Raw genomic sequence first — 51,374 nt, forward strand, 5'->3', positions numbered from 1 at the left:
TATATCCAGACGTTTGAAAGTGTTTTCAAAATAGTGTAAGAACTGTTTCTAGTTGGGGCTACACTCAGTCTTTTGTTGGGACAAGGATAAGCAAGCCTGGCTATATCACAGTGATTTAAAAATTAAAAGGATTATAAAATGAGTAATATTTGTATATTACATTCTTACTGTTATGAGTTAACCATGTTTTTTCATATACTGTACTGTACTTTTTTAAATGACGGAAGTATTTCACTGTTGGGTTTTTTTGGCAACTCAAGAAATGATTGCTAAATTCTGGTAATACTGTATAGTCCTTAGTGGCCTAGTTACTGACTGAAGGGACCTACCATAAATGTGTTGAGCAAGGTGGTTCTTTATTAAAAGACCACTGATAAGGGGAAAGCTCCTCTTTGCTGCTATGTGTCTCAGCTGTAAAGGTGGAAGTATTGTAATTTCACAAGGACTTTTAGTGAAAACTGTTTAGAAGCACACAGCTTGATATCAAGAGACAAGCCACAAAGGGCTCTAAAGAGCAAAAATGGCACTGTGAACTGGACTTGGAAGCAGACTGAGAATAAACCAATGAAGACGTAAAATATAGCTCTAATGTATATAGTATATAGCAGTGATTTTCAACCTTTTTTGAGCCACGGCACATTTTTTACATTTACAAAATCTTGGGACACATTGAGGGTTTTTTTTAAAAAAAAGTTTAGACAAAAATATTCTCTCTTCCTTTTGCTCTATTTCTCTTTCCCTCCCTCTTTCTCTCCCTTCCTCCCTCTTTCTCCATCCCTCTTTCTCTTCCTCTCTTTTTTGCTCTTTCTCCCTCCTTTCCTCCCTCTTTCTCTTGCTTCCTTTATTTCTTTCTCACTTGCTTGCTTTCTCTCTGTTTCTCTCTTGCTTTCCTTCTCTCTTTTTCTTTCTCTTTCCCTCTCTCTTGCTTTGGGGCAGCAGCAGAGCGGTTGACTGCAAGCAGGAGCCCTGATGGCGGCAGCTGGATGTGTTGCTGGACTCCGTACATGCTGGCGCTGTGCTGGGCATGGGCTTGGCATCTCTGTCCCGGCCCCCCGCACGAATCCCAGCGACCGGTTAGGTCCCACAGAGTCGGCCTTCTTATAAACAATGTCATCTGGCGGGACCCAGGGGAAGAGCCTTCTCTGTGGGGGCTCCGACCCTCTGGAACCAGCTCCCCTCTGAGATTGAGATTGCCCCCACCCTCCCTGCCTTTTGTAAACTCCTTAAAACCCACCTCTGTTGTCAAGCATAGGGGAACTAAAACATCTCCCCCTTGCCCATGTTGTTTTGCCGTCTGATTGATTGACTGTGTGTCTGTTTTTTATATATATTGGGATTGTTTTATGAATTTTTTAATTTAAAATTGTAATTAGATTGGTGGGAATTGGATTTGTTACTATGTACTGTTTTTATTATTGTTGTGAGCTGCCCCGAGTTTCCGGAGACGGGCGGCATATAAATCCAATAAATCTAATCTAATCTAATCTAATCACCAGCGGGCCAGTGCCAACCCCGAAGCACCAGCGGGCCAGTGCCAGCCTCGCAGCACCAGCATGTACAGTGCCCAGCAACACGTTAAGCCGCTGCCGTTGGTGCCTCCGCCCTGGAGCTCCCGTTCGCAGCCACCGCCCTCCTGCTGCCGGTGCTGGTGCTGCTGGCGCCCTGCCGGTGCCGGTGCCCTCCCGCCGGGCCCCAAAGGTCACTTGATGCCGCCAGGGAAGCTCCAGCCTGGCACCCCACCCGTTACGACCCGGTGCCGCTGCTGCCGACGCCCTTCCGCCGGGCCCCAAAGTTCACCTGCTGCGAAGAAGTAAGGCGCAAAAATAAGCTGCAAAGAAGGAAGCCGCGAAGAAGGAAGCTCAGCTTCCAGTGTCGGAAGCTGAGCTTCGCGGCACACCTGATGATGTGCACACTGGTTAAAAAACACTGGTATATAGTACAGTATAGCTCTAATTAACTATCCCATCATCCTCTTCCTGTCTTTTGCTTTGCTTTGAATCAGTTGTAGGTTCCAAAGTGTCTTTGGTGTCCTCACATATAACACACAGACAATCTAATTCAGATACTATCAGAACAGATCACTGTTGTCATAGTATCTCTTGTTGCCTTGAAACTCAAGCACCGTGCATTTATGTGGAGCTGGAGACCTACTCCCTGAGAAAAACTTACACTTTTGCAAAGTATTGACTATTCAGAAATACAAATAACTAAGTACAGTGTTCCCTCGATTTTCGTGGGTTCAAACTTCACGAAACGTCTATACCACGGTTTTTCAAAAATATTAATTAAAAAATACTTCGCGGTTTCCCACCCCTATACCACGGTTTTTCCCGCCTTATGATGTCATATGTCATTGCCAAACTTTTGTCTGCCTTTAAAAAACATTTTTTAAAATAAACTTTATTATTTATTAGATTTGTATGCCGCACCTCTCCGTAGACTTTAATAAATAAACATGGTGAGTAATAATCTAAATGGTTGCTAAGGGAATGGGAAATTGTAATTGAGGGGTTTAAAGTGTTAAGGGAAGGCTTGGGATACTGTTCATAGCCAAAAATAGTGTATTTACTTCCGCATCTCTACTTCGCGGAAATTCGACTTTCGCGGGCGGTCTCAGAACGCATCCCCCGCGAAAATTGAGGGAACACTGTAATCCATATTTAAGCAGGAAGCATTTATTAAGGGGGATTTCAATTAGGGGGACAGAAACAATGATACCTACCTGCTACTTTAAGAAAGCAAGAGATCAGACATTGATTACATGTGAAAACAGACACAGAAAACCCTGATTCTCCACAAAATTCCACAAATAGCAAATTTATGTGAGTGATATTACTTCCCTGCAAGGTTTGTATGTTTCTTAAAACTTGTCAAGAAAGTTTGTTTGAGAACTTCCAGAATCTGCTCCCTTTGTTTAGTTGCTGAAAAGGCTGTATAAAAAAAAAAGAAATGGTTTTGGCTCAAAGGACAAAATCCCCCCCCCCCGAACTTCAAAAGGAGATATGGAGGCCATGCTACAATGCTAATATCACGTTTATTAAAAAGCAATATACCTGAACTTCCAAATAATAATATGATGGGTACCTATAATTTCAGTTTGATTAAAATACTATCCTATCTTCTGAATGTTGTGGGAGTGGATACACAATTTTTTTTCAAGGCAATGGATGAGTCCTTTGGAATTGGGCAGCATAGATGTCGACTAAATGATGCATTTTTAAAAGAACCCAGTGTTAGTATTTAATTCAAGTTGCTTGAATTATTTATCTATTACAATGTAGCACCCATACAGTGATTCCCATCCATGGAGCTAAAAATCCCCAAAGTTTACAATTAATACAATTACAATTAATACAATTAATGGCAATGAATGATGTATTTTTAAAAGAACCCAATGTTAGTATTTAATTCAAATTATTTGAATTATTTACTACAATGTAGCACCCATGCAGTGATTTGCATCCATGGAGTTATGTCTAAAAAATCCCCAAAGTTTACAATTAACAGCTCACTCGGTTTCATAAAAAAGGAAAGAATTAGTAGCTGTTGGAAAACAGAGTATGAAAAAAGAGCCCTAAATCGCCTCCTCCGTAGGCTACAGAAACTGACAAATATACCGACAACAGCACCTTACGAAATAAAGCTTATCAGTTCCGCTCGCACGCCAGACAACTCCTGGAATAAAACTCGGGCCATTCGTTGCTCAGTTCTAACCGCCCGCCAGTAGGGGCGCCGTTCCCAGTTAGGCCTGCCCCAACCTCCCCCTGATGGCTTTGCGTCATCAGTTCGCGCCTGCTCAGAGGAAGAACCCGCCCTAGAGAGGAGCTGCCGGGAAACGAAAGTGAATTGTGGCGGAGTATACAGAGCTGGAGTGGAAGGGGGGGCAGAGTCGGGCTGCCGTTCCTCCCGCCGAGCCCAGCCGTGCCTGAGGACCGCTCCGAGCCCTGCTCTTCCCTTCTCTTTGTTCCGGCCCGAGGCAGAGCCTCCCTTTCCCCCCCTTTGTGAGTGTAGCAGGCAAAAGGCCCGGGGAGGGAAAGCGAGCAAGACGAGGAAGGGGAGGGCAGGCGGTCCGTCCACGGCCGGCTCCTCCGGTCGCCCTTCTTGCTCGCTCTCTCCTCTAGGGCGATGGTCGGTTCGTTCCCGCCACACGCCTCTCGCTCTCCCCTGCGTGCTTCTACGCCCGTTAATAAGCATGGCGATGATCTCCCCCCCCCCACCGCAGTCTCCCCGCATGTCGTTGCCCGTTTGCCCCTCGTCTCTCTCCCCCCACCTCAGCTTGCCTCTGAGCGCCTTCTCTCCGTCTCCACCTGATTTCTGGGGTTTGTGTGTGTGAGATCTCCTTAAATTAGCCTGGGGTCTAAGCCCACTTCCAAGGAAATTTTAGGTTATTTTGGACCCCGGCGGTTTTTTTTTTTAAAGGCTCACTCCGCTTTCAAGGTTGCCCATTTTGAGTTTTGCGTGAGTGGCTTAAAACTTTCTTTTCAAACCATCTTTTTTGTTTTTGCTCCCTGAGTTGCACCATGGGTTCTTCCCTATTCTATTTTTTTTTGGCTCGATGTATAAAGTGCTCTTTTGTTTATTCTTTTATGTCTCTTGTCTTCTTCGGGAAAGGCGTTCCTTCTCTTCTTGCAAAATTTGGTGAAATTTTGTTAATTTCCTGTTGTAAGCCGCCCAAGAGCCCTTCGGGAGTTGGGCGGCAAATAAACAAATAAATAAAATAAAATAATGTTCTTGTTGTAAACTGCCCAGAGTCCTTCGGGAGTTGGGCGGCATATAAATAAAATAAAATGAATATTTCTATCCCTCAGGAGCTGATACCCCAATTAAAATCCTATCTTTATAATTCTGAGTACTTTATTTTTTCCTGTGTTACTTAATGTTATATACTTCATTGTTTATATTGCCTATGACTGTACCGGCCCAGAGTCCACTAGGAATTGGGCGGCTTAGAAGTTAAATAAATAAAATAATAATTTCAAATTGACTGTCCATCCAATTCATACTTTTTTCTGTTTCCATTGGGAGGTTAGGCATGGCGTTGAGGCCAAGCATCATCAAAATAAAGTTTTGATATTATATTCCATTATTCTGGAAAAAAATATAGCACTTTGTATTCTGCCAAATTTTTATATGTGCCAAGAGTTATTAAAAATCAGTGTTCTCTTGCTCATTCCCCCCCTTCCTTATATTGTACTGAAATAAGGCCTTTTGAATGAAATGAGACATGAGTTTGTTATATAAATCTAGACTGCAGAGGAATTAAATGTTGAGCCATTCTCTGAATTGACCAGAGTATATTCTTTAATAAGCAGCTGTTCATATGATTTTCACAGTCATGCCATTTTTTTCATTCAAGAATCTGTAATTTATTTCTGTGTGGATGAATATGAGGAAATTCACTTTCATTAATAAGAAAATACAATGCAATCTATTTCACTTCACCTTCATCAAAGAATGTATATAATGTAGAAGATACTATAGTTTTTCTAGATATTGTTATCAAAAGAATAATAATATAAGAATTATTCACTTAATTGTAAGGATTTAGCTGCAGCAGGCAGCTGTATGTCCCATGTCAAAATATTTTTGGATACCTCTATTGGCATTAGTGTGTGTGTTAGTAAAATCAGTATTTATAATATTTGTAGGTTTTTTTAATGCTTCAACTTTTTTTTTTAACAAACTACTGTATAGGGTTTTTTTGGTACATGTTGTTAATACATAAAGACCAGCTAAAATGGTTGTATATTTATTATCCCTCTTATTTTTCTGTCTTAAAATATATGGCCTGTCCCTAACCTTTACAAATCTTGATTCAGCAGTCAATTCCATTGTATAAATGGAACTCAAATAAAAAAATTTATGATTCTCGTTTCAAATATATTGTTTTTATTTTATTTTTAATTATGATACAATATGATTAGAGAAAAAAACAAAAAAAAGGAAAAAAATGGTACTGTATATCAGTTTGAAAGCTGGATTCAATATTCAAGCAAAACAGTATTAATTTAAACAATTTACAGCTACAGTATACCAGTATGATTAAATTTATAAATCATAAAATACTCTGGTGTTAGAAATTTACCAAATTTTGTGTGTGATATAAACTCACTTCTTGGATTATAATCCAAAAATAGTTTCCAAACCTCCCTGAATTTTACATCAAATTTAATTAGTTTTGATATCATTTTTTTGGCAATTTATGAAATGTTTATGCTTTCCAATAAAAAGCGTACTGTAATGAATTTTAGAGGGTCTTAACATGTAAATGTTGAATTCAGTATATTTTGTATGAAAGTAAATTTTAATCACTTAGTAAAAAATGAAAATGATTTAGAAAGCAACTTGACAAATTGGTGGCTTCATACTAAATAGGCTTAATATTTTAATGTTTTATCTTATTAAATTACTCAGGAGAAATATCATTTTATTGAAATAAATAAAATATTTAAAAATATATATAATGTGCTAGGAAACCAAAATGTTTTGGAAGGTAATTGTGGGGCCTATTCAGACATGTTTTATTTGAAAACGGACAGTAGATAAAGCTTTATTTTTCCTTTTCTACACTTTCTTTTAAATAAATAATATTTAAAATGCACAGAGGCACTCACAATTTTCGATGTAAAATACTTACAAAAAGATTGGAAGCTAGAATATTTTATTGCCTTATAATTATGTGATGTATATGAATTTGTTGGTAAGATATGCTCTATTTTCTTACAGTAAAAATGAAGAGAAGAACAGACCCTGAATATGGCAGCCCACAGAAAAGGCAGAAAAAAAGGATAGAAGAGTTGGGTTTGACTCTTAGTTCCACATCAGATGATGAAACTCAACTTAATATTAACCATGCAACTCAAGGTACTTGTTGAAGCAATCATTACATACATTTCTGAAGCTTTCAGTCAACTTGGGGAACATTGCATGATGAAAAATGCAACTATGATAATTTTAAAATTTGCATGCTCAAATATTTATCTCTAATTTTGTTGCACTGAATTTATAGCAATCTCCCCACTGTTCATTGTTGAATTATTAGTAATGAGAACACTGTATACTATGCGGTATCAGGATTGTGAATCAGAAGGTAGTGGAATATTTAAGTCCAGTCCAGTGAGACCTTGGTGTATGTCATTTGAGCAGTTAAGGAACATTCAGCATCCAGTCACAGCTACATTAACTGCACAAATGAGAGAAGGAAGCCTATCAGGTTCCAAAAAATCAACACACATTGAGCGGCTTCTAAGCAGTTTTCTTTATTGTTCCTTGCTTATACAGTGGTACCTCAAGATATGAATCCCTCGTCTTACGAACAACTCAAGATACGAACCCGGGGTTCAGAAAAAATTTGCCTCTTCTTACGAACTTTTTTCGTGTTATGAACGCCAAACCCGAACTTCCGGGTTTGGCGTTCGGAGGCTGCTGGGAAGCTGCGCGGCTGTTTTAAAAGGTGACAGCCGGGCTGGGGGGCTTCCCAGCAGCCTACAAACGCCAAACACAGAAGTTCGGGTTTGGCGTTTGGCTTCGGGAGGCTGCTGGGAAGCCCCCCAGCCCAGCTGTGACCTTTTAAAACAGCTGCGCGGCTTCCCAGCAGCCTCCGAACGCCAAACCCGGAAGTTCGGGTTTGGCGTTCGTAACACGAAAAAAGTTCGTAAGAAGAGGCAAATTTTTTCTGAACCGTTCGGTGGCTGCTGGGAAGCCGCGCGGCTGTTTTAAAAGGTGACAGCCGGGCTGGGGGGCTTTCCAGCAGCCTCCGAACGCCAAACGCGGAAGTTTGGGTTTGGCGTTCGGGTTTGGGAGATGGCTGGGAAGCCACGCGGCTGTTTTAAAAGGTCACAGCCGGGCTGGGGGGGTTGCTGGGAAGCCCCCCAGCCCGGCTGTGACCTTTTAAAACAGCCGCGCCTTACGAACCTCCCCCTGGAACCAATTAGGTTCGTAAGACGAGGTATGACTGTATATAGAAATCTTGCCAAACTAACTTGAACCAAAGTAGACTACTTTTGCAACCTAACGATATTGATAGATATATGGAAAAATGAGGCCAGATTCGTATTCTTTGGATTCTTGTGCAATCTGAATTTAGTAATCAGTTAAGACTTTGCTGTCTGTACACACACTATAAAAATAGAGTGTAAAAAATAAATGATAAAAATACAAATGAGGAGTAATACTATCTTACTGGCTTTGAAGGAGATGGAAGCAAATCCTGTGGCTTTGAAAAACTGACAATAAATAAATAAATGTTTATAAATGTCAAGCTGTCTGGAAAGAATTTATCCTTTTATTTATCTTCTAACTTGGCTTTTGAGATGGATTTGGGAATGGAAGCTATTTTGGTGGATAATATTGCTTTTATTGTATCACTATTTGCTGCAAAGAATCCAAATGCTATGCACAAGAGGACAATTAAAAAGAATTGATATTCAACTAAAACCTTTGTGTCTGTTTGATTGTTTATAACCTTCAATTGGGTGAAACATTGCATCACAGCATATCTCAAATGGACTAACTTATAGAATTTTATTTTATTTATTTATTTGTCCAATACATAATACATATTGAAGAGAATAGACATGTAGTAATATATATAAAGAAAAGGATAGAAGAAAAGATATAAAAATAGAGGAGAAGATATATGAAAGGAAGAAAAGATATATGAGATAAAGGAGAGACAATTGTGGATAGTCTAAGGAAAAAATGTTGGGGGTTAGTGGTTGATACTACTGAGTCCGGTAATGAGTTCCATGCTTCGATAACTCGATTGTTAAAGTCATATTTTTTACAGTCAAGTTTGGAGTGATTAACATTAAGTTTGAATCTGTTCAAATCTAGGATGTTTGATTTCTATGGGATTGAAAGTTGGCAAAATATATCAACTTCACCGTTGCTGCATGGCTCTGCTGCTGTGGTCAGTTACAGTTATGTGCTTGTCTTATCTAAACTTTCTGCCAACTTTCTACGAGGAAAGTCAACAGAAAAGCTGGCAGAAAGTCGGCAGGCATTCCAGCTCCTGTTGTGTTTTTGCCTTTGGTCATTCTGATTCTGTTTAGATAAGGAAATATACAATAACATCACGTCACGAGTTGTCTAGGCAATAATATAAAATTATTAATTAATATATTATTTATATTATTAATATAAAATAACTTAGTCCCAAAGACATTAAAATTAAAAGTACAAACATCTAAAGCAAAGTTCATTTTTAAACGATCAGCTGAAAGGGTAGTTCTTTTGTCTTACATCTATCTATTTTTAGTTGCTGAAACCAGTCTGGAGTAAGGAGTTGTCACCAAGACAGCCTTCTTTCTGCCCATCGCATGTTATCTGATCTTAATATTTAGACTAGGAGCAGTGATGTTATGTACTATGTGGATTGGATGGTTCTGGGGAGAAAAGATTTTAAAGTATTTAAATTATTAAAAAGCATTTAGATTAATAGGCACCTCAACAGCTTAACCTGGAACGCTTGGAAATGGATAAGTTCTCTTGACATATCAATAGTTTCCCATATTGTTTTGGAATTTTACCTTTCTTAGCTATAATAGTTTATTATAATGGACTTCAGTTACACTACAGAAATCCAGTTTCAAAAGGAGACTGCTGCTAAAGGGTCCCTTTCCCACATTCTCTCTATTCAAAAAAGATCATTCCTGTTTGATCATGCTCAGTCTTCATATGTTTGGAGATAAAAGGTCTATCATAAGATGGGCATGTCCCAGATTCCATTGATCTATATTATGGTGCCTGGTGTGAATGCAGTTGGTATCAACTTCAGAATGTGACATTTTGGAAATTTAAAATTTCAGAGAACTACTGCCCAATAATGGGACATATTGAACTAGACAATCCCAATTTGATAAAAAGTAACATGTTCGTAGATCATGACTAATATATATGTTCTGGTGCTGATTTTTGAAGCTTCTATTTCTTCTGTTTGCGTTTCAGATTCTTCCACCACAAGCAGCAGTGAATCTGATAGTGAGAATAGTGGGAGGCGGCCTACTCTTGGCACTTTCAGCAATAAATTCAGTGCAGATTCCCTTGTGGAGGGCACATCTTCCCGCTACTCTATGTACAACAGCGTGTCCCAGAAGCTCATGGTGGGTCAGAGATTAGGTTTTGCTATTGTCTTGAGAAAAATAGACAATAAAGCAAGAAAGAAACATTAGCATTAGTTATTAAACACTATTTTGTAATGTTTCCAATTTCCTCAGAAAATTATCATTGGAGATGATAAACATGTAGTATTGATTTCATAGGTACTATTTGCTTACAACCTTGCCAACATAATCGTTGATTAACATAGTGCAGTTTAAATAGGGATAGAGTTAGAGATTTGGATTTCCTGGGAGATTTTGAATTGAAAAGTTTGAATCTACAAAATTTTCTTATTGAAATGACTATGATTTAAATTAGCCCATTCAATGTTAGTTTTCATAATCTGCAAAAATATTTGAGCTACATTATTTGATGTAAAAATATTAGGATTAGCTTATTTCACTGAAGTTTGACTGTTACAGTCCGAGAAATGAAAAGCTTTAATTTGGGAAGTAAACATATTTTTAATTGAAACTAAGATTGGGCAATAGGCAATAAAATAGAATGCAATAAGTTCACCTGAAGTGGAAAGTCACCCTACTTTGTGGACCATACAATTATCTGTTTTAATTATTATTATTGTGAGTGTGCTTGTAGGGTAGTAACTGAGTCTGTTTTAGGGTTTTAGAAGATAGCTCTGGATTTTATATAGGATGTGGGTCTTTATGTCCCCTTACACAAAATGGGCATTTTGTTCTTTATGCATGATTTGGCATATGAAAGTCATATTGTTATCTCTCTGGATAAAAACATGTTCAACAAAAAACTCTGCACTGAAGGCAGACAACTGAATATAGTTAAATGAAGATGCCTCGCAAATATAGTAAGAAATAACTGCTGTACTCTCTGCAGATTGCTTATTTTTAATAATTTTATTCCATCATTTTTTTCCTGCTTCATTTTCTAGGTATAATTTTCCTCTTGGTTAAATTTAATACATTTGAAAGGAGAATCTGGAAATCTTCTGTAAAATATATATTGTTTAATCAGGCAGATCAGTGCTCTTTGCTGAAAAGTAGCAGAAGGATATAAAATAACTTTTCTACTACCTTGTAGGCTAAGATGGGCTTTCGAGAAGGTGAAGGTCTTGGCAAATATGGCCAGGGAAGGCAAGAGATTGTGGAAACCTCACAACAAAAAGGAAGGCGTGGATTGGGACTCATTCTGAAGGGATTTGATGGAGAGATGAACATCAACTGGCAAGATGAGCCAGAGGTAATTACATTTCCTTTAAATATCCTGATAATCTGTTGTCTGAATATACTATTGTGAAGAGATCTGATAGATATTTTCCTTAGTACTACTACTGACTCAGGTAAAGTTCATTATAAAAATTCTCATTTGAGGATTTACTGTTAGAAACCAGACACTGATTTCTAATTTTGGATGAGAAGAGTGTTTTGGTACCTATAACAATAGTAAGAAATTACTCTGATTCTTTCCAAGCATTCTAGTAAAAATTGGATGGAGGTTGGTTTTCTGATCTATGAGTGTACACTGAGCCAGATTTATTATACTTATGGGCTGTGTTTTGAAATCATCTTTCTCTTGTGCACAGGCTAATGCTTATGAGCAAGTGGACTGGTGCCCAGAATGTACCACAGAAATTCCAGATGCTGAAGAAATGAAGGATTGGATGACGATAGGAAAGGTATTCAGATTGTACAACAAAGGAAATAATCAAATCTTTATTACTAATATCTACTGAAAAACAAAGCAAAAATATTGTAGATAAAGAGAACTATAAATCAGAAGTAATAAATTTCTAAGAAAGAGAGAATACCGTATTTTTCGGAGTATAGGACACACCCTTTTGCCCCCCAAAAGAGTGTGGAAATGTGTCTTATACAGTGAATACAGCCCTTTTGGGTTTCCTGAAGCCCCGCCCTGTGTCTTATTTTTGCAAAAAATAGGCTCGTTTTTCGCAAAAATGGTGTATGTGGAGGGTTTGGGAAGCCTGCAGAGTGCTCCCAGGGGGTGGGGGGAAGGCAAAAACACCTCAGTTTTAGCAAAATATGGGCCATTTTTTTTTTTTGAAAGACGGGGGTGTTTTTACCTTCCCCGACCTCCTAGAAGCACTAAGTAGGCTTCTGAAACCCTCTGCATGCCCTGTTTTTGCAAAAAGGTGAAAAACGGCCCATTTTGTGCAATAATGAGGGCATTTTTACCTTCCCCCACCCCCTAGGAGCGCTCTGAAAGTTTTCCAAACTTGCGTGCCCCATTTTTGCCAAAAGTGAGTGAAAAAACGGGCCGTTTTTCACAAAAACGGTATTTTTGCCTTCTAATTGCCCCATCTAGCATGACTGGAGGAGGAATTCTGGGAGTTGAAGTCCACTAATATTAAAGCTGTCAAGTTTGAAGACTCCTGGGTTAGGGGTTGGGGTGCAAGGGTCTTCAAACCTGGTAAATTTAAGACTTGTGGACTTGAACTCCCATTCTTGAGCTAGCATGACTGGAGGAGGAATTCTGGGAGCTGATGTCCACAAGTCTTAAAGCTGTCAAATTTGAAGTTTGTAAAAATATACATAGTTGTAAAAAGTATTCTGCTACACTGATATTTTATGAAATAATATATTACTACACCATTTGGTTCAGAATATTCTTTTCCTTGTTTTCCTCCTCTAAAATCTAGGTGCGTCTTATACTCCAGTGTATCTTACACTCCGAAAAATATGATATGTTAATGTATTCTGAAAATTGCCAAGGAGGGTCTGTAAATTTGCTAGAAAACGTACACAGATACTAAAATAGTTATGTTTTGGTTCAAGGACTTTTTAAACTACTGAAAGATCACTCAGGATATAAATGTAATTGAACTTCTGAAAATTATAGCTCTGGGAATAAAAGAATGATAGATGAATGAATATTTTTTATTATTTTTGATCAATTACAACATAGCATGAATGTATATTTCTTTACTTGCTTGGGTAAACAAACAAACAAATTGGTTAAGAGTGAAAAAGTGCTAGTTAAAATAAGAATAGTGGCCAAGTATGCTAAAAAATATTTCAGATGGAAAATTATAGCTATAGTTTTAAACTTCACTTAATGAGTCAAATTTTTATGGTTTCAATATAATTGAAACCATGAAAGCATATTAAAATTAATAAATTTAATAACTTTAAATATAAGTAGAATATCTTGATCTTTTAAAGCTTTAAATACAGTTACTGGTGAGACCTACACCTCACATTTTAATACATGATTTTAATGAAACCTTATTTAAACGAATTTCCACTGAAGGTTCTTCCATATATTTTAATTCTTGTTTTTTCAGGGGGTAATACATGATTCCATGTTTATATTTATATCTAGCTCATGTTTGACAAATGAACTTTGTAGCCATAAGACTGAGAATCCACAAGGCCAGGAAAGCAATTATAATTCTGTAATTTTATGAAAAGTACCTGTAAACAAAATTGTTTTATTTTCTTACATGCCAAAGAAGCCTTGTGGATTTTTGTGTGTGGCTGGGATACATATTCATGCTTTGTGCTTGGGAGGCCCTTCTCAGTTTGTACTCCCTGTGAAATAAGCAGCTTGATTCACTTGAGTGTGTGACTGACTGGCCTTTTTGTCAGTTTCAAATTATATAATAGTGCCTCTTCACTCCTCTGATTACTGTATTTGTGAAAGCTTGAATAACGCGACAAGCTGTTTAAACAGAACAATAGGAAATCACATTTGCTCCAATGAAATTTTCATTTTATAGAATGCCATTTGTCTGTCTGGCATAGACCACTGCTCTTCAATATTTACATGCTCTAAAAAGTGGCAGTGTAGCTCAGAATATAAGTAATAGCAGAGAGTTGAATAGTTTTTTCCCTTCATTGGACATTGGCATATTGTTAAATGACATGCTGACTACTATTGAGATACTATATTCTTAAGGGAGTTTGTATAAGCTTGCTTTCTACCACGTTGTTTAGACTAAAAATATGTCATGCCTGCTACTTACAATGAATGGATCTGTTCATGTACTGAAAAGTACAATTAAAGTAGACTCCTTTTCCCCATGCCTGTAAGAACCATATTTCCTATTATAAGGAAATAAAATGTTGATGAACAAGAAGGTAATGATTTCTGATTCTTGATGAATGTATCTTTTCTTATATGTACACTGATAGCATATGCACCAGGACAAATTCCTTGTGTGTCCAATCACACTTGGGCAGTAAATCTATTTCTATTCCTATTCCTTTCCTATTGATGTACAGTGATCCCTCGGTTAGCGCGGGGGTTACGTTCCAAGACCTCCCGCGCTAACCGATTTCCGCGTTATACTGGATGCGGAAGTAAAAACACCATCTGCGCATGCGCGCCCTTTGTTCCATGGCCGCACATGCGCAGAAGGTGGAGCGACGCAAGTTCGGAGGCTGGCAATGCAATGGTGATTTTTCCGGGCTCCTCGCCGCTACCCACAGGGCAGCGCTGGCGGCAATGGCAATGGCAACCCTCCCTCCTTTGGCCAATCAGCAATCAGTATGACGTCATCGGGCGGGAAAAACCGTGGTGTAGGAAAAAAAAACGCGGACTTATTTTTTAATTAATATTTTTTGAAAAACCGCGTTGCAGCGTTTCGCGCTAATCGAGAACGCGCAAATCGAGGGATCACTGTATTAAAATTATATGCTGTCCAACTCCCTAATAGTCTTGGAGATGTAGATATACAGTGGTACCTCGTCTTAACGAACTTAATTCGTTCTGTGACCAGGTTCGTAAGTAGAAAGGTTTGTAAGAAGAAACAATTTTTCCCATAGGAATCAATGTAAAAGTGAATAATGCGTGCAAACCCATTAGGAAAAAAAAAAGTGGCGAGCCGAGGAAGCGGCGGGTGAGAGGGGATTTCCCCCATCTCACTGCCAAAATGTGTCCGCGGGAGCCCCATCCATCCATCACCAGCCGCCCCCTCCTGCCAGGAGCCCGCAGGGGCCAAACCAGGTGTGGGGAAGGATGGAACTTTCGGCTCCTGGACAGGCAGGAGAGCCCAGAGCAGCTGCCTTCCCACCCTGCTGCCTTGCCCGTCTCTTCCCCTCCACCCTCCAATCTCGGCCGAAGGCGTCCGCCACATCTGCTCCAAAAGCTGCGCTGAGGCTGCTCGGGAGCCCCTGCTGCCAGGACGGGTTGGCAGGGCGGGGCGGAGTGGAGGTTCGAGTCGCTGCCAGGTTGGTGGGCCTCCAGCCGCTTCTCCTGCGCAGCCCGGGTCCACCAGCAAGAGCTTCGCCTCGGCCGTTACTTCCGAGGGTGGCCCGCTGTCTTTCCTGGTGTGGAGATGACGCACCCCCCTCCCCGCATCCTCCTTTCTGCCAGGCTCTCCCGAGGGAAAGAACGAAGCGAGGTCTCTCCCAGCCCCAAGAGAAAAGAAGCCTTCCCTTCGATCTGGGCAGCCTGAATCCAAGGGACAGACCTATCCCTTCCCCCAGCATTCAGAGAATGGAAAATGCTTCTTTGGATTCAGGCTGCCCAGATCGGCTGGGAGAGACCTATCCCTTCCCTCAGCATCTTTTCTCTGAAGGCTGAATCCAAGGGAGCGTTTTCGATCTGGGCAGCCTGAATCCAAGGGACAGACCTATCCACTCCCCCAGCATCCAGAGAACAGCAAACGCTCCCTTGGATTCAGGCTGAGGAGGAGGGAGGGGGCATCTCGCCCAGCCACTGGAAAGCAAAGGGAAAATCCCAGGCGATTTGTTAATTGTTCTCCCTTCACTGTTTTGGTTCAGTCTTCAATTTTATTAACAATACTGTATCTTTAAAAGGTGATGTTCTTATTAAGACTGTGTAATGATTCAAATGGAAAATGATGATTCATGCAAGTTGCGCCTGTCACCAATTCATTAAAAAGGGGAGGGGTCTCATCTCCTGGGCTTAGGCTGCCAGCAATCCTGGGAAGAGAAACATTTGATCTAAGAGGTTCCATCAAGTACAATTTGCAGGCCCCCCATGGTTACGAACCATATTTTCTTTTGAGTAGGGTTACCCAGTCTTGGACCTAAGGACAAATGCATTACACATATTGATTCATTGTCCCTACGTTTTGTTTTATAGAAGAAATTGATGATTGAGGATGAAACGGAATTCTGTGGAAAAGAACTCCTACACAACATGCTCCAATGCAAGGTGAATTTTATCTTCTGGAATTGAAACAGGCCTCTCAGTAGAATGATAAATACCAGTGCAGTGTAAAGGTGGAACAATCTGAGGGCTGGCGGTTTTGAGACATTTAGAATTCACTGATCAAATGCATTCTTCTATAAAAGCCAAACTAGCTTCATTCACAGAGGATAAGACTATAAATGTATTCTGTTTGTTAGGCATAATTATTCAATTTTTTTTTTTTGGTGGGGGGAGAACGCTACGCTGAAACATACACAAATTTAAGATTGTTCATCTAAAGCAGCTCATCCAAAGTTCAGTCTGAATATTAACATTCAGTAGAGAAGGGGGAGATCAAACAAACGGGAGCTACTTTTGCCTCCATCTTAGAGGGAAGCGACTAAATCTCTTGAGGATGGCGCTCTGATAAGATTAGCATTTAGACTTATATACCGCTTCATATGTGTATATGTAATTATATGCCATTTTGTAGGCCCCCAGTGTCAAGCAGTGTCATCTCTGAAAGTTGGTGAGATCTGGCTATGGAAGAAAAACCTGCTTCTTTGAGTTTGCATATGAAAATTGGCAGCATGATACATTGGGCCTTCTAATTTCTTTCTGCAGACTGTTTTTGATGTGCTGAATGGAGAGGAGATGCGCCGAGCTCGTACCAGATCCAATCCCTATGAGATGATCCGTGGAGCCTTCTTCCTAAACAGGTCAGAGAATAGACCACACATTGCGACATATCTGGTCAGATAAGGGCAAACTTTTTAACAAGTGCCCATCTTACACTTACAGAGCCGCTATGAAGATGGCGAACATAGATTATGTCTTCGACTACATGTTTACAAACCCAAAGGATTCTCATGGGGTGAGGGTTTTCATATATTTATGTATCTCTGGTGCCTTCTCTGAATGGGAAAAGTGAGTAGGAAAAATCCTTAGAGCTTTATTGAAATGGGTGTTGATTAAGCACCTCAGAAGCTAAGCAATTTAACAGACTTATCTCAGCAACTATTTACTTGGAAAGATTGATTTAGTTGAAGAAGATTGAATTTTTATCCTTTTTGTTTGCAGAAACCGCTAATTAAAGAGAGTTCTGCTGAACTGCTATATTTTGCTGATGTATGTGCTGGCCCTGGTGGTTTCTCGGAATATGTCCTCTGGAGGAAGAAGTGGCATGCAAAGGGTTTTGGGATGACCTTAAAAGGACCAAACGATTTCAAATTGGAGGATTTCTATGCCGCATCTAGTGAGCTTTTTGAGCCTTACTATGGTAAGCACACAAAATTGTTTTCATTAAAAAAAACCCAACATCCTGGGTGGATGCATGGTTTTCTGAAAGAACATTAATTATCTAAGAATAGGAAAAACTGGCAGCATTGGGATAAGAAAAATTCCTTTCCTTTTGCTAAACAACCTTCTAAAATACTTCCTGCTGAAAGTTAGGTAACTATTTTTGAAAACAGGAGGTTTTTTTAAAAAAAGATATATAATTCAAAATCAAAATCCTTGTTTTCCCATTTAGGTGAAGGGGGTATTGAGGGAGATGGCGACATCACCCGTCCTGAGAATATATCTGCCTTTCAGCAGTTTGTGCTGGACAACACAGATCAGAAGGGGGTGCATTTCTTAATGGCCGATGGGGTACGTTTTCTCTCTCCCTTTTATCCTGTGGGTGTTATCTGCATCTTAGCTTTCATAGCATGCTATATGACGTGCAGTCAAGTTAGGAAAATAATCATAATACTAGCTTTCCTTTGCAGCTACTTCATGGATCATTCTGTTTTATTCTGGAATTGGGTTAATGAAATGTGTGGGAATGAAAAATGTATGCGCATACATATGTTCACTGAATGCCACCAAATGTTACATGGTATATGTTACAGACGTCGTTGAGAAACTTAAACTTCGATGTAGCTATGTAGCTGATTTTGTTAAGTATAGATACCGAGCCTCTATTTTCAGTTAATAAAACTTGTTTTTATGTCCTAAGTGAAGCAAAACTCTTTGAGAGTTTTTTTTGTTCAGGAGAAGGACATTTTGTGAAAGGTCTGAGTTGTAGTTGACAAATTTTATCTAGCTGCTATAATTATAAAATACCTTTGAATTGAACTTGATTCCCGGGATTATATGGACTTAACTATGCATAATCAATCTATCCCAGAGGGATATGCACAGCAACTCTGAATCAAGAGCCTGTGAAACTCAATGAAAGGTCAATTATTATATTCCCATTAATGTCCAAGTTCCAGAGGGCTCTCTAGAGGTAATAGGAATATGAACATGTGCAAGACCTAAGTGCTGCTGCCCTCTGTCAGAATAACCTTGGCCATTGAACTAGACATTATTGAAAACTGATGGCAGTGGTTCCTTAAAAATTATTATAAAATAATAATCCAATCTACATACGGGCAGCAACTCCAAAATGTTCAGCGAGTATTGCCAATAGGAGTACAGAAAAATGAGGTGAAAGGGAGAACACAATCCTTCCTGCCAGCATGCCAGCAACTGGGCTGTGCAAACAAGCAAAGTTGCAACTGTGGGATGCAGGCAGCATGTAAAACCATACCCCCTCTCGTCCGTGGAAAAAACCCCTTTCTCTATGGAACCTGTCCTTGGTGCCCAAAAGGCGGAGGGCCACTGCTTTAGATCAGGGGTGCCAAATTTGATTTCATTGAGGGTTGTGTTTGACCATCAGGGTTGTGTTTGACCTCAGGGGGCCAAGTTGGCATGATCAGATTGGGCGTGGCCAGCTCGACATTACTTGTGTTAGGGGTGCCTGTGGTGCCCCAAGCACTCTGCCAGTGAAAATGGGCTCCTGAGTTCCGTTTTCAGCTGTGACGGCTTCCTGCAACCCTCTGCCAACGAAAGCAGAGCTTGGGAGGGCTGCCTTTGTCCTCTACAAGCTCCATTTTTGGGGGCAGAGGCTCCGTGGACCAGTTATTTTCTATTTCCAGGACAGCCCTGCGGCCTGGATCTAGGCATGCTGTGGGCCGGATCCGGCCCACAGGCCTTGAGTTTGACACCACCACCCTGCTTTAGATAGATGATGCCTATAAGTTTATAACTAGGGAGAAGATACGTCACTACAACTTTAATTTCTCTTCTGTTCTTTCCCCCCCCCTCCCCCCCAAATTTACCTATTTCAGTTGTAATTTGGTGCTGTAATAAATGAAGGGAGCAGAAAGGCAACAAGCTTATTCTACTGTGGCTGGTGTTGGTAAGAGATAGATGAGAAAGTGGCAGCAATGTTTTGCTCAGTCGGCCAAGGTGAAACTTGGCACTCCGGAGAAGGACAGATTAGTTTTGACAGTGGATTGTTTGGAAGATGGCGCTAAAACCCCCCTGAAAAGCCATTATTTTTTAATCATATTGATATTAAACAATTATACATGTAACTTTGTGTGTTTCAGGGCTTCTCAGTAGAAGGGCAGGAAAACATCCAAGAGATCTTGAGCAAACAGCTGACGCTTTGTCAATTCCTCACAGGACTCTCTGTTATACGGACAGGTGCTGTCGCATTTTGGCTTACCTCTATATTTTATCATCCTCTGTGATTTTGATGTTAGATATTCTCCAATCTGCTTTGTCTTTCTCTATGAAGCATTTCCCTTGAAAATATTTGTTCAAGCTTTGGACTATAAGTGAGAAAGTGTTCTGTTTTGGGTTGTTTTTCTTTTTTTTCTTTTCTTTTTTGTCATTGTGAATTGCTGTTTCTAAAATGTATATATGTTGATATTCTTGAAGCAGGATAATCAAGGCCTTTATAGAAATAGTATTACATGGATATATTGTGTCTAATGCCCCTGCAAGCTGGACAACTTGTAGCTTCTGAATGTGTTCAAGGGGTAGCCCCATGTAGAGTGCATTTCAGTAATTCAAATGAGAGCTGAATAAGACTTGACTTCCTGGCTCCAATCCTTCCCCGCAGGGAGGCGGAACCAATTAAGATGTTCCGCCCCAGACGCCTGATGGACCCAGAGGGCTTTCAGACGGCGCTTGGGGTTATTCCAGAGGCACTCGTCCACAGTTCGGCGGAGTCTCTTGCAGAGGCCTGGAACAAGGCTGCAGCGGAGGCTCTTGACCGGATTGCGCTTTTGCGACCTCTCCGTGGCGCTAGACCCCGTAGAGCTCCATGGTTCAACGAGGAGCTCCGGGAGTTGAAACGCCAGAAGAGACGTCTAGAGAAGCGATGGAGGAAGAGTAGGTCTGAATCTGATCGAACACTTGTAAGAGCTTTTATTAAGACTTACAAAGTGGCGCTCAAGGCGGCAAGATGTGCGTACCATGCCGCCTTGATTGCATCAGCGGAATCCGGCCCGGCCGCTCTGTTTAGGGTGACCCGCTCCCTTCTCAACCAGGGGGGAGTTGGGGAGCCCTTGCAGAGCAGTGCCGAGGACTTTAACACGTTTTTCGCTGATAAAATCGCCCAGATCCGGGCCGACCTCGACTCCAATTGGAAAATAGAGTTGACTGACAACGAGTCAGTCGAGGTGACTGGGGCACGTACTTGTCCATCTGTCTGGGAAGAGTTTGATCTGGTGACACCTGATGAAGTGGACAAGGCCATTGGAGCTGTGAGTTCCGCCACCTGTTTACTGGATCCGTGTCCCTCCTGGCTGGTCTTGGCCAGCGGGGAGGTGACACGGAGCTTGGTCCAGGAGATTACCAACGCTTCCTTGGGGAGGGGAGTTTTTCCAACACTCTATAAAGAAGCGCTCGTGCGCCCGCTCCTCAAGAAGCCTTCCCTGGACCCAGCCGTACTTAACAACTATCACCCAGTCTCCAACCTTCCCTTTACGGGGAAGGTTGTTGAGAAGGTGGTGGCACTCCAGCTCAAACGGTTCTTGGAAGAAGCCGATTATCTAGGTACCCAGCAGTCGGCTTTCAGGTCCGGTTACAGCACGGAAACTGCTTTGGTCGCGTTGATGGATGATCTCTGGCGGGCCCGGGACAGGGGTTTATCCTCTGTCCTGGTGCTTCTTGACCTCTCAGCGGCTTTCGATACCATCGACCATGGTATCCTTCTGCACCGGCTGGAGGGGTTGGGGGTGGGAGGCACTGTTCTCCAATGGTTCTCCTCCTACCTCTCCGGTCGGTCGCAGTCGGTGTTAGTGGGGGGGGGGGGGGTCGGAGGTCGACTCCGAGGTCTCTCCCTTGTGGGGTGCCTCAGGGGTCGGTCCTCTCCCCCCTGCTATTTAATATCTACATGAAACCAAGGGCATGGGGTGAGGTATCATCAGTACGCCGATGATACCCAGCTTTACATCTCCACCCCATGTCCAGTCAACGAAGCAGTGGAAGTGATGTGCCGGTGTCTGGAGGCTGTTGGGGCCTGGATGGGTGTCAACAGACTCAAACTCAACCCGGATAAGACGGAGTGGCTGTGGGTTTTGCCTCCCAAGGACAATCCCATCTGTCCGTCCATTACCCTGGGGGGGGAATCATTGACCCCCTCGGAGAGGGTCCGCAACTTGGGCGTCCTCCTCGATCCACAGCTCACATTAGAGAACCATCTTTCAGCTGTGGTGAGGGGGGTATTTGCCCAGGTTCGCCTGGTGCACCAGTTGCGGCCCTATCTGGACCGGGACTCATTGCTCACAGTCACTCATGCCCTCATCACCTCGAGGTTCGACTACTGTAATGCTCTCTACATGGGGCTACCTTTGAAAAGTGTTTGGAAACTTCAGATCATGCAGAATGCAGCTGCGAGAGCGGTCATGGGCTTACCTAGGTATGCCCATGTTTCACCATCACTCCGCAGCCTGCATTGGCTGCCGATCAATTTCCGGTCACAATTCAAAGTGTTGGTTATGACCTTTAAAGCCCTTCATGGCACTGGACCAGAATATCTCCGAGACCGCCTTCTGCCGCACGAATCCCAGCGACCGATTAGGTCCCACAGAGTGGGCCTTCTCCGGGTCCCGTCAACTAAACAATGTCGGTTGGCGGGCCCCAGGGGAAGAGCCTTCTCTGTGGTGGCCCCGACCCTCTGGAACCAACTCCCCCCAGAGATTAGAACTGCCCCTACTCTCCCTGCCTTCCGTAAACTCCTTAAAACCCACCTTTGTCGTCAGGCATGGGGGAACTGAAACACCTCCCCCGGGCATGTACATTTTATGTATGGTATGTTTGAGTGTGTGTTTGTTAGCAAAATGGAGTTCTTTTAAATATTTTAAATTATATTTGAATTTGTTATAAACTGTTGTGTTATGCTGTGAGCCGCCCCGAGTCTGCGGAGAGGGGCGGCATACAAATCTAAATAATAAAATAAATAAATAAATAAATAAATAAGATATGCCTAAACAGGGCTGCATGAAACAAGAAAGGGCACAGCTGGCATAAGATGGATTTGTGCAATCCTGGCCATAACTCTCACCAGATCATCAAGATAATAGTATGTGTTTCCCCCTTTTAATTGTTTTTTTTCCTCCAGGAGGGCACCTTCTCTGCAAAACCTTTGACTTATTCACACCATTCAGTATTGGCCTTGTGTATTTGTTGTATTGCTGCTTTGAACGTATATCAATCTTCAAACCTGTGACAAGCCGTCCTGCTAATTCAGAAAGGTGAGAAATGAGAAATGTGAAGGCAATTAATCTGCTTGAATAAGAAAGCAGTGATAATAGATTTGATGTAGTTGCAATGTTGACATACCGTATTTTTCGCTCCATAAGACGCAGTTTTTTTCCTCCCAAAGTAGGATGAAAAATCAGCCACGTCTTATGGAGCGAAGATGCAGGCAGGGAGGGGGGGGGGGAGGCGCTGGAGCAGAGGGGGGGGCCCCGCGATATACTCATCTGGAGACCGCCGCCTCTGTCGCCGCCTCTCCTCTTCCCAACCCCGAAGAGAGCCGCGCTTTTCAGCCTCCGGAAGTGCTGGGCCGGGGGACGCCTCCACCCCGCAGGTTTAGGAGGCGGAGCGGCACCGGAGGAGCGTTGGCGGTTCCGAGCCTTTGGGAAGGCTATGGGAATCGCTTCAGGAGGCGGGGAGGTCTCAGCCAGTCGCTCGCAGCCGGCCGCTGCCTGTGCAAAGTTTGGCTGCGAACTCGGCTGGCTAGCTGCTGCCTGGCCCCCTCCCTCCCGGAGGAGGGTCTCCCTTCGCACCACCAGCGGCGCTCCCCCCGCCAGCCAGCCAAGCCCCGCGCCCGCCAGAGCCGGCTCTTCGCTCTCCCCCCCGCCGCCCGCCGCGTTTGCAGGAGGTGGGGAGGGTCGCCCGCCGCTGCCCCCCTTCCCTCTCTCCGCCCGCCGCTGCGCCTCCTGCTGAGCCCCCTCGGCCCCGCGCGGCGCCTGTCAGAGGAAGCTGCCCTGTCCCGGCCAGGATCCGGGGGCGAGGTCGTCGGGGTTTGAGGGGCCCTAAACCGCCCACAGCAGAAAAACAGAAAAAATAAGGGAGAAAGAAAGTGAGAGAAAGGAAGAGGAGAGATAGAAAGGGGGAGAGAGAAAGAGGGAGAGATAGAGAAGGAGAGAGAGAAAGAGAGAGATACAAAGAGAGTGAGTGAGAGAAGGAGAGATAAGAGAGAGAAAGAAAGAGGGACAGAGAGAAAGAAAGAGAGGGACAGAGAGAAAGAAAGAGAGGGACAGAGAGAAAGAAAGAGAGGGACAGAGAGAAAGAAAGAGAGGGACAGAGAGAAAGAAAGAGAGGGACAGAGAGAAAGAAAGAGAGGGACAGAGAGAAAGAAAGAGGGACAGAGAGAAAGAAAGAGAGGGACAGAGAAAGGGAGAGAGAGAAAGAGAAAGAAAGGTAGAGAGAAAGAGGGAGAGATAGAAAGAAAGAGAGAGGGGGGCTTGTTTGTATATTTTCCCAATTCCCCTAGGGCAGTGTTATTGTAATAAATATTTTAGCCTACTTTTTGGCTCAAAATATTTTTTTTTCTATTTTCCTCCTCTAAAAACTAGGTGCGTCTTATCAGCAGGTGCGTCTTATAGAGCGAAAAATACGGTATATTTTATGTCTGGCTTTGGCTGTGAATTTTCCATTTTTGGAATCAGTGAAAGAGAAAGAACTATAAGATAGTTGGGGGGAAGCAAGAGGTATTTTTCTTTTAAGTTTGCCACCAGACTGATCTTTTCTTTTTGTCTTTTAAAAATATGTGTTAGTAATCATTTAGGAAATGTTTGAATTAGCTAGAATAGTTTAATATTAGTGGCATTAAAATATGAATGGGACAAAGCTACTGTAACCTACAATTAATCAGAGATCACTGTTTATGCAATTTCTTTTCTGTCCTTGGCAAATAGTTTGGAAAAATAGCTAAGTTAGGGAAATCATTAGATGCTTCTGGATCCATTGTCCTTCAAAAACTCTAGATTGCAGGAAATACTGTACCTTTCTAATAGCATGATCTATGTTTCCTCAGAAGCATACATGCATGAGTTTCCCTTATAATGTAGCAAAAGATATTAATCATTGCGTTAAACTCAAACTGACAAAAAATAAGAAAAAAAGTCATTTGTGTCTCTCCAGGTATGTGGTATGCCGTGGTTTAAAAGCTGGAATTGAAGAAGTGAGAGACTATCTTTTCACAGTGAACATGAAAATCAACCAACTGCGCAACTCTGAGCAAGATGTTAATCTTGTTGTTCCTTTAGAAGTAATCAGAGGCGATCATGATTTCTATGACTACATGATCTCCTCAAATAAAAGGTGAGTTAATTCATTGAAAGAGACAAAAAAAAGCTATATGCAAGAAAAAATAAAGGATTTGCCTTTGGATAGTTGCACTCTTTTTGCTAGTGATTTTGCCAAGTTATTTTTACTATTTGATATTAGTTACCGGTACTTCACTGAATATCTTAATTTAATAGTTTGCATAGAAACATACTTTATAAGATGCTTTTTTCATCCATTAGTTTATTGTTAAAATACTGAAATGCAGAGAGGAGAAAAGCAAATAATAAAATGCAAAGAAAGTTGGAAAAGAAATATGATATGCAGAAGACTCTGTTTGAATTTTACAGCATACAACATTTTAAAATTACAAATAATCCCCAGGTTACAAACTTTTACATAGTGAATGTTCAAAGCTACACAGTAAGTACCCCCTAGCATTTACGAACAAGTCCCCAAATTACAAATGTCGCAGCACTACGGCAGTTGTTCGCCCTTATGAACGACTGCAGAGGCTCTGCAACATTTGCCCTGCCTATTCAACCTCCCCCCACCCCCTGTGGGTCTTTTCAGGGCATTGTGGGTCTTTACAGGCACTTTGAGTCTTTATAGGTACTGTGATGCCTGTGAAGACTCACTTAACTTGCGAAAATCTCTCTGTCATGATATATTTGCCTACTTTGTTGCTTCAGGCTTTTGATTCATTCGTAGGGAACAGAGGCCTAAAGTACTGTGAGATCAGGCAAGATCAGTAGTGTAAGATCTTGTGCTATTGATCTTGTGTAATTTTGCAGTTTAGGCCTCTGCGAATTGAGTCCTGGATGTTTGCAAACGAAGGGAAGGCTTTAGTCCCGGCTTTAGGCCTTCCCTCTCTTTGCTGTTTCCTTGCCAAAGCCTGCAGGAGATTATGTCCCTGTAGGCGTTGCCAGTCCTTTGAAAAAATGAAAGGACGGAATCATTGCATTCAAGGTATGAGATTCACTCCTACAAATCCTCATATGGAATAGATGTGCTTCATTACATTTGTAACTTGAGGACTACCTGTACAAATTCTCCCATCCCCTTATATTTGTATCCTTAATTACTGCCCACAGATTATAAAACTTTACACCAAGTATTAGTAGATGATGTTAGTTTTTAAAGGAGCCCTGAAAACCATATTCCAAGTATCCAGATCTGCCTTGCTTTGTGATATACTGCATTATAAGTGAGCCACTCCTGCTTGGATTAGTTAAACTTCTGTTGTGGATATATTACACACACACACACACACACACACACTCCCAATTGCAGTATTTTTTCCAATTTTAATCTTCCATTCTGATATCATAGGAAAGATATCTCTTTTTCAAGACTCATTATTTTTTCTTAAGCCAAAGAAGCTAAACCATTGTGTATGTTGGACAAAAGGCAAGTGGTGAAATAGAATATTATATCCAATTCCTTGCCTATTGAGGCCCAGCTACCTCAGGGTTTTGGGAGGCTGATTGTGTCGCCTATTTTGCAGTGAGTTAGTGCACTTTTGAAAATGATTTTCAACCTCCCCTCTGCATTCATGAGAATAGACATTTTGTTTTTCTAGTCTTCTGTGTTAAAGTAGCCAAGTCTTCTTTCATGCTTTTGTAGCAGCCAAAAGAGGGGTTCTGCTTTAATGAATAACAGAGAGGTGCTACTATTTTGGTGCCTAAAGCATTGGTTTCAGATCGTTGGAGGTGTAGGCATCCCTGTTGAGAAAATGAAACAAACAAAATGTTTAAAAGTTATGATACTTATCTAGTTACTTACCAAGCACACCTAAATGATATTAAAGTAACCAAATGTTTTGCAGATTCCTAATGTTTTAAAATTGAAAGTTGAAACCAGTGACCCATCATTTAAAATGTGCAGTGATATTATAGATAAGACATACAGGATTGTGCCCAATGAAAAATATCATGAGCAAAAAGTGTAAATAAAATACAGTGATCTCTCGATTATCGCGAGGGTTACGTTCCAAGACCTCTCGCGATAATTGATTTTTCGCGATATAGTGGAAACACCATCTGCACATGCACGCCCTTTTTTCCCCATGGCCGCGCATGCGCAGATGGTGGAGCCGGTGGCTGGGGAGGTGGATTCGCCGCCCCCACCAGCCCTTCCTGCCCTGGGTCAGAGCTGCGGAAACCTTCGGCTCGCCGAGGCTGCGTCTGACCCCCTTGAAGCAAGGCTCCAAGCTCGCCTGCCGCCGCCGCCGCTATGCCTCCGCTGCCTCAGCCACCCCCTCTGCTCTGCAGGGACCTCGCATGCCTCGCATTCTCCTCGGCGGCCGCCAAGCGGCAGGTTTACAGTAATGGGAGACCAAAGGCGAAAAAAGAAAAGAAAAAAAAATCCCCAAAAGAGAGGGACAAGAGGCAGGCAAAAAGCGAGGGCACAAGGGGAGCTGCCCGGCAGAGGTTGCTTTTTTTTCTTCTCGTGGGCAAGTGGAGGGGGGGAGAAGGAAAGAGAGAGAGAGAAGAGTGGAAGGAAGAGAGAAAACCGCGGACGTATTTTTAATTTATTATTTTTTGAAAAATCGCGGTATAGCGTTTCGCGAAGATTGAGATCGCGAAAATCGAGGGACCACTGTACTCTTCAATTTTTGACAGTATCAATGCAATACAATTCATTATTATGTGGTACAAATCTACATGTTTTATTTTTGTTCTGCCTCTTATTTTTTAATCCTTATTTTGATTCATAAGACTTTCATTTAACAAGTGCCTCTGAATGCTCTAGAATACACCTGTTTTATCTTGCAGATTCTGTGCTATTCAAATTAAAGCCCTGGCCAAAATTCACGCCTTTGTTCAAGACACGTAAGTAGATTTGATATTTTCAAAGTGTGCTATAAAACTATACTTAAGGATTTTACTGGAAATTATTGCGTAGATTCTCTAAGATGCATAATTAGTCTCATGAATATAATCTCCATTTGTAGTGGTAAGGTACAAATTTAGCCATGGTATGAATACAGAAGGACTGATGTAGAGTAAATTTAGTAGGATTTTATTGTCTTTCAAATCACTTGGCCCTACCTAGTGTGTTGTCACTAAATTTGTCCTATTGATTTTCCTTTGGTAGAAGCAGTGTTTTTTATGGCCCAAATCTGTAATATGGTAGGTTGGCTTTTTCTTATTTGAGCTATTGTAGATTGAGGTTTTTTTCAAAAAGCAAGAATGCCATACTAGTAAGGACACATTTTTTTTTGCGAGGCAGCAATGGGTTTCAAAAACTACAGGTAGTCCTCAAATTACGACCATAAGGAAGTCTGGCCATCACGGTTGTAAGTCATGATGGTTATAAAATGTGACTGTTGTCAAGTGTCCATAATTCAGTCATGTAACTCTTTGTGTGTATGTGTGTGTGTGTCTGTCTGTCATCTGTCTGCTGGAAGTTTGAATCTGGGTTATAAATAGCCCCAACTTTGAGTGATTGCTAAGCGACCGGTTGTAAGTTGAGGACACCTGTATTGTTTTTTATGTATTATCTATTAATAAAATCACCCAATTGAAGCAATGTAACTCAGTGATTCCATGAATAGATAGTAATAAGTTATCATTGAGTAAATGGGATAAAAAGAACCTCAAGTATCTTTTGAGTGAAAGATTTAGACACTTATATATTCTTTTAGGACTTTGAATGAACCACGTCAGGCTGATATCCGAAAACAATGCCTCCGACTTTGGGGGGTGAGTAAGACAAAGAACCAAAATATTAAACCCGCTGCATTTTGTGGTTCTCAACTTTCTTAATATAAGAACTAGGTTTCTGCAGTCTAAATAAGAACATCATATATTCTCTGTCAGAAAAGATTTTTTTTGTCTTTAGAAAGTTAAGATGTATGCTCAGGATGACTCTTCACAACCAATTTTTAATAACATTGCAGGTACAGATTGACCAACTCTGGCATTATTTCTGATTTTCTTAAACTAGTTGTATTGTCTTCTTCATCCAGCTGACATAATCCTACTTAATATGTTTGAAACACAGCTGGAAGTTACTATTTTACAGCTGAAGTCACATCCTTTTGCGAGTTAGTTTTCCTTTCACTCCTGTTACTGCAGAGAAGGGAAGTTAAAATGATAACATTTCATCTCTGAATTGAAAATCCTGCTTCTTCCTCAGATGGCAACATGTTCTACTAGTTTCTGTGAGAATAAAAGTTGTTTATAAAAAGCACAGAATGTGAAGATTGCAATTTCTTGCTCCTGGAGCTCTGGGTGGGTTTCTTCCTCATAACCGAGGAAGAAAAACTGCTGACTGATCTATTTGACTGGAAGGATGAAAGAGAGAATTGGAATATATATCCCTTGTTTTTAGGAGAAAGGAAAAAAGAATACAATTGTTGTTTAAGTTATTCCATTAATATAATCACAACAAAGCTTTTGACATCCTGAATGATGCTTTGGTAATATTATGGTAACAATGTTGTCACACAATTAAAACATGTCATTGATCTGTAACAATGCAATTATAAGAGAGGAATCATGATACAGAGTTTTATTGGTTAATTATCCCAAATATCTCCAAATAGAGATTGCTAGCTGAGAATTTTCAAATATCTCTGAAACATTTTAGGGTTGACATCTTTTATATAAGAGTATTTTTTCAAATATAATAAATAATCATTAAACCTAGACAGTAGATAATGCAGTAGAATTAAAGATAGTTTATTTCTAATAGTTGAAGGGAACTAATAGTTTCATTGCAGATTGGTTTCTCTGCGTGGATCTTGGATTTGGGGGATTTTTATTGCAGCATGTTTTATAGGCTAATAATGTATTACATGAAAAGTATTTTACTGATTTGAAAAAGAGCTTTTATTTTCATTCACGTTTAAATGAACTGCCAAATTCTTTTGGATAATTTGCAGACATGGACAAAGGCCACACAGGTAGCTTATTATGACAGAAAATCCTCACCGTTCTATGTGTGAGATTCATGAGGAAGGATTGAGAGTATATATGTGGAAAAAGAATATTTTGATTCAACAATAACGTCTACAGGAATAAAATTGTCTGATTTTTAAAAAAATAGTAAAATGCCATTTATAATTTTAAAATGCAATTTATAATTCTAAGTTAAGTTAATTTTTAATCTTTCTAGATTCCAGACCAAGCCCGAATTGCTCCATTCTCTTCTGATCCCTTGTCCAAATTCTATGAACTTACTCAGGTAAGAATTTCCCATTTTCTATGTCGAGTTATTCAGATGACATTCATGCTCTGTATGGTGCCATTCATAGAAAGCAGATTTAAAAAATTACCCAGCCAGACTTAATGTCAGCTATTCTTTGCTTAACATTCGTGTAAAGCTGCTGGGTTGAAATGTACTGTGAAAGGCTTTCACTTAGGCACTATGGTTAGATGCAATTGGTTGAGCCTTTTCTAAAACTATAGGAAAAGGCATATATAAAGCAGGAACAAGCTTCATGGAAGTTATTTTATTCTAAGATAGGTAGGCTGATAAGCATTTATCGTGCTAATAGGCTCTGAAGGTAGCACATTGTGCTATATCAGTACATAAAGCATACTAATGTATTTTAATGCCAGTCATAGATTTAGCCCTTTACTTTCCTCAACTTAGTCTCTTTCAGATACTCTCATTATGCTTGGTCAGCTTGCTCAGTAGATGTGACTGATGAAAGTTACAGATCAGATCTCCGGAGGTCACCATATTGAAATAAATCGTGGAATTCTCTTTCTTTCTGTCTCTTTCAATTTTGCTTTAGGGTGCTAACATAGAGATTTTTAGTTATAAATCAACTCCCCTCAACTCAAAAACTTTGCATAAAATTCGACCCGTGCTGGATTACAGATGCATGGTATCGGGAAATGAGCAGAAGTTCCTTCTATCATTAGGGGTATGTGATAATAAAACATATTGGTTAATAACAGTAGATGAAATAATTGTTTTTAGTATTGGATTATTGTTATACGCTGTGTTATTATTGCTGTTAGCCGCCCCGAGTCTCCGGAGAGGGGCGGCATACAAATCAAATCAAATCAAATCAATATATAGATAGATAGATAGATAGATAGATAGATAGATAGATAGTATATTTTAAGTAACATGGAATGTGTTTATATTAGGTATATTTTTCTTTCTGGTTGTCCAGGCAGTCACCAGGAATCAACATTGACTCGAAGACACACAAAAGAAAAAAAACATTACCAAGATGATAGTTTTACTGGTGGATTCTCCTTGTCATTTTGTTTCACAAATTGATGAAATACCTCTGCTTATTTGATTGACTTTTGCTTATAATAATTAATATTTCTTATGTGAAATTAAGTCACATTTTTTTGAATAGTTAGAGAGGATTGTTAACTAAACTGAATATTTATCATCTTTCCTAATAACATCTCTTTCATACCCTTCTTAAGACATCATCCTAGTTTGGATGCACATTTCTCTCACCAGTTATACTACAAACTGCTTGGGAGCACGTGATTTCTTCGGTAGACTTCTTCTGCCTCTAATGCAGCTACTTCATTTTTTTGCCTATATGCAGAAGTCACAGATATATACTTGGCTTGGTCGCCAATCGGATCGCTGGACCAAACTGGAATTGAAGATAGAACTGCCACGGGATACACTTCTTTGTGTGGAAATTATTCCTGAGCTGAAAGGGGAGGTCAGTGACCTTCTTGCAAAAACGTTTTTGCCCAGTTTCCTTCCTTGAACAATGTGATGGATTAAAAGATAGAAGAGAGTGCAAAGGCATAATCCCTAACCAATCTTTCTGCTAGCCTCATTTATAAGCATTGTGCATTGGCTAGGAGTTTCTCAGCCTCAGCAACTTTAAGATGCATAGACTGTTGGGAACTAAGAGAGCTGAAATCCAAATATCTTAAAAGTTGCTGAGGGTGAGAAACACTGGCCAAAAGCAGAGGTCGACTAACTGTGGCCACAATCAGTGTTCCCTCTAATTTTTTTGGGGGGTGGGCGGAAAAGTATAGTGTCTGAGCGGCAGTCCCTTCGAGACTGGGCGGCACAGAAATATAAATGAATGAATGAATGAATGAATAAATGAATGAATGAATAAATAAACAAACAAATAAACAAACAAACAAACAAATAAAAAACCCACCCTGTTTTGCCTCAGAGAATTTCAAAATAAAGTACAGTGATCCCCCGCTCGTTGCGAGGGTTCCGTTCCAGGACCCCCTGCAACGAGCGGGTTTTCGCGAAGTAGCGCTGCGGAAGTAAAAACACCATCTGCGCATGTGCAGATGGTGTTTTAAACTTCCGCAGCGCTAGCGAGGAGCCGAAGATTGGGGGGCGGCGCGGCTCTTTTAAAACATCGCCGCCGACATGGGGGGCTCGCTAGCACCCCCCCGAACCCCCAACCCGGGTTTGGGGGGGTGCTAGCAAGCCCCCCATGTCGGCGGCGATGTTTTAAAAGAGCCGCCCCGCCCCCAATCTTCGGCTCCTCAGCGGCGAGCGAGCGAGCGAAGCCAAGCCGGCAGCAATGTCGCCGCCGCTGCAGCCAACGCGCGCTACGATCTTCCGGGCCAGCCAGGCTCAGTCACGGAAGGCAGCTGCTTGGCCCGGGATGCTGGGCCGAAAGGAGCCGGGCTTGAAGATCGCAGCGCGCGTTGGCTGCGGTGGCGAGGGCTTGCGATGGAGGGTGGAGGAAGCGGCCATGGGAGGGCGAGCTGCCTCAGGGAGGAGGATCGGGCGGGACCAGGTGGGGGCTGGAATTTCTCCGCCAGGGCGAAGGGCGGGCGAGCGGCGAAGGGCGGGCGAGCGGGTGCTGGGGAGGGCTTCTCGCCCTCCCGCCAGCAAGAGGGGGAGCGAACGGCGTGGGCAGGCGAAGGGCGGGCGAGCGGCAGCGAAGAGTTTGCGTGGGCGGTGGGGAAACTCCTCGCTGATGCCAGCAAGAGGGGGAAGACCCAGGGAAGCCGCCCAGCAGCTGATCTCCCGGTTGCCATCTACGCATGCGTGCCCATAGAAAAAAAGGGCACGCATGCGTAGATGGTATTTTGACTTCCGGGTTGAAAAATCGCAAATTACCCTGTTCGCAATGGTCGGGGACGCAATAACCGGGGGATCACTGTACTGTACTGTGTGTCTATAACAGTGAGCTCATAATAGGGCAACTCTATCAATATCAAAATGCCACTTAAATTGTTGAGCTAGTTTCAAACTAGATTTTGATTTTCTTTCTCTCTTCCTTACTCCCATTCTTTTTCTTTCTCTTTTCCTTCCTCTCTTTTTTCTATCTGTTTCTCTCTCTTCCTCTCTTCCTCTCTCTCTCCTTCCCTCTCACTCTTTCCCTCTCGGCTTCTGGGCAGGTTTGGAAAACTCTGAGTTGATGATGATTTGTAAGTGAGCGATTTCTCACTGCTCAGCTTAGAGGGAACTATGGCCACAATAGTAAAAAAAGTAATGACAATTTTTTTAAAAAAAAAAATATTAGAGTTGAAAGGGACCATGCAGGTCATCAAGTCCAACCCCCTGCTCAAGCAGGAAGCCCTACACTACCCCAGCCAGATGGCAGTCCAATTTTCTTTTGAATGTTTCAGCTATTTTGATGTTGGAAAAACACATAAAGTATAATCCCTAACATAAGCATCACATAGTATAATCCATGGAGTATAAACCCTGAAATAAGCATTATATAGTTGAAAAACAGAGGGAGAGAAAAGCTCAGTTATGTATCTTATCTCTGGGCCAAACAGCTGAGGCAGTTGAAGTGTTGATCTAGTGGCTGGAGGCTGAATAGATTCAGATCACATACTTCTAAGGCAGAATGATTTTGCATTTGCAGGAATGATAATTCTAGAGAAATAACTTCATTGGCTCTAAGCGTGTCTCCAAATCCAAAGCCACACCATAAAATAAAACAGTTAAAAAAAAAAAGACACCCCAGAATATATAAAAGCAAGTCCGAAGATAAAATTACTTTTGACTTCAAGGTTCATAAAAGAGAAGGTAATGGGGAAAAATTAATAGGGGTATCTTCTGATTAAAAAATGTGCTATTTAATCTCACTGAAATAAACAGTGAGATTGAAGGCAAGTAGATCTCACTTAGCAACTGGCTCATACAGCAACTGTTAGCAGTTACGACAGTGATGGAAAAATAAGTTTATGACCAATTCTTGCATTTATGAATTTTGCAGATCTGTAAAGAAAAAAAAATCAACCCCAAAGTAAGATTAAGCATTGTTATGGTTTCACTTAATGACTGAATTTCTGATCCCAATTTACTGCAATCTGTTCTGAGTATCTTACAGCTGAACTAAAGTCTCCCCATCCTTCTGACTCAAAATTAGCCTAAATTGAAACAGACTAAATTTTAGATTCTCCTTAAAAAAAGTGAGATAGGTTTATTTAATAAATAAACTCTGGTAACTTATGCGGACCAACAGTATATGAAGATACGCGAATTTTTGCAAGGAGTAGCCCTTTGAGATGTTCCTAATTTCTTTTCTTTCTAGGGCAAAGCCCAGCGAAAAATCAATGCCATCCATATCCTGGATGCTTTGGTGCTGAATGGCAGTGATGTTAGAGAGCAGCATTTCAATCAGCGGTAAGTAGAGTTTGGGTAGACCGTTGCATAAATATTTTTGTGGGATAACGGGGCTCCTTTTAACTTTTCATCTGCACCGTTCAAGAAAGATCAATGTTAGAAGGAAACCTTTGTGTTTTATTTTTTGTCCACTTTATTGAAAGGAGACATGCCTGTAGGATAAAAGACTAGGTAACAGCTAATCATCTTCAGAAGAGGCCTGAATTATTAAATGCAATCATTTTTTTATGTTTGTTTTGGGAATATCCGCCAGCAGACACTGCAGAAAATGCTCATATAAATTCTGCTAATTTTCATTTCCAAAAGCGTACCATGTATAAAATCTCTCTTTCTGGTTGCAGAATTCAGCTGGCAGAAAAGTTTGTGAAAGCTGTCTCTAAACCTAGCCGCCCAGATATGAGCCCCATCAGGTGAACAAATCCTCTTGGATTTTTCTTGGTTTGAGATTATGAGGATGAAGTTTAATGTATAGAGTTTTGACATGTTCTATTGCCATTGAACAATGACAAAGGGTACAGGTGGTGTTGGCCTGTTGAGAAGGCTTTTTGAGTTCTCTTTGGGAGTACATTTTCACCTTGGGAAAAAACTGGAAGAAAGGCCGAAGACACAATCTATATAAATTCCATAGCAAAGTGGAAGACTAAATGGAGACCACAGCCTGTTCATCACTAAGAGCCACCTTAGAAGAAGATTACATAAAGTAAAACTTTTTAAAGAAAGCATATTTGGTGTAGTGGTTAAAACATCAGGCTTGAAACTGGGTGAGTTCTAGTCCCTCCTTAAGACACAAAGCCAGCTGTATGCTCTTGGATCAGTTTTTCTCTTGGTCCCAGGAAGCAGGCAGTGAAAACCACTTCTGAAAAATCTGCCAAGGATACTACAGGAATGTATCAAGGCCCTTGCAGTCCTCACTGACTCCAAAGCATCTCCCCTAATAGCAAGCTTGTTTTGATTTTTATTTAGCATATACTGTGTAACACTTGCTGGAACAGACTTTCAAAAAGCTACCTTTAATTTCCTCTACACAAATAATTCTGTGTTTTTCTGTTTAGCAATAACTTATGGCAAGATTAACTTTGTTTCATGCTCAGCAGAATGGTTTGACTGCTCTCTGGAATTTCCAATTGGATTGGTGGTGTCCAGAAATGTTTAGATCTATAGATTCAATTCTATAATGATCTTGAGAATGAAAAAAATATGTGCAGTTACTCTTTGTTTTATATTTTATTTATTTATTTATTTATTTATTTATTTATTTATTTATTTATTTATTTATTTATTTATTTTGTCCAATACACAATGAGGTTTTGAGTGGGTATATATCAATATACACATAGTAAAATACATGATGAAGGTTATAGAGGAGATACTCATAGTAAAATATACCTAAGAAATAATAGAAAAGAAGATATAGGAATAGAATATATCAATGAAAGAATAGAAGAAGAGATATAGGAATAGAGGAAAGGTATAGGAGATATAGGAGAGCAATAGGACAGGGGACGGAAGGCACTCTAGTGCACTTGTACTCGCCCCTTACTGACCTCTTAGGAATCTGGATAGGTCAACTGTAGATAATCTAAGGGTAAAGTGTTGGGGGTTTGGGGATGACACTATGGAGTCCGGTAATGAGTTCCACGCTTCGACAACTCGGTTACTGAAGTCATATTTTTTACAGTCAAGTTTGGAGCGGTTAATATTAAGTTTAAATCTGTTGTGTGCTCTTGTGTTCTTGTGGTTGAAGCTGAAGTAGTTGCCGACAGGCAGGACGTTGCAGCATATGATCTTGTGGGCAATACTTAGATCATGTTTAAGGCGTCTTAGTTCTAAACTTTCTAGGCCCAGGATTGAAAGTCTAGTCTCGTAGGGTATTCTATTTCGAGTGGAGGAGTGAAGGGCTCTTCTGGTGAAGTATCTTTGGACATTTTCAAGGGTGTTAATGTCTGAGATGCGATATGGGTTCCAAACAGATGAGCTGTATTCGAGGATGGGTCTGGCAAAAGTTTTGTAAGCTCTGGTAAGTAGTGTGAGATTGCCAGAGCAGAAGCTACGTAGGATTAGGTTTACAACGCTTGAAGCCTTCTTGGCTATATTGTTGCAGTGGGCTTTGGCACTTAAATCTTTTGTTATTAGTATACCAAGGTCTTTAACCGAGTGGGGATTATCTGTGATAATTTGATTATTCAGGTCATATTTGGAGTTCAGATTCTTCTTCCCAATGTGTAGGACAGAGCATTTGCTAGTTGAGATTTGGAGTTGCCATGTGTTAGACCACTCAGAAACAGCGTCAAGGTCTTTTTGGAGAGTAGTTGTGTTATCGGTGGTGTTGAAGAGTTTTACATCATCGGCGAAGAGGACACAGTTGCTTGTGATGTAATCGCAAAGGTCATTGATGTAGAGAATGAAGAGCGTTGGTCCCAGTATAGTACCTTGGGGAACACTGCTTTTAACTGGGATGGGGGTGGATATGGTGTTTCCTATTTTGACCACTTGTTGTCTGTTTGACAGGAATGCTGTAATCCAGCTGTGGAGGGATCCTGAGATGCCATAGGATTTGAGTTTTAGGAGTAGTTTGTCGTGGACCACTGAATCAAAGGCTTTGCAGAAGTCAATATAAATATTATATATTGCTCTTTAGTCTATAAAATTATTTATCTTTAATCATGAAGGCTGTGGTTTCTCCTTTTTTGGGGAGGCATCATATGCTTAAAGGGCAGGATATTAAATATATTCAGCAAAAGTTCCATAGCTTCTTCCCAACTCTGTCTAGAAGGTGGTTATAGGAAATCTTGTTACAGTTAGAGGTTGGAGCTTCATATCCAGCTTACTGATTTTTTTTCCCCACAGAGTGAAGGAAGTGTACAGGTTAGAAGATATGGAAAAAATCTTTTTGAGGTAAGTCCTCAAATTTTTTTAAAAACATAATTTAATTTGCAAATTGAAAACACAGAATTCTTTTACTATTTGGGAGAGCAGTATTATTAAGTTCTGATTGATCAGCTTGTAGAAAAAAGAGAAAAGGTATAGAGTGTATATTGGAAGGAAAATCGTTTATTCTGTGTTGCCAAATCAATGGGGTTAAAAAAGCAAGAACCACAGTGTGGTATGATGATGTCACTTTTGTCTAAAACAAGAGTGGAATAGATTATTTCCTATTGGAAAAATGTCTATTTAAAAAAACAGTTTATTCTAAATGCAGTCATACTTAGGGGTAAAAAAAACCATTCATCCACCTTGTCTCTTGTAAGCTATGAATCTCTTTTATGGCAGAGATTCATGGAAGAATTTGACCTTAGCTCCCCTCACAGTTTTTATGCTAATTATACTTTATAATATTCTGAGCCCCTCAGTACCCTCATTCAAAGGCTTTGCAGGCATTCCGCCAATCTCCGATAAATGTGACAGTCTCAAGGTTCTACTAACCTCTGGAAATGGAAGAGACAGTTATTTCCTCAAAATTCAGACTTCAAATTATGGATGGATGCTGGGATTTGTATTGGCCCTGCAGTTCTTGAGGCTTCAGAATACACAGCCAGCAGCCATGTTTTATCACATGGTTTCATGTTGAACTTGGAAGGTGCATTGTAATATTCATTCATTCATTCATTCATTCATTCATTCATTCATTCATTCATTCATTAGATTTGTATGCCGCCCCTCTCCGTAGACTCGGGGCGGCTCACAACAGCAGTAGAATAATTCATAACAAATCTAATAATTTTAAAACATTTTAAAACCCCCATTATTAATCAGATATACATACAAACATATCATACATAAATTGTATAGGCCCGGGGGAGATATCTCAATTTCCCCCATGCCTGGTGCCAAAGGTGGGTTTTAAGGAGTTTACGGAAGGCAAGGATGGTGGGGGCAGTTCTAATAACCGGGGGGAGCTGGTTCCAGAGAGTCAGGGCCGCCACAGAGAAGGCTCTTCTCCTGGGACCCGCCAGACGACATTGTTTAGTCGACGGGACCCGGAGAAGGCCAACTCTATGGGACCTAATCGGTCGCTGGGATTCGTGCTGCAGAAGGCAGTCCCGGAGATGTTAGGGACAAGACTCCAATTCTTGAAGGAGAGTAGAATGCTACTTTTTAAAAAAGGGTACCAAGCTTCATATAAACATAGTGTACCCAGCCACCTTCTTCATCTTCACAGCATCTGTCTGAGATAAATCACTATTTTTGATAGAGAGATAAGGTGTTGAATTAGTATTGAACAAGAATTTAAACTTGGTCCAAGTTCTGTTTACCTGCTACCAAACAGAGCTTATGTGATTGTTACAGTTTATGCAAAGATACTGATTGTTTCTCATTCTTTCTCTCTTTCTTTCTCTTCACATGTTTGTTAACTTAGATTAGAAATGAAGGTTATCAAGAGCTCAAATGGAATCCCACGGCTATCCTACACTGGTCGCGATGACAGGCATTTTGTACCTTTTGGATTGTACATCGTTCGGACTGTCAGCGGTAAATCAATTTCTGCTCATGAAAAGTCTGATATAGTAGTCAAGTCTGAGGCCTGGAATTTCAGCACTGTAGTTAGGCTGATGTCATTGTGTGTGTAATGACGTTGAGGAAATTAAGGACACTTTTTATTATTTTTGCTTTGTAGAATGAGAAAAAACAAACATTGGTTTCCTTCTTGATTTGTTGTCCCCTTATTATGTTGCCCCTATAATGCCTTTTCTTCCTATCTCAGGTGATAGAAAATGCATAGAAAATGTTAGAAGCCAAGTGAGAGCTTCTTGGATTCTCCTGTTTATTGTCTTGAAAAGAACTTTAAAATGCTGAAGACGTTTGCTGCAATTAGCTTCTTTAGATGCTATTTGTGTTTCTTGCCAGCCATTATTAGTAACTGGCACAAAACCACCTTTTACTTCAAAGCAGAGTTGCTTATGAATTTTAATAAATGAAGTACTGTACTGTGATTATTGTGTGTTGCTGTTCTATGGAAATTACCTATTTTTCTATTTTGATGTTCTTATGTTGCATTAGCTGCTAAACAATAGTTTATATGTTAAGTCATTTGCTGATTATGGTACAAACGAACAATACAATTAGAAAATTTGATGTTTTTCTTTCTCTCTTGTTTTTTGATTCCATCTTCTTGGTTTTCTTCCAAGACCCCTGGACGATGGCATTCAGCAAAACCTCTCACAAAAAGTTTTTCTACAATAAGATAACACAGCAGGCCACGTACGAACTGCCTCTAGAATCTGTAGCACCATTTCAGTGAGTATTGAGAATTTGCAAATAACAATTCATCCAGGAGGAGAAAACAATAGCAATAGCAATAGCATTTAGACATACTCTAAATTTATGTATGGTCTGGTTCAGCTGTATGACTATTTTATAAGGGTTTTTAAAAATTATTTTTAACTATTAGATTTGTATATTGTGCATATTGTTGTGAGCCGCCCCGAGTCTACGGGCAGTCTACGGAGAGGGGCGGCATACAAATTAAATAAATAAATAAATAAATAAATAAATAAATAAATAAATAAATAAATAAATAAATAAATAAATAAATAAATAAATAAATAAATAAATAAATAAATAAATAAATAAATAAATAAATAAATAAATAAATAAAATAATAATAATAATAATAATAATAATAATAATATACTGTTTTATAGTGCTTTTACAGCCCACTCTAAGTGGTTTACAGAATCAGCATATTGCCCCCAACAATCTGGGTCCTCATTTTTACCCACCTGAGAAGGCTAAGTTAACGTTGAGCTGTTAGTGAGATTTGGACTGGTGAACTACACCTAGCAGTTAGCTGAAGTAGCCTGCAGTGCTGCACTCTAATCACTGTGCCACCCTAGCTCAATAAAGCTAGATGCAGTATCACGTTAGAACCATTCACTCACTCACTCACTCACTCACTCACTCACTCACTCACTCACTTCTGTTCTATAAAGTTTGTACTAATTTCTAAAAACAAAGCAAATAAAAACCCATGAGACAATTCTGAAACAATATACTTTCTAAAGCATGTCATTCCTTTCCGAACAAACTCATTTCGTCTCATAAGCCCTGTTGAGATGTTTTAAATTCTGGCCTAGAAGCCTACTTGGATCTTGATTCTTTTTCTTTTTTAAAGTTTTTATTTATAATACAATTAAAAACAAATAAACATTAAAAACAAAAAGACATGGACATGATGTGGTAATACAGTTTACATGTTTTCATCAAGTTATTTAGCTTTCTAATTATAGGTCTTTATTTGTATATAGATATATCTACATTTTATGTACAGTATTAGTTTCATAATAATATGAAAATATATACATCTCCAATTGGTGGCTATATTATAATCCCAATATTCCTCTTAAATTCCCACCAATAGTATAATTTGTTCCAGATTTCAAAGTACGGTGGTACCTCTATGTAAGAACCCCTCTACTTAAGAACTTTTCTAGATAAGAACCGTGTGTTTGAGATTTTTTTGCCTCTTCTCAAGAACCATTTTCTACTTAAGAAACTGAGCCCGGAAAATTTTTCCAGGAAAAGACATTTGTATCAACACTTATGACAGTGATAGGGAATTCTGGATGCTTATAATAAATTTAAATAGCAAATAAAAATATTTAAGTCATATAAGCAAAAGGAGAGACAGGCATTATTAATTCATTATTCCAAGCAAAAGGGTTTTTCTGTGCTGGGTCCTGCAGACTAACTTGTTGGTCAAAGAGATTGAGTTGTGAATTTGAAGTCCTTAGACTTTACGAGAGAAGTAAGAAGACAGTTCATTATTGCTCATTTCTAATTTCTTAATTGAGGTGTAGCAAATCTCTTTGGTTTATAGGTCCGTATGCTAGCTTGTTATATATTATACAACCTATTGAATTTGCTATTTGCGTTTGCATCAACTGTTTTTCAGTTAAACTCTATATCATTTATAAATAAACTCCATTTGAATTTTGTTTGTAATTTATAATGGGCTTACATAATTCTTTTTTTTCTTCTTTCCTATGCTTTTACAATAATTCTTCCTTTTATCCAAGAACCATCTTGGATGTCTGAACTTTTTTTGTAGTTGTAAATGACTTTCTGCTTCTGATGACACATTAAAGATATTTTGTAGGCAACAGTGTGAATTACAGCTTGCTTTACAGCTTGCACATAAATACATTTTGCAGATTGCCTTGTTCAGTTTGTATTTTGGAAATGGATATGGGATATCTCTTTCCCTGCTTAATTAAACTTAATTTGTCATTTCATTGGGAGATATTTCCTCCCCCCCCCTCCCCAATCAGTACTTCAGAGGAATTTACTCAAGACACAATTCATATCAGTCAAGGAAGAAACAAAGATGTGAACATTCCAACAACCATTCTAATCCTTTATGATCTTAAATTTGTGGAGTTTCTGTAGCCTTCAATCAGCTTCACAATCTTTCTGTTTTGTATTTTTGAAAAAAAAATTCTTGTTTTGATTTACCTGCCTGAGATTCTTTTGAGATGACAGTCTTTGATATTGTGGATTTCCTTTAAATTTGCAGCTGCTTTCTGTAAGAAATGTACCCAACTGTTTGCTTTCCTCTGTTTCTATGCCATAAAGGAAGGCTGGATTTTCTTTTTCCTGTCAGCTAGATACATAGAGATTTATTTCTCAGAGATGCTTCTCTCATTCATAACTTTCTGATGAAACCTTTGATTTTCTATATTATCTTTCTTCCATTTTCTTACTCTGTAACTTCAGAGTTTTCTCCGAATCTCTCACATGAATTTTTGCAAGAATTTAAGAATCTCCTCTTCAATTTTCTCAAAATAGTTTAAACAAGTTAAATAGTTTAAACCAGCACCTTTTAGTTGATATTTGCACTTTGGAAATTTTGAGAACATGGTAAAGGGTGCACTTCTAAAATTGCTATTATTTCAGGTAAGAGTGGAAACAGGTTGCCATCATGGTTATGGATATTCACAAAACTTTCATTTATTTATCATCTTGTTTCCTGCTACCATTTCTAAGTTTCTGTTGTGCCTTCTGCTATGTAAAAAGTATGCAGATGGATGTGCTTTCAAACAGAACAGTGAGCTGTAGCCATCCCCCTTATTTTATTTTATTTTATTACATTTGATTCGATTTTATTATTTATTAATTAGATTTCTATGCCGCCCTTCTCCTTAGGACGACTCACAATAAAGATTAATACAATAATTAGGTTAATACATTTTTATTCCAGATTCCAAGTAAGAAGCCTTTAGAATTTACCCCTGAAGGCTTCTTACTTGGCATCTGGAATAAAAATTACCTTAGACAAACATTATATCTAATGACGCATATAATTACCACATCTAGAATAATTTTTGCCCAGAATTGGAAAAACCAAAATATCCCTTCAGAAGGTCAAATTATTGAAAAAGTATACAGATGTGCAGAAATGGACAAGATGATAAGGGATACTGAAATATATGACAAAGAGAATGCAATTAGAATAGTATAAAAATATTGACACCTGTATTTATGTAAAATCTTTTTCTAATTGGTTCATTGCAAATATATGTATACAGTTACAACTCTACCTATTTTTATATCTCTTTTAGATTGAAGTAAGTTTTCCTTTTCTTATTAAAGAATTAAAGACAAATTATAAATGTATATAATACTGGAAATGATCTGTAAATACATATCTTTTTAATGTATTAAAAACAATAAATAAAACATTAAAAAAGGTTAATACAAAAATGTAAGAAATCTAAATTAAACACTCTAAAACACCCAATATTTAAAATTAATCAATCACATTCATCCCATCATGCATCATCCATTCAGTCATTGACCCAGGCTATTTGCTGATTCAGATGCACTTTTCCCAAGAAACATGATCCTAAATATTAATGCTTATCTTTGCAGCATTGCAGGTTCCCATTTTTTAAATTACAAGAATAGTGGTGGTGGTGGGGACCATTTAAAGGAGTAACTGGATGGATGGAGGGATAGCATAGAATGTTTTATTCTTTAGTTTCTCCTTTTAATGAAGGTGAAATATAGTTCTCACATCCAAGACTGCCAAAATTTGTGATCTCCCCGATTTATTTCTATTTTTCCTCCTCTTTCATTGATGAGGTTTGACAGATCCTGTGAATCCTTTGAGCTTCTTTTCTTTGCTCTCTAAGAACAGTAAATAATATTTTGTACAAACTTACTTTCTTTTATCATCACACCGAATACTTTTTCTGACAGTACTTCACTAGGAGGAGGAAGCTTCTTCAGCCCTGGTATTTTTAGATTTATTCTGAGTGTAGTTTTAGTAATGGATGCATTACATTACCATGTGAGCTTTAGTGTGCTTATAATTAGACACTGATATATGTTCTTGACATAATGTTTCGAGTCCAATAATAATCATTCTCTTCAAATACTGTAACTAAATAGACTGTGAATAATAAATGCCAGTAATTGTTGGACCTGGCTGTTACATTTCTTGCTGTGAGGTGCTTGGTTTTGATCAATTTGTCAGTGTCAAATCAAGAAGAGAATCTGATCTCTGGCATACTTATTCAGTAAGAAGGTTTCAAATAAGGGACAGATGTGCCCACATGAGCTCACAACTATTTTTAAATATGTATAAAAAGTTCTGCATCTAAGTTTCCTTTATCTAGAAAATTACTATAATTCCTACTGCATTTATTTTGTCAGATCTTTCTATGTAAACCATTTTATATAATCTTGGGAGTTTACTTCATTTTCCTTGCTAGATGCTTTAAAATTCTCAATTTCTATTTTGAGCTGTCATTCCATCCATCTATCTTCTGACATGATATACAAACAAACAGTTTTTGATATTTTATCTTCTATGTCTAGATTTGGGTGCCTTTGCAGTAGTAGAAGTCCTGATTCTGCAGAATATTTAATCTAGGTGAAGTTAGACATTTAATTAAGGCACTGGAGTAAAGACAAAAAAAGTTATCCATCTTTGATAAGATACTGACTTCTAATACGCTGAGTCTACAAATCCAGTTTAAAATAGACATTTCCACTTTGCAGTTCTTGGCAGATTTCCTCTCTCTCCCTTGCCAACTGTGGACTTTCGTGGGGAAATATAAAGATAATGCCACAAAATAAATTGAGCAACACCTCCTCCCCCATCATTCTAATGGCAAGTTGAAATGAAGAGGTTATATAGCCGCCAAAGTTTCACTCTTGACATGCTGACCCACCGAAAGAAGAATGGAACTGGAAATGTATAAAAACAAACATATGGACATTGATTAGGATTTTAATTACTGGTACCTAATCTTTCCCCTTACCGGGGTTATTCAGGATATCTAGAGTGGAGATGCTAGAAGGGCCCTGCTGTAGGTAATGCAACCTAACATAGTTTCTTGCCATACTGGTTCATCTCTCTGTCCCTGCTTTTTAGTACTGGTTGCTGGGTCCATAAAGGCTAAAGAGGTGAGGGTTTCATAAATTTCCTGGAGTACTGTTTCCTTTATATCAGAGACTCTTCTCTGCCATATATATTTGTATCTATTCAGGGTTTTTTTTAAGAGTAAAAATAATATGAATAATCCATAATTCCGTCTCTCCCATCCTTCTTTCCTTTACTGTCGCCAATCCATTATAGCTGCTCAGGAATATGTTGACTAGGCTTAGGGACTGTCTTGGTCGTAATAATATAAATTTAGCAAACTAACTAAACATCAGAATAAGAAATAATTTGCTCTCTGAGCTTGCTGCTTTTTCTTGCAGACGTTTAATTACTCAAACTAGGTAATATCATCAGTTACTAGCATTGATGATGTTCTAGTTTGGGTAATGAAAAGTCTGCAAGAAAACAAACAAGTCAGCACCAAAGTCCCCATGTCAACCCGAGCTACAAATATTCTCCTTTATTAGTATGCTAGATACCGCTAAACATTTGTACAGAATAACAGAGTTGGAAGAGACTTTGGAGGTCTTCTAGTCCAATCCCCTGCCTAGGCAGGAAACCCTACATCACTTCAGACAAATGGTTATCCAATATTTTATTAAAAACTCCCAGTGTTGGAACATTCACAATTTCTTCAGGCAAGTTGTTCCACTGGTTAATTGTTGTAACTGTCAGGAAATTTGTCCTTAGTTTTAGGTTGCTTCTCCCTTGATTAGTTTCCACCCATTGCTTCTCATCCTGCCCTCAGGTGCTTTGATTCCCTCTTCTTTGTGGCATCCTCTGAGATATTGGAACACTTTCACCATGGAATTTCATTTTGTTAGATAGCGCCCAATGTTAAAATCTGTCAAGATGCTTCTGTATTTTAAGCCTATCCTCCAAAGTGTTGGCTATTCCTGGTTGTCTGCAAATTTGATGAGTTCCCCATCTGTCCCCTGGTCCAAATCATTGATGAAGATGTTGAAGAGTACTGGGCCTAAACAGAGCCTTGGGGTCCCCCCCCCGAATACTTCCCTCCATATAGATGAAATTCCATTGAGGAGTACATGTTGAATGTGGTTGGTCAGGCCAGTTTTGAATCTATCTGGTAGTGATGCTGTCTAACTCACATTTTTCTATTTTATCTAGTAATAGGTTATGGTCTACTTTATCAAATACCTCATTGAGGTCTAAGCAAATTTATGTATTTATGTATTTATTTATTGGATTTCTATGCCGCCCCTCTGAGGACACGACAGCATTCCTCTGGTCCACTAATTTTGTCACTTTGTCAAAGACTATATGTTTTTCTTCTTGAAAATAATGCATACCATGCCAAAGGCCTATAAAAAGAGTCTCAGTGTGATATAAATGTTAAATACTTTCAAATCAGAACATCGAGTTTCAGATGAGCATTTTTATGTTTTAGGCTTTCTGCTGCATCATACATGACCATTTGCTTATAATGATAAGTTCTGCTGTGCTTGTGATAACAATAGTTCTGTAAGCCAACTCTCTGTAAGCCAAGTCTCATAATAGTTATTAAGTAACTATGCTTAAATTTTCCTTGAAGATTTTGTCCTGCAAGAGTGGGTCTCTTTGATTTAAGCTGATACAGTCCATGATTAGTCTCAGCATAGCCTGATACTTTTGAGAAATTAGAAATGTTCATAATTGGGGGTCTTTTACCTGCAAACAATGTTGATGGTATTGTTAGATTAGGACCATGGAGACTCAAAGCTATATGAACGTTCCATTGGTGACTGAATGCCATTCATTATGTTTCCCGTTGCTTTTAGTTGTTGCTAGGAAAAATTGGATGATGCCGTATACCACCCTATCATGCTTGAAAGGATAACTATAAATCTACCAATGAAATAAATGCATTGTATTAATCTGTCAGGCCAAATATTCACACTGTTTTTTATTTTTATTTTTGCATGCAGCATTTGTTACTTTAGTCGCCTCTTCTGGGAATGGGATGATGGTTTCAAAATGCAAGACTCTCAGAAAAAAGAAGATTCAGAAAAACTGTCGAAAGAAACTGTTCTATCCTTCATCAGACAACATTTCACCCTGTGATTATTTCCGTCGCATCTTAGGGTATGAGGAATGACCCTGGTGTGGAATAGTCAGCATGGAGTCATGGAGAAAGACACTTTTTAAAGTGGTTCGAATGGATAAGGACTCAGTCAAAGAGAAATAGGAGAAAGCTTTGGATTGGAAACGGTGCAGTATATAAGTACCTGCTTCCTGGCCACATTAAGACTGGAGCAGTCCACCTTCTTCTGAATGGATCATCACTGGATCTTCTAGGGCTTCCCCCCTCCCCCAGACAGCCGGGCTCTACTAGTAGGCAACAAAAGAAGAGGATGTACTGAACACGTGGCATTTTGTAAAATAGAAGGCCAGACAACTTTTAACAAAACTATTTAAAGGAGGACAGAAAAATGAATATACTTTTAGTAATCTTTTCTTGTTCCTTTCTCTGTGAATCCACCGGGAGGCATACTTTTTAAAAATAATTTGGCTTGTGGATGCAGCCTAAAGATTTTTGAGAGTTCGAGTCTTAGCAGGAAGGAACCAGACAAGAGTTTTTGGATTAGTAATTAGTAATTTAGGTACACATAACTTAGCTGTCAGCATAACTTGTGACTCTCATCAAAGTTGGATTTTCATGGTTCTATGAGAGTAAATATATTATGCTATTTCTCACTCTCCACTTTCAAATATGGCAGTGCAGATATTTTCCTCTGAATTCTAAACCCAATATTTTCCCTTCAGAAAGTAAAGGAGATTTGCATTTTAGAGAATTGGCTTTAGAGGAACTATGTAAATGAGATCCAGTGAAAGAGCTGTATACTTTTAAAAAGAGCATCATCTTTTGGCCTTCAGAAATTTAAAACTGAACGTTTGCACACATTGGCAGGAAGATACTGACTTTGCAATTGAGTGAGCCATGCCTAGGTTGTGTCTTAAAGAAATTTGTCTGTCCTGTAAATGAAGGCATCAGCCAGGTCTCAGCTCCTGAAGAAAATGGTCAGAAATGGATTTGATATGGGAAAGCAGAAATTTTTATATAGATTTTATCTCCGTTAAAGTTGATTAGCACAGGATGAATTTTAATATCTACACACTAGAACTGAGCAAAATATTTGAATTCAAGATGTTTTTGATTTAAAGAATTGTTCTAAAGTTTAGAATGGTGGTTCTTACTGGAACTGTTTAAGTCTAAAACAATTTTGCTTCAAGTTTGAAATAGTTTTATGCTTATAATGTGATGTTTCAGAAGACTTAGAATGTTTGAAACCACTGTTTTAAACTCACAATATTTTGAATTCAGAAATGTTTGCACACTGCCAGTAAATCTTAATCTTACCTAAAATAAATAGTTCTAGCTTTCAGAGCCACTTCAAGAATAATATAGATTAATACTGCACTTTAGCAATAGCAGTTATGTAGTTTAATTGCAATCCTTTCATACCATCTTATTTCTAGATTCCTCTATTGAAAAATATTGGGAAGAATGGAAGTTGAAAGCTTCCCATTTTTCTCAAGGGCTTGAAGTATACAAAAGCACTTAATATTGGATATTCAGTTCTGAGTTTGCTAAATCTCTGTGAGTTCCAAAACAAAGATTTAGCTTTTAAGATTCTTTTGGCAAGATTGGGCCATGTTTCAAAACAAATTATTTTCCCATGTAGTACAGTTGTTTGTTTGCCTGAGCAGACTAGAAGATAAAACAGCAAATTGAGTGTCTATTTGCAATAAGAAGTGACAGCAATTAAATAATCTCTGACTTCTACAGTTCATAGCGTTGTTGAATTTAAAATAATTTGATGAGAAACTTTGTCACTTTTCCCCTATCATGAGGCAACCAATAGGTCAGAGACATTTTGCTTTAAATACAACAGATGTTATCAATTTTTCAGATTATATTTCTAGTTAAGCTCATGGCAAGTTAGAAAAGTTTAGAAGAAAATATTCATTGCAAGAATGATTTGTTTCTGTTATTAGAGTGATTGGTAGATAAGCTCGTATATGGATTCAGTGGTACACAAATTATCTGCCTTCACTTTATTCACTTTGGCTATAACTAGTGGCCCTATTTTGTGGCCTTCTAGGGATTTAAAAATATTGGCAGAGTGTGTGCCTGGAAACCTTAAAAGAAAATTTATACCAGACCTGAAAAATGACTTCATGTTGATTCAGAGTCCAAAGAGAAAATTAGCAAGATATGATCAGTGGATAGTTCAACTTATTCTTGTTTGTTCTTACTGGACTGAGAAGGGTTGAGGTGAGGGGAAGGAGGTAAAAATGTCTTGCTGAAAGAAATGTTTACATTGTGTTCTCTGAACTCATGTATCAATTGTGATGATTTCTTATCCGTTCTTTGCATTGCCAATACAATCCTTATAATTTTAAAATGTGTTTTCTTTTTGGGGTAAACATTCCAGCTCTTTGTGATACATCCTGGGTTGAGGAAGTATAAGTTCTGGCACCACTTGACTGGAACTCACAGAGTGATTTTAGGTTTGCCACTGTTTCAGCCCAACCTGCTTCATAGGGTGGATCTGGGGATAACATTAGGAGGAAACAGAAAAGCTATTTTAAAAGCTTAAATTTTGGGCAAAAAATGTTTCCCCTCTTATAGAGCCAAAAGCCAATCAGAAAATGGGCAACTTCTGTGTAACATCACTAGAGTAGGTAGAATAGTAGTCAAATTTTAGGAAATGCAGTTGACAGTAGACTATAGAAAAAGGGCTGTTCTGGATAGAACTCTTTTGTGAAATATGCCATTTAAAAAAATTTCAATATATAAATACATCAACATAGTTTTCCTATCTAACTTTATAATATGTTAGGTGATTGCAGAAAAGGCAGATGTTCAGTGAATTGTCCCAGGGGGGATTGTTTTCTTACAAAATGTAATAATTGTTTTATTTTTGTGCACATTGGGAGTACAGTACAGTGATCTCTCGGTTAGCGCGGGGGTTACGTTCCAAGACCTCCCGCGCTAACCGATTTCCGCGTTATATTGGATGCGGAAGTAAAACCACCGTCTGCGCATGTGCGCCATTTTTTTCATGGCCGCACATGCGCAGATGGTGGAGTTTGCGTGTGGGCGGCGGGGAAGACCAAGGGGAGGTTCCTTCAGCCGCCCAACAGCTGATCTGCTCCGCAGCGCGGAAGCAGCGAGGAGCCGAAGATGGGGTAAAGGCAAAGGGGAAACCCCATCTTCGGCTCCTCGCTGCTGCCGCGCTGCGGAGCGGATCAGGTGTTGGGCGGCTGAAGGAACTGAATGTCCCTTGGTCTTCCCGCTTGCCGCTTGCCAGTCCACACACGCCCCCCTGGATGAGCCGGCCACAGGGGCGAGGGGTGGGGATGAAGGGGCAGGACTTCCCGGGCGGAAGGCATGCTCGGCTCTGCCGCTCCAGCCCCTTTCGGCCGAGCAGCCAGGGAAGTCGAGCCAGGCGTGGCGGCGGCCTGCGCCGATGTTCCCCGCTGCGACGGAAGGCAGTCGCTTGGCTAGGGAGGCTCGGCCGAAAGCGGCTGGAGCGGCAGAGCCGAGCACGCCTTCCGCCCGGGAAGTCCTGCCCCTTCATCCCCACCCCTCGCCCCTGTGGTCGGCGGGAATGAAAGGGCAGGACTCCCTGGGTGGAAGGCGTGCTCGGCTCTGCCGCTCCAGCCGCTTTCGGCCGAGCCTCCCTAGCCAAGCGACTGCCTTCCGTCGCAGCGGGGAACATCGGCGCAGGCCGCCGCCACGCCTGGCTCGACTTCCCTGGCTGCTTGGCCGGGGAGGCTCGGCCGAAAGCGGCTGGAGCCGAGCACGCCTTCCGCCCAGCGATTGTTCCGCTGCCGCCAGCATGGCCTGGCTGGCAGCGGAAAATGTAACGGAGCCCACGGGGGATTCGCCTTCCTCCCACCCGCAGCCGAGACTGATCGTGGGCTCCTTCGCAACCTCGGAGAGCTTCCAGGGCATGAAAGCTCACGAAAACCAGGAAGCTCTCCGAGGTTGCGAAGGAGCCCACGATCAGTCTCGGCTGCGGGTGGGAGGAAGGCGAATCCCCCGTGGGCTCCGTTACATCTTCCGCTGCCAGCCAGGCCATGCTGGCGGCAGCGGAACAATCGCCTTCCTCCCGCAGCCGACTGACCGTGGGCTCCTTCCCGAGCTCCCTTCCTGAGCCTCCCGTTTTCTCTCCCCCCCCTCGCCCCTTCGCCTCCCTGTGTTCCTAGGAGAAGTGCTGGGGATTGAGGCAAGACAGACCTTCTGCTCCTCACCAGCACTTCTAGGCGAATGCCACGGGGCTGGGCTCGGCTCCCCCCTCGGCTCCCCCCCTTACCAGCCCCGCCGCGGAAGGCTCCATTCTGTTCCCTGCCGGCCCGATTGAGCGGCCGGCGGTCTCCATTCAGGGAACAGAATTAAAAAAAATTTTTTTTTTAAAAAAAATTTTTTTTAAAAAAAATTTTTTTTTAAAATAATATTTTAATATTTTATTTTTTAAATAATATTTTTTGAAAAACCGCGTTGCAGCGTTTCGCGCTAATCGAGAACGCGCAAGTCGAGGGACCACTGTATACGGTTAGGGTATATCTATATTGAGATTATATCTATATTGAGAGTATATGGTTAGGAGAT

At 40.1% G+C, this 51,374-nt stretch overlaps 1 protein-coding gene across 3 annotated transcripts; it reads left to right on the top strand.

Annotated features, from left to right (window-relative positions):
• Nucleotides 1–3,798: 3,798 nt before the first annotated feature.
• CMTR1 (cap methyltransferase 1) lies at nt 3,799–49,161 on the top strand. Of its 3 annotated transcripts, none has more exons than XM_070734249.1 (24): nt 3,799–3,841; nt 6,727–6,864; nt 9,949–10,103; nt 11,158–11,316; nt 11,660–11,752; nt 16,147–16,218; nt 16,819–16,913; nt 16,996–17,068; nt 17,275–17,473; nt 17,726–17,844; nt 19,614–19,710; nt 22,637–22,769; nt 24,667–24,846; nt 27,588–27,644; nt 28,460–28,517; nt 29,935–30,003; nt 30,560–30,691; nt 31,343–31,465; nt 34,277–34,368; nt 34,710–34,778; nt 37,216–37,263; nt 38,726–38,838; nt 39,495–39,603; nt 46,681–49,161. In XM_070734249.1, the coding sequence occupies exons 2-24, from the start codon at nt 6,732–6,734 to the stop codon at nt 46,814–46,816; spliced, it is 2,514 nt and encodes an 837-aa protein (XP_070590350.1). In that variant the 5' UTR covers nt 3,799–3,841; nt 6,727–6,731; the 3' UTR covers nt 46,817–49,161. The 3 variants fall into 3 exon arrangements, with proteins under 3 accessions (XP_070590350.1, XP_070590352.1, XP_070590351.1); XM_070734251.1 differs by having other exon boundaries at nt 3,801–4,001; XM_070734250.1 differs by lacking the exon at nt 3,799–3,841 and adding an exon at nt 4,392–4,458.
• Nucleotides 49,162–51,374: the final 2,213 nt, after the last annotated feature.

Source organism: Erythrolamprus reginae, chromosome 1, assembly GCF_031021105.1.
Source record: "Erythrolamprus reginae isolate rEryReg1 chromosome 1, rEryReg1.hap1, whole genome shotgun sequence".
Lineage (NCBI taxonomy): Eukaryota > Metazoa > Chordata > Lepidosauria > Squamata > Dipsadidae > Erythrolamprus > Erythrolamprus reginae.

Excerpts from the sequence above, each read along its gene's own strand:
- CMTR1 (XM_070734249.1), top strand. The coding sequence starts at position 6,732 with ATGAAGAGAAGAACAGACCCTGAATATGGCAGCCCACAGAAAAGGCAG. Across the intron at positions 16,219-16,818 it reads ACAACATGCTCCAATGCAAG|ACTGTTTTTGATGTGCTGAA; the intron begins GTGAATTTTATC and ends TTCTTTCTGCAG. Across the intron at positions 28,518-29,934 it reads AATGCCTCCGACTTTGGGGG|ATTCCAGACCAAGCCCGAAT; the intron begins GTGAGTAAGACA and ends TAATCTTTCTAG.